This window comes from Sceloporus occidentalis, unplaced genomic scaffold (genome assembly GCF_023333645.1).
Source record: "Sceloporus occidentalis isolate IW3139 unplaced genomic scaffold, rSceOcc1.0.p SCAF_284, whole genome shotgun sequence".
In the NCBI taxonomy this organism is placed as follows: domain Eukaryota; kingdom Metazoa; phylum Chordata; class Lepidosauria; order Squamata; family Phrynosomatidae; genus Sceloporus; species Sceloporus occidentalis.
This window is the reverse complement of record NW_028317264.1, coordinates 188396-260484: the sequence shown is the minus strand read 5'-3', so window position 1 is coordinate 260484 and position 72089 is coordinate 188396. Positions and strand designations below refer to the sequence as shown.

General features: G+C 45.2%; 4 protein-coding genes across 4 annotated transcripts in view; 2 read left to right on the top strand and 2 right to left on the bottom strand.

Annotated features, from left to right (window-relative positions):
- The window catches only part of LOC149275473 (voltage-dependent calcium channel subunit alpha-2/delta-4-like), a 53858-nt gene extending 45097 nt beyond the window's left edge, over positions 1-8761 (top strand). Inside the window, exons 28-40 of the mRNA XM_089504687.1 lie at positions 840-901; positions 1090-1104; positions 1728-1772; positions 1984-2046; positions 3251-3321; positions 3709-3784; positions 3891-3943; positions 4047-4102; positions 5261-5281; positions 5638-5755; positions 7696-7808; positions 8166-8248; positions 8675-8761. Coding sequence (XP_089360813.1) covers positions 840-901; positions 1090-1104; positions 1728-1772; positions 1984-2046; positions 3251-3321; positions 3709-3784; positions 3891-3943; positions 4047-4102; positions 5261-5281; positions 5638-5755; positions 7696-7808; positions 8166-8248; positions 8675-8761 — 863 coding nt within the window. The remainder of the gene's footprint in view (positions 1-839; positions 902-1089; positions 1105-1727; positions 1773-1983; positions 2047-3250; positions 3322-3708; positions 3785-3890; positions 3944-4046; positions 4103-5260; positions 5282-5637; positions 5756-7695; positions 7809-8165; positions 8249-8674) is intronic.
- Positions 8762-13009: 4248 nt separating this feature from the next.
- On the bottom strand, positions 13010-26300 carry LOC149275472 (adiponectin receptor protein 2-like). The gene is made up of 7 exons (XM_089504671.1): positions 26127-26300; positions 18617-18748; positions 18283-18454; positions 16871-17057; positions 14942-15129; positions 14177-14370; positions 13010-13138 (listed from the first exon to the last, which is right to left on the bottom strand). Exons 1-7 carry the CDS (start codon positions 26298-26300, stop codon positions 13010-13012), a joined length of 1176 nt encoding a protein of 391 aa, XP_089360797.1.
- A 17971-nt stretch (positions 26301-44271) lies between these two features.
- On the bottom strand, positions 44272-53821 carry LOC149275471 (protein Wnt-5b-like). Its single transcript, XM_089504658.1, is given in 5 exon segments — positions 44272-44730; positions 47490-47645; positions 47648-47784; positions 52237-52484; positions 53739-53821. Coding segments are annotated over 5 exon segments (1083 nt in total).
- Positions 53822-61805: 7984 nt separating this feature from the next.
- LOC149275470 (F-box/LRR-repeat protein 14-like) lies at positions 61806-63029 on the top strand. The gene has a single exon (XM_089504702.1). The coding sequence runs from the start codon at positions 61827-61829 to the stop codon at positions 63027-63029; it is 1203 nt and encodes a 400-aa protein (XP_089360828.1). The 5' UTR covers positions 61806-61826.
- The last annotated feature ends 9060 nt before the right edge of the window (positions 63030-72089 follow it).

Sequence of the window (72089 nt, the reverse complement as noted above, 5' to 3'; positions counted from 1 at the left end):
GGGGACTACGGAACCTGCTGGTGGCTACTTGTGCAAGTAACACACTTAGGAAGAGTACTTTTATCATTTATTGCTTTATATAGCGCCATCACAATCCGTGGCGCTGTGAGAGAATGTTGGCCTTTTAGCAACAAAGTAGCAAGATGTAACGTCAATAACGTCATTGCCTTTGGGCACGTTGGGCATGCGTTCGGCGCGTGTTTTGTGTTCCGATAAACATGTTATTACGCAGGGGGAGACTCCTCGGACTCACAGAACTTACTCTTTCACGTCCCGTCCTGGGGTTCCACCTGGCTTGGTCGCTTGGTGGCCCCATAGGAAGGTCTTCGGTTTTTGGGGGGCGAGTAACTGACGGCAGAGGAGTGAGAGGCGGAAGCGAGGGAAGGTGAGAGCGGAGGGACACGTGGGAAGAGGGGGAAGAAGTATTCTTAGATCAGGATCATCTGATGCGGTGTTAACGTCTTCTTGGCCGGGAGAAACTCCGCTTCCCTCAGTCCGGCTTTACCGGGATCTCTAATCGGGGCCAAAGAAATCGAAAGGGAACACAAACCGGCGACAGACACATTGAGGGCCATGTCTGCTGAGTGGGGCAATCAGGTGGGGTGGTCACCTAACTTGAGGGCAAGTTTCTGAATGTGGCACAATCATTCCATTGGTTCCCATGGCATCTGCTTCACATTAAGAACCTTTGGTCACCGACTTACAAGGTGACCGAGGGTCCGTTTTAGCTTCGAATCGGTTCCTGGAGGGGATCAACTGACAACTCCCATCAGCCTCAGTTCATAGTGAATTCAGCGTCGAGATCATTTCTGAACCATTTTCTCTGCTCTTTTTTCCAGCTATTGGGGTCCAGATGAAACTTTCCGTGCTGCAGGACATATTCTGGAGGGTGACACGGCAGGTAGGCTGTAATTACCCTTCATCGGAAAACAACCCTCTTGTGGGCAAATGTGAATCCAAAGGCCTTTGAGCCAAGATCCAATATGGAGTATCAGCCATCTATTTAGGCGTCAGGCAGAATCATTGAGCCACCTGTACTAATTCCACCTTTCCTCTGTTTCTTCTCCCGCTCCTTCCCTCTCTTCGCAGCCCAACGACACTGACGTGAGTATTCCCAGAATCCTTTACTCTGAACCCGATTTGTTCGGATTTAAAAGTTTAATAACGTCGGGTGGATCGGCAGCTACAATTTTGCGGCTCCCTTAAGCGCCTCGGCTCTGTTGCCCTCCAGCAGCGAACAGATTTGAACGGTTTCCGTAGCGTTGCCACCAGCAGAAAACTCTCATTTTCTTCAAAGATCAAAGAAAGTTTATGAATAAGAAATAAGACTAATAAACGCAAAGCCCTGTGACAATAAAACGCAGCCACGAGCTGCACTCTCAATGTGTCCGTCATCTTCACCGTTTTCAGGTTTTTTTCACCCAAAATCTGGATGTTGGGACGAAGGGGTTAATTCTGCGGGGGTCACGGAGCAGTTGAATTCTGCTTTTCTGATTTAATACTTGAACCCAGATAAAAGCATATTTTGTCTGCATTTGCATCTAAAAATGGTTAGCAGGAGCAAGCAGAGCCTAAGTGCTGCGTTTGTGTGAGGGAAAAAAAAGAGGGCGGCGCTTACTGAGACAAAATGGCTGCCTGCATGAAATAAACTTATGTCGGTAAAACAGAAAACCACATAATGTTCCTTTTCTTTTTGTCACGGTATGTGGTATTTTTATTCTCCGCAGTGCGGCGGCGTGGATGGTCTGTGCCCCCTGAGCTGCGAGGATGAGGTAACGTATGAAGTTATAATTATCATTACTGGGAAGGAAGGGGGTTCAGGTCATGGTGAGGCCACTTGATGCAGGGCCAACCGTACCATCTAGGCAGCTGCCTGGGGCACCAAGCTGGTGTATACATCATTATTATTATTATTATTATTATAATTTGATGGTCTTTGGTCATTTTAACCTAAATCACTACGTTACTTCGTTTCTCTTTCAGACCCTGGTTTGCTACTTTATTGATAATAACGGCTTCATTGTGATAGCCAAGGACCCAGACAAGGTAAGTGGGGTAGATTCATCATATAAATGGGGCAACAGTTAAGGCTGCAAAGATATTTCTTTATTTTATGTGATTTCTGTTCAGAACTAGGCATACATTAGAGCGCCAGATATATATATATAGTTTTTGTTGTTGCGTGGTACAGGGTACCGTGCCGTGCCTCAAACGTCAAAGAGAATAATAGTTCTAGAGAATGGATTTTCCAACAAGTATGTCATTTTTTGGCTCCCTTTATTGGCTTATTCCTGAGAAGGATCATCTGTTAGAGACCACGGAGGCCGCGAGCAGATGTCTACCTGGTCGCTGACAGGCGTTGGCAAGCTCTAAGCGCGGCTGTCTGTCCTGGCAGCGAAGATGTTAAACACGTTAAGAGGCCTCAGATCCACTTGCCGTGGCCGCCCATCTGTAGCTCCGTCTGCTGGTCATTAAAAACCTATTACGCGCCAGAGGTGACTGTCCCGCACGGTTACACACGCATCGTCACACGCGTGCTTTGCTGCCTGCATTCACCGCGGACACGGATATCCTTACGAGTCTCACTAATGACGTACCTGACAACGGTCCCGGTTTGGAGGAATGTCCCTCTGTGTCCCCCGAATCCCCCTTGTCCCTCATTGTCCCCCCCCAATGCCCCTCGGAATGTTTGCTGGGTATGAGGGCATCGCAGGGTTCTACAGCCATAAAAGCCCGATAAAGTGTATAAAAACAGTAGGAAACGGCTTTATAAATGAAATGAACCCAATCCATAAAGATCTTTTAACTTAGTTTGAGATGGACCTGAACGTTTCCAGCTTGAAGAAGAGCTCAAGTGGATCGTCCCCTCACAAAGGATCTCTCGAGTGATCAGCTGGGAGACGCAGTCAGTGATTACAGAGTCTTGAGAAGCACATCTCGAAAAGAAGTTATTTTTAACCCCGAGCGGCTGGTTTAATAACACGTCTTAACCAGGACAACAAGAACATTCCTCACATCCTCGTCACAACTGATCTTATAAATACTCAATGGAGGTCTCGGGTTCCGATCAACAAAGAATGATGATTGATGAAGAAAAAAGGGGCTACAACAAAAAAGAACCGATTGTTCCAGAAATAAAATGCGACTTATTCGCTAATTCCAAACCTAGACCTTCAGGTCTCTTGAAAGCCTGACCTCCTGCTACTTCTCCCTTTCCATCTTTCTTCTTCACTCTCGTTTTCCTTTTCAGGCTGGAGTGTTCCTCGGAGAAGTTGACGGTTCCCTGATGACCCAACTCCTGCACATGGGGATATTCCGACAGTAAGCTTTAAGCTTTCTTATCGACGGAAGATGCTGAGGGATCTGGGAGCCAGGAACGCCTCACTTATTTAAAGTATACAACCAGTGACATCGTAGGGTTAGACACACTTACGTGATTGGAGATAAAACATCTAGAGGTTGGAGGAAAGTTTCTCCACATGGTCCTCAAGTCCCCACTTTGTCTTTTGTTTGCCTTCACGTATACCCAGGAGGTTCTAATAGACGCTAGGCGTTCCATCGTGCTCATCGGGCAAGACCCACCGGGGGTGTATCAGAATGAGAGCTTTTTCATTCATATACTAATTCGTTTATTATAACTTTCATATCATATCTGCCATCTTTATAATGAAGACATTGTTAAACTTGTGTCCATCTTCCCTCCTTAAGGGTCACTCTGTATGATTACCAGGCTATGTGTAAGCTGCCGTATAATCATCACAGTGGAGCACGAAGCCTTCTCAATGTAAGTGGCAGATAACGTGGGGCATCCTGACCTGTCTGTCCTTCACCTTCTTCTCAGTATCGGCTCCGTTAAAATATATATATTTTTCCCCTTTTCATCATTCTAGCCGCTGTTCGCATTGATGTCAGCCGCTCAGTGGCTTCTCAGCAACCTTGTGCTGTAAGTATTATGATAAAATATATAAATGAATCTGCTACAAGGTGTAGAATCCTTTGTACGTTCCATCGTTATCCGTCACTTCCCATTTTATTCTTATTTGCAGGTTTTTGTTGGAGTTCAGTTTCTGTTCGTTCTGGGCTTCTGATAACACAGCAGAAGGTAGGTCACCTGAAGCCTCGGGGCAGGTTTTGGATGGACTAACGCATCGAGGGGCCACACATGGAGTATTATGATGGTCATAGGTTGGTTAGGTTAGGTTGATAGGACTTGTCAGCAGAATTCAGAGTTATCCTTGGACACCTGCCGCTATTCATTAAAAGTCTATGACCTACAGTCCATAAGGAGCTCAGTCGGCCCAGAAACTACTTGGAGCCAAGTCACTGCAAGCAAATTCACCGCTTTAGGGATTTTTACCCAGATTTTATAACTGTATGGACACCTGGCTCACATATCAGCTGACAGGGTAAAGTCACCACTCTGTGGGGTATAAACTACTGCCTCAAACTCAGAGGGGCTTTGGGAAATTCTCCAGTACGAGAAGAAGGATTGTCGAGTGAATTGGAAGAGGTAGGAGGATCCCTATGATTATAACCCAAGGTTCTTAAAATCTTGGACAGTTTCCTCCTTTAATCGGTACCTAAAGGTGCTGCGCATGTACAATGTTTTTCTGACTTCGGTTCCAGAGCACGCAGTGGCTCCTTAGGTCCAAAAGAACGAGGAAACGCAGAATTGTGAGCTGCGGGTGGTTCCATTAGGAAAACCTTTTAGATGCCAGCGTGTGCCGCAGTAATAGAGTCTGTTGGCTTTTGGTTATGATGTCATCAATGTCTGTGTAATATAAGCTTGTAACTGTAATGTATTGATGAGCTGAAGCTATGACACTTCTTAAATACATAAAGGGATTTAACAAAGTACAAGGAAAAGAAATATTAGGACAAGAGGCCGTGATCTAAAACTAGAGGGTCTGAGTCTTAGATGGAATGTAAGGAAGTTTTCCTTTGCTGAGAGGATGGTAGATAAGTAGAACAGCCTCCCAGCAGAGGTGGTAGAGGCTAATACAGTGAGGGGATTTAAACATGCATGGGATAGGCATATGGCTCCTGAAGACAAGATCAACTCTTTGCAATAGGAAAAGCAGGCATATGAGATGTGCAGTATGGGTTCTTCCTGCTCTGTCTATGTTTCTATGGGTTTTTTTTATGTGATTTTGTCTCATTATTCCATTTTCTGTGCTCATTCCTTACATTCATCATCTGCTCCTTGTGACCTTCCTGATGCATCACTCATCGTGTGACCTGTGTGTGTTGTGCCAAACAGCAAAGTCATTCTTCCATCACTGTAAGTAAGAGTCTGACACTAGACATCTATATAACGGAAGCAAAGCCTTTGTGATCATACTGATCGGGGGCCGGAGACGGCCTGAACCCCTCGCAGTCCGACATGCTGTCTGTAACTGTCCTGTTAATCCCACAAGAGCTAATTACCTCCAACCTTCCTTCGTTTCTCTGTCTTCTATATTCCATTCTTCTTCCTGTCCTCTCTGGCTCTTACTTTTGCTTCAGTTATTTTCATTTTCAAAATTGCATCTTTCTCCATTCGTTTTGCTTCTTTCCTCATCTCATAAATTCCTACATTTTTGCTGGCTTTTGAAACAGTTGTTACTCCACCTGATTTGTCTTCCTCTTGGTCTCCAGCTCACAAACACAAGAAGCAGGACATGCTACAGCCGTGTGACACGGAGTACCCTGCCTTCGTACATGAGACCTCAATCCAGGAGGCCAACGGACTGATAGAGTGCGGGGACTGCCAAAAGTAAGGGCTCACCAATACCTCTCCATGACTTCTCGGTCACGCGGTTCCTTCTAATCCAGGGTTGTCAAACTCCAGGTCTCGAGGGCCAAAACTAGATCAGATTTTCTGGATATCCCTGCATGAGCACGGGCAGCTCAATCAATATCACTTGAACTGATTAAATCACTTGAGCTCAAAGCAAGGAGGCCATTAAGGCCTGGAGTTCGACACCCCCGTAAATCTCTCATCTGGGCAAACAACGACAATGTAGCTCTATTCTATCACAACTGGACAATCTGACCAGCCGACGTTTTATTTATAAACGCTTGACAATAACTGATGCATGCGGTTCATGACACTTGACGTGTATGGCACGTCATGAGCTTAAACGAGTTTAAGAAGCGATCAACAAACAAAATGTTGGGGACCCATGTTATCGCTCTCGCCCTTCTACAGTAACAAGCTTAGGAAGAGATATCCAGCTGTGATGCGGGATATCGAGGCATTCAGCAACACACAAAAACTCCTGGGCACTGTGTGATCGCCCCAGGGAGCAATTACAAGTGCCATAGTTTACAACAGGATTAAAATGACATTTTGAAATTACCCTGGGAGGGTCTAGTTTTGAAAAATATATGGTTTGATGGAATAAATTTAATTGGCCAGCTTTAAAGCTGTCACAAATAGGACATGGGGGCAGTATGACAAGATTAAAAAACGGTCTTGAAATCGCAATATGCTATTTGGACTATAACTAGTCCTATAACAAAATACATAAAAACATTGGTTATTTCTAAACTCAGGACAAATTTTAGACTCTATTTAGCAGGTTCCTTCATTAGCTTTTGTAGATGAATAAAAAAAATCAAATTAAAGTCAGAAAAGGTGGGGTTTTTTTAATCTTCACCATATTTTGTTATTTTATATAGTAAATTATATGATCAAAATGAGAAAGAAAGAAATTACATCTAAATGTTAAAACAGCCAGGGTCACGAAGGGTGCAAAAATATAAAAAAAACAGCTCTGTCCTTAAAGAAAACCTAAAATGGACCTTTTATCTTTATACAGATTTGTTAATACAAAAGAGCTCACAATCTATTCCTTGTTTGCCGTCAATGTTTAAAAAGCAATTATGAATGTGCAGTACTGTAAAACTGGTGACGTCACCATAGCAACTATCGGAATGTTTTCTTATTTAAAAACATGATTTCGTTGTAACAGATACTTTGTTACAATGCGACACATTTTTTTTTTTATTATATGGAACGTCTGGGGTCTGTAGACACTATTAGCGTCTGTATATAAGCATTGATGTATTTAATGGGGCCACTTCCCTGCGCCTCACCCAGAGAAGCCCCCGAGCTGCCCCCAGACCTACATCTCCTTTGCCCCAGGGTGATCTGTCCCTGGTAAAGCGGCATGGGGGCTACTTCCGGAATAGGGTGCCGGGCATTCATAAAAAGCGCCAGAACGCAGCAGATGTCTGATTAATGCGCCTGCTGTACGATGCGGTGAGAAGGGATTTTCAGATTAGCCGTGAGCTGGGGGAGAATAACGTGAAATCACAGCAATCAGGGTCATCATATCACTTAAAGCAACAATAATACGTTACATAATATCATGCAGACTGTTATGTTGCAGCCAACGCTATTGAGTTAGAATATGAGGTTACAGCGCCCCCTACTGGCTTCCAATTATATAATACAAATGTGAAGTTACTGCGTTTTACGGTTCCCTTTCACTCTCTGTATAAAGCATCCTGCGTTGAGGGTTATATTACTGTATACAGCACTGGGGGGGGATATATTACTGTATACAGCGCTGGGGGGTTATATTACTGTATACAGCGCTGGGGGGTTATATTACTGTATACAGCGATGTGCCGTGTGTACTGCCCTGCTCTGTTACCTCTGTATACAGTATATAAAGCCTGCCATCTCTCACCGCTCTTTGCCCGCAGGATGTTTGTGATGCATCAGGTGTCGTACAGCAACCTCCTCCTCCTGGTCAGTGACTCCACCTGCGACTGCAGCGTCTTCCCACCCGTCCTGCTCCAAGCCAAAGAAGTCAAATATATCCTGAATCAACCAAAAAAAAACGCCGACCCCCAAACATGTCCCCTTCTGTGTTCTTGTAACCCTTTATATCCTGACAGAGTGAACCCAGCGGAGAATAGGCAGTGTCATGGGTGCATGTATTGTTTAACCCTTTTGGGGCATTGAGGTATTAATACCTAGGACCATAGAAATAATGTCTGAACCCTAAGTTTTAGAAACCCTTGTGGCATTTTGACCACAGTCCAGCTCCCGGGACCCCAGTTTGAATCCCCCCCCCCCTTAAGTGTATAGCGCCCCCTTATTTCCACGACCAGTAAGAGGGTCCTGTATCCCGAGCGTGTTTTCTCAGTCTTTCTCCTTGACTCCGGTGCACATAACGCTTCCGTGAAGTGCGACCGCATGCGCTCCCAGAAACTGAGACGCCGGCCCGAGTCCTGCCACGCGTTTCACGCAGAGGTGAGTTATAAACACACGGTCATCACGCATCACACAATCAGTCATCAAATATATTTAACACGACTCATACAATATTATACATTTTTATTTTTTTTTATTTTTTTTTTTACACCAAATTAACTTCAAGGCCTTTTTCTAGCTTTTGTGTCGCAGAAGGTGCACTCACCTCCTTTTGCTGCCCAATTTCCCCCCAGTAAGATCCCCCGGCACCCCGAGGCGCACCGGATACAGTGAAATGCACAGAGTCTTTTGCTCGCTAGGTTGTTGCCGAGAGGCTGCGTTTAGCCGACGGCTCCCACACAGCTGGACGGAATAAAGATTCCTGTACAGAGGACGAGCCCCGGCATTATTTTGGATTCCCGGTGCTCAGTAAGTCGGTTGGCGGGCATCCCGCGTAATTCTTTTTTCTCGGTTTCCTCGTTTCAGGAGAACGCGCAGGACTGCGGCGGGGTTTCTGGGCTGTCCTCGTCGGTTCCGCTGCTTTTTGGAGCACTCGCTGCATCCCTGCGGTGACCGGAGCTGCTTCCCTGCACCGAGTATTCTCAAAGTCCTAATCCTGGGACCCCTTGGATTATACATCATGTGCTGCGACAAAGCGGTCGATAATCTATGCAACACGAATGAAAAATTTTGGGGTACAGGGGGCATCAAACGGCACCTCGAGAGAGAACGCTCACCTCTTCCTACAGGAGCACGTAACGCTCTGCTGCCTCCTGGAACTGCATGGGATTCCAAAACTTTCTGGCACAGCAGACGCTAAGAGACCTCTGTCCTACATCTGTGTCTATCATGGAGTGCCACTCACCGAAGGGTAGGCTAATGGGCACGGCCCCCGTCTGGCCCCTAGGACTCGGGTCCACTAGAAGAACATATTCTTGCTGTCAAAACTTACAACAAGCCACGTGGTCTGCTGAACAGGCAGACACCACCTCTCTACCGCGCGGCGCCGCTCTCTATGGTTGCCTTTAGGGTGGATTTATTATGTATTTACCCGATCGGTGACAATCCCAGAAGCTGAAATAAATGGGTTTTGTTTTAAACGAGAGGACTTGGTGTCGCATTACAGTTCTAAAAGAGTCATTGAGATTCCTACATCGTTTCTCGTCACAAGCTCCGTCTCAGCGAACAAAGGGTTATCTGTTCAAAAATGATTAAAAAAAATACAAGTATTGTCCGGTTTGAACCCACAGAGCTTATGGGTGAAGAAATCGGGGTGGGATGAGCAGGGATCTCCGGGATCACTGCAGACAATCGTTATCGAGTGTCCATTTTATACCGATACGGGAACAGCGCTCCAACGCCCCGGGTCGGGATCACATGTATCCGGATTATTAGGGGGGAAACTGTGAAGGGGTTCATTCAATTAAAGGGAAAGTAATATTAGAGGGATTGTTATGCGATGCACAGAGAATATATTATATATTGGGACCGTTAAACCGTTTCACACCAACACAGGGCAGAATACGCCAAAAATATACATTTTACAAAAAAATTGTAAATCGACAAACCTGCAAAATATCTAATGTTACAAATTTTTTGGTGGCTTTTCCAATTATGTATTCTGTTTACTTACCGATATCGCACGCATACGCCGCCGCGCCGACATAGTTAAAGGTATTGGCTACTCTGCCGACATGGCCGCACAGCACCTCCACCTCGCTTTGTGGCTGTTGGTTGTGGAATCTGAATAACGGAGTTTAATAGATAATTTGACAGCGTCAGACCTGTTTTTGGTCACTTTGTAACGGTGCTGGTTTTCAGCCTTTGATTTCTGGATGGTTCTTTCTTTAATAGAGGCAAATAAAAACGCAAACATCGCAGCTTCATTTGCTCATTTTATTAAACAGAAGTTGTGAATAATACAGAGAAAAATTAGAATAATTCCCCCCCCCCAAATTGCTATCCCTTTCAGACATGTCACCCCCTAAATGTGCTTTGCTGCTTCTCACAGTATACAACAAAAACTGTAATAAAGGCCACTAATTACTAAACGGTAGAAGCAGGGATTGAACGGACTCCATGAACAAACTACTGTAAAGTCCTAAAGACCGACACGCGGCTCGCTGGGGAAAATCCTTGAAACCCCCCCCAAACCCTGCACCCCCCGCCTCCCACATGTCCGCTGAGATAGTAAGGCATCCGGGCAGATCGACCCAGAGAGATGTCTCAGGATAATGCGAATAGGGGGCAAAGGAAGGAGAAGCCACCGGGGTCTCACCGCCAACCTCATTACCGGATGGGTCCGCAAGGCGCTCCTCTGCACGTTACAAACAGAGCGACCACCCCAGATTATTTTGCACCCCTTCTTTTCAGTTATTCCCAACAGAACAGCCCCCCCCCCCAACGCAGAAAATGAGTTGGGAGGCAACAGATCAACCAAGTGCATAAAACAGGAGGACTCAACGCGGCAGTGGAAGCCGCATCTCGGATATTAAAGAGCTTTATGGCTCTACGTAGACGCCTTTTCGGGGCACATACTTCTAGCGAGTGCCGTATCGCGTGAAACGCGCTGCCGCCGAGCCAGTCCCTCTGAGTGTCTATCTCTGTTGAAGATGTGAGTTGAGTATGGAGTGAAAATATCTTCTGCCCCTCGTTCTTTAGTGGAAACGCCGCGGAACCCCACCAGTTTGAACCTCTCGATACCCGATAAACTACAAAATAATCTGAATTATGGACAATACCTTGCAGACCCCCAAACGCTGAAATACTTAAAGGCTGTTTTTAAAGCCAGCAGGAATAACCCCCATCCCGAGCGCCGAAACAGAAAACAGATAACCCAACAAACACCCCCCCCCCCCAAACGCTCCACATCCGGGACTTCACCTCGACGCGCGAGCGTTCGCAAAGATACTTAGTCAGTCTCTGAACGATCACGTCTTGAAGTTAGATTTGTGTCGTTTTTTACCGCTGTGACGATTCGAGGGATTTCCAAGAACCCAGAAAAAAAAAAAACTACTTTTAACCTTTCGTGTTTCAGAGGGGACAGCACTATTGGTTGGTTGTTCACCGTGGTGCAAGAAGAGTCATAGCAGCAAGTAGCCCTGAACCCACTGGGCAGTCACAGTCCGACAGGCGCCCCACCTGGGAATAGTCTTTGAAGAACCAGTTCAGATGTCAGATGGGGAAACTGGTTACTTGGTGTTACAAACATGGGCAGCTTAGGATTCAAACTCCTGGTCTACGTGGGTTCCAAGACCCTCACCCCGTCTAATGTATAGTTCGAGTTCCCTTCTGGTTGCTAGAACACCGACGTTCCATAGAATATATATACATTCTGGTCTCAGAACCGGTCAGGCAGATAAAGTCCAAAAACAGATGAACGTCGCAGATCTCAACATCGCAAACACAACCAGCTGAGAAGAACCGTCCCAGCAGGGCTGCCGCTGACCCTACGTTTATTTTACACGACAGAGGGAACCCCCAACTGTATGAGAAACCATGTGGCAAAACATCTCATGTACCCATAACAGATCAGAACCGTGAAGATAGTCCTAGATACACTCTCCCTAACACAAAACACAAGAAAAGGGACCGAAACGCCAGGGTGTGACCGACAGCGAGACGCGGACTAAAACACAAACTTCAGCCGGAGACGGGGCGAGACGCGGGAGAGAGGAAAAAGCCTAGAAGCAGCAGAGTGACCGGGGGGCCACCGTTAACTACTCAAAAGATGCGAGACGCCGGAGAGTTTGTGTTCAGATTCCGGAGATCTGTCTCTAAACGAGTCCTTCGCTTACGTATCAAAGCGGTGATGTCTCGCTCTGCACTCTAAAGAGACATCGACTGCCCCTTGGAGTCACGGCAGATGAGAGCGTCGACTCTGGCTCCGGCTGTTCCGGCAGATACGGACACGTAACACTGTGCTTTAGGTCCCCACGCGGTCGTGTTTAGGGGTCTCCTATTGATACTCGCCGGCCCTGAACGTCGATCAGGCCTTTAAAAGCAAGAACGGTCTGTGAAACGCGCCGGGTGCCCCCCCTCTGGCATTTAAAGGGCCCACACTTGTGCCCAATGTTTTCATGAAAACTGCGTGTGGGGGGCAGAATATTTTTGTGTTACAGAATAACGCTTCCCCTTATTGTGTATATTTATAATTTTGTGTTTTTAATATATATATTTTGTCTCGTTTTCAAAAAATGTATAGAAATCTATTTTTTTATTATTATTATTATTTTTTATTTTTTTTTAAACAAAAGTGTTTTGTCTTTTTTTTTTTTCTTTTCTTATAACTATTTACTATGTACAAGAAATCCTCTGATTGTTCCCCCCCTTCCCCACGTTTTCACTGGAAATTAAACGGAATTAAGCAAATTAACCGCCATTTAAAATTGTGAGTTTGATCTGAGAAATAAAAGGAATAATTCCAATCATAAAGACCCTTTCTCCGACAGAACTATAAAAATAAATATCCACCGCTAGAGACCCGCAGGAAACTTGTCTGTAGGAAGCTCGGGTAGCAAAATAATTTAACCATGTCAGTGCCGGAGAGACCAAAAATCCCACCCCCCCTTGCAGAGCCGAAAGGGTTAAAAGATAAGTGACCCACTCCCCAGGAATAAATTAACTTCATACACGTGGTAATGAATCGTTGAGGTAAAATTGTTAGGTTCCACAGTCTCGTTGGGCTTGGAATATTTATTCCCCCCCCACCCCCGTGTCTCTCCTCCGCTGGTCACACGGGGAGGCAGTCTGCCTCCCTTCTCACCCTAGGCGGCGGTTGCTCTCTTTTCGCGCTGCGCTCCATCCGCGGCGGCGAGATACCTACAGCACCTCTTGGGCCGCGCAGCCCCCGCCGACGGTGAAACGGAACTCCTGGAGGTTGGATACGCCGTGGAAGTGGACGAAGGCCCCGGCCACGACAAAAATGTGGAACAGCTGGTGAGAGTGGAACTGCGGAGAGAAAAACATAAATGAGGCACGGTCTTCTAAATAAAGCCATTTCATCCGACCAGTAATAACTTCATTTTAAAACCACTGCCCAGTGGCTGCGGCACACGCCAACTGGTAATCACTGGCTTATATTATTTATAAAAATAATTACACGGCGGAGCGACGCGGCTTCATTCCGCAGATTAAAAGGGAGGACGGGATAAGAAAGAAAAAAAAAAATCAATACTAACATTTCTCTGAAGAAATGAATAAATCCAAACTTTATCCAGGAGACCCAAACCCAACGCTTAAATAAACAGGGTCATACCAATTTGTACCACCTGGAGGGGCAACAGGCTGTAGCGAGTGGGAGGAGCCAAAATAATGTTTACTTTATCGGGCTACCAATGGTGTCAAAGGGATGCACCGGTTGGTCCTACAGTAACTAAGGGGGAATATATATTATACATATATATATATTTTTATTATTATTTATTTTTATTTTAAGTAGGGAGCAGCCATAACCGTTTCCCAATGTAATATTTAAAGTAAAGTAAAGATTTATATTCTATAAAAAAAAGAACATTTTGACGTGGGAGGGGGATCTGCGTTATGATCATAGACACAATAAGACGTGAAACGGTTTCATTTAATGTTAACAAGCGGATTACAGAGAGACACCGCCGGGGATTTAATTTGTAGCAAAAGACATAAAATTTAAATGCAAAATGCCGTCAGAAATTCAGAATGAAAATAGATGGCGGATTTTAGGAACAGGTCAGAGGGGCCGTCACCGAAAGGAACAACAAAGCATCCGGATACCGGAAACGGCTCGCGCTGCGAATTAACCATTTTATCCCAGGGATGCCGAGATGGGAGGTAAAAGGGTGCCTATCAGTAAATGCACTGATTCAAAGACCCCACCCCCAAGGAGCAGCGATCCTGCGAACAGGAAGCTTAGGCGGCTGCTCCCATTGTATAGACACATGGGGGGGGGGGTTCTCGCATATAATTAGTTTTTTTTTTTTTATTTAACACCATAAGAAGGGCAGGACATACCCAGATATCGCACTTTCCAGGGAAGAAGCGTTCGGGGATCCGCGCGGCGTACAGGGCTGCTCCGGTGATGTACAGCGTGGCCATGAGGAGTAGCCAGCCGATCTGGCCCATTGTGGCGGCCTTCAGGAACCCCTCGGCGATGACAAAGTGCAGGGTGGGGATAATTCCGCTGAGACCCAGGCCCACAAACACACCTGAGGAAGGAGGACACGTCTGTTAAAATATCTATCGTTGATCCATCAAAGCCACCAACAATTTACGGCCACTTGTTTTGTTGGTCGCCGTCTACAAAAAGTGGAGTAAAACTAAATGGAGTCCAATAAAGGCCGGTTCTGCGCTCTGCACTCCAGAAAAACATCGCAAAAAGGATCAGAGAGACTCCATGCGAGAAGCTAATAACAGCACATGCTGAGGTCAGACGCCGTATTACACGGAGAAACAAGTCCGAGATTACAAACGAGCCAAGATTAGGAGGGAACGCCGATTCTATCCCAACCCCATCCATCTGCAGCAACATCTGACGGGGCTTTAATTACAGCAAAGAGAAGGCCGGGAACCAAAGGTCCACCCAACCACAAAATATACGGGTTATAGGAAAGAAGCCTCTATTCAAAAACCCGTTTTACGTTAATAGAAAGTCACGTTAACCTCCCCTGGGGGTTACGGCAATAATAACGACGTGCGGTGGCAGAGGGTGCCCCCTCGCCCTTCCTGGTCACCACAGTCGACTATACCGAAAGCTTTTGTACTCTGCTGTATCCTTACCGGCTCTCACTCCCCGGTACTGCGGCGTGGCGAAGAGGTCCCACTGAGACACAATGATGGCGGCAATGCCCAGAACACAGATGATGATCAAGTAGATGAAGCAAGGCTGCGGGTTGCAGTAAAAGGAGTAGTAGAGCCAAGGGACGAAGCTTCCCATGATGAGGAGTGCGATTCCAGAGTAATCCAACCTGCGGAGGGGGTGAGAAAGATGGTGAGGAAGAGAGGTATGAAGTGACGCGCGTTACCGTATCTTAAGCCCTGTTTTTGATGACGCTTGCAAACCCTTGTCTATTACAATGTATCTAGTGCGTCTTCTCAATGTTCTAGTTTGTGAACGTGTGTCCTGTGGTGGCCTCAAACACACGAGGACCTCTGCTCTAGAACCAAAGATATTCTACGTTCTGTATTACTTCTCAAAGTCTGCTCCCAAAAGCCTGGGAACAGCGGGGAGGACTGAGACGGAAAAACGCTGCTCGATAAGGAAGCTTCGGGTCAATGAAAGGGCTTCAAGCTTTGGACAACAGTCCCTTGCGCCATGTAGTGGACGCGCCCCTAGAAATTCCCTTCCACTATCACTCTAAGGCAGGGGTGTCCAACCTGCAGCCCTCCAGCTGCTGCAGGACTACATCTCCCACAGTGCTCAGCTAAGGGGCTGGCTAAGGAGTATGGGAGATGTAGTCCTGTAGCAGGTTGGCCACCCCTGCTCTAAGGCATCATAAAATAAGACTTAAGTCATACGTAATAACGCTCGATAGCCATTAACACGAGTGAAAAACGCTTTCTTTAGTTAGAAACGGCGGTTTGATTGACCGACTGCCTGATAATTAGGAATATCCAGGAAATCTGGCAAAGAGACGACGCCACAGCGGTCTCACACCGTGGTTACTAGGATTAACATAGCCATCGGCCAAGAGGTGGCAGCCGGCCTAGCGGCAACAATAAATTGATTGAAAACGGTGGTCAGGTTTCTCCAGGATAACTTCCAATCTCGATCAAATTTACGATAGTCATTTAAATCGCCCAGAAAATATTAAATATATCAGTAAATGTTACACTGAATAAGCCATTTTTTAAAAGTTTTTGAACCCAAATCAGTTTTTCACAACATGGCCATAAAAGGATTAAACACAATTAAAAAGGTAAAAAAAACAAAAAAAAAACCCCCCAGAATTTAACCCTTTAAAACAATAAAATGACAAGTTTTAATTTTCTCAGAGAAAGATAACACGGGGGGGGGGGGGGGGGGTATGCTAATCGGTGGAACGGGATAAAAATTCCAGGTATAAATGACAGAATTCGGGAAGACGGGAAGACGGCTTCCCCTACTTTGTTTGTGGAAAGTACCGAGTTTGACGTTCCCATTGAAACCAAACGGAAGACCTTCAGGCAGCTTTTACAAAAGTTCATTCAAATAACCTTTTTTTCCCCGTAAATGTCACCAGATGTTCTAAATACCACTAGAGCGATTTGAAGAACACGGCAGGACGTAGAGATTTAAACCGATCGCTGCTTATAAGCGGTAAAGTTGTCAAATAACGATGTTACACATAAAGACGTATGTTCAATGGAATAAAATCAGACCTTTTTTCTTGTTGATCAAAGAGGGGGGGTTGTCAGATCTGACTATTTCTCTCCAGAACAAGGTTATTTTTCTGGAATAATTAGTCTTCCCGTCTTTGACAATTCCGAGCCGCGGAGGAGCTTATAAGAAGCAAAGGGGGTCTTCTAGCCACCAGCTGTTAATGAACTACGACTCCCGCTAGCCTCCATTAGTCAATGCAGGTCGGAAGCAGGCGGCTCCTGGTTGAATAGACAGCCGGTGGCTCTTCGACGAGCTGAATCGATGTTAATGAACAGCAGGAAAGAGGCGTTTTCCTGGCTGATCTCGGGTTTATCGGAGTCGAGAAGTCGGAGAGAAGGGAATCTTACTTGGAGAAGACGCGGGAAACTCCTTCCGAGTGACAGTAGACGGTGTGAAAGAGCCACGAGAAGGACAAGCAGAGGATGGCGCCCAAGAAGAACATGCCAAAGACCACCTTCTCCTGCACGGGGGCGATGAAGGCCATGTTTGGCCGGAACATGTAGAAAATCCCCAAACACAGGAAGAAGACGCAACCTAAAGGAACGAGACAAAGACGGTCAGGCACAAGGCTTTACACCCAAACTGTTTCCGAGCATCTCGGTGAAGGACGACGACTGACGCAACATCAACCGGGATTTCCTTCACCCGTTCTGAGAAGAGCCGATCGCGGGGCGACATTCCGGCGGGCTGAACGCGAGCCGAGCCTAAAGAAACTACAGGTTTTGTGAATGCTTTATGCTGCAAGAGGAAAACCAAACACTTCTAACACCCCATTTATAGAACACCGGTCAAGAGACAGCCCGGGACACGTAGAGGACCATCTCTGGGAATTATCCCCCCAACATGAGTCAACGGGAGTCCGTCTTGGATACTCGTTACCCATTTAGGTCATTCTTCTCACAATTATTGAGATTTAACACTTTCCTCCATTATATATCTGCCGATTTCATGAACAGACGGAGCGGGTCTAGGACCTGAAAGTTCCACTAAGTGGGTTTTAATAAATTGCCGGGAGAGGGGGGGACTCTAAAAATATCCTAAACAATTGAATTAGCGCCGTTTTCCATTACAGGACGCCATACTACGCCGCGGTATCTGGCGCCTGCCTACACAGAGAGCGCTGGGTTCCCTCCGCGGGGACCGGCGTGCCGGAGGCATCATTAATCACACCGCGCTGGCGTACGGTTTATATGCCGTTATCACCGGACTGTATCGATACGCGAGATTTGATTGATTGGCCCTGAAATTATAATCGTGCAAAAAAAAAAAGAAAAAAAAAAAAAAAGAGGAAGCTTTGGCTCTGCAACGAGCTCTTTGGGACCGTGCGATGTACTCGGCCTACCGGCTTCCAGTTTAATGACGTTGGTTTCCGGGGACCGGTATTTCTGCTGCGTACGGGGGAATTGGTTAATTATCTCCACAACACACCGCAGGAACCTCTGATTGTGCTGAAAACAGCACAGACGTAAAACACACATTGCCGATTCATTGTAACGAACACACCGAGCGTGACCCTAAGATTATAAGAACAGGCAAGTATAGGGGCAATTATCAGGGCCAGAGTCTCGGGGGGGGGGGGCGATCCTCTCCCTAAAAGTCTAACCGGGAGACTCGTGTTAGATTCGGGAGCTGTATATCTATTCCATGCATATTTAAATCCCCTCGCTGTATTGGTCTCTACCACCTCTGCTGGGAGGCTGTTGAACCCATAGAGTTGAAACTTTGTTACGTTAAGTTGTCTTTGTGACGCGCCACATACCCAGCAGGTGTGTCCAGATGTTACCGGTCTCTGTGTGTATCCTGAAGATGCTCTTAAAGCAAGCCCTGAAGGACGGCATGGGGGGCCGGTGACCGTGCAGCAGGTAGTCGTTGTCCTTTAGCCAGTCCGGCAGCACGTCGTGGGGGATGACACGCCACCTCCCTTCCCACACCTGGGGGAGAAGAGAGACGAGAAACCAACAGAGAGGTCAATGATTTGGCAAATCAAAAACGCGTGAATGCCGGTGACGGACGAATTACTTTGAAGATCTACAATTCCAGTGCCGGTCTTTGGCAGCCAAATAGTTAAAGCGGAATCCCCACCGGTACCGTACCTTACAGACGAACTCCTCCACTCGCTCCATGGCGTGGTGGGCCTGCAGGAGCGGGGCCATTCCCATGAAACCTTCGTCCTCCGGGACCGGCTCCTCTACCGGCTCCTCTACGTGATCACGTGGCTCTGGCATCTGGAACACAAGACACGCGCGTCTGTTAAGCAGCGATCCCCCCCCCCTGGGAACACAAGCCATTTATGCCCTTCGGGGGTCTTATTTAACCGTTCGCCTGCCGGAGGGACAAAGTCAAAAGGTGTTTGTGGTTTGACCAGTCTGCTTGAGAACAGAGTTTACATCCACCTCTCTGAATCAGCCATTTACGAAGGGGGCTCCTGCTGTGATTGACATGGCACTGGACGACGACTACTAGGAGTTTTAAGAAGCCTGGGCTCTTCGGAAAGGGGGTCGGTGCAGAAGAGTACCCGGAGCAGGCCGTCCGAGGACACGGCTACAAGCCATTTACAACAATTATTAAAATCCACGACAACAACAAAACGAGCCGGTGTGTGAATTACGGGAGGAAAATAAAATGTTTAGAATGCGTTTTACGAACTCTGAAAGTGGAATCCAATTTGGGGCCAGAGAGGGAAAACACAGAGGAGCTCCAGGGACGGGATCCGAGACAGTCTTGATTTTACATTACACACACACACACTCAGACTCAGGCCGACACACACACACAGACTCAGGCCGACACACACACACACACTCAGGCCGACACACACACACACACTCAGGCCGACACACACACACACACACACAGACTCATGCCGACACACACACACAGACTCAGGCCGACACACACACACACAGACTCAGGCCGACACACACACACTCAGCCCGACACACACACACTCAGCCCGACACACACACACTCACGCTGGCAGACTGATCAGAGCGCAGTAATGGCCGCTTGTAATCGGACACGTGGTTATGTGGGTAACAGGGCTCATTCTTTGGCAAGATGCAGATGAGGACATTTTGTACAAACCGATCTGGGTGGAGAAGCCAATAAAACAGAGCTGTGTTGTTTTGTGGTTCCGCCCCCGTGCCGCGGCCCTCCGCGGCCCCCACGTCAGGAGAACAGAATGGGTGTGGATTATCCAACCTTTTCTAAACAGGAATAGCATGTCTGACAACTATGCCCATCCTTAAAAGGGCCACTCCAGCCATCGTATGCCGTCTAATGCACACGATAGCTCTGTGGTCCCTTTAAATTTTCATGGTGTCCCTCATTACGGTGCAAACTTTGAAAATTGTTCTTATCACTATAGCAACGAATGGCATGAAGGTGCATCAGGCTGCTCTGGAAACGCACTTTACGAAATATAGGTCTAGAGCGTATCTGATTGGGAATGAACTGCGCTTTAAAACAAAAACAGGGCGTCTCGTGCCGGATCTGACTGCTGGATTAATCTCAGGCTTCAAGAAACGGAATCCGCAGACAAGGATCGGATGTCTGCGGATCGCGCATGCATAATGCAGACCTCCTGCAACAAAGAGACAGCAGGGAAAGAGAGACAGCAGACGAGGTGCGCTGCGAAAAGGTACACCCTGCAGTGTGAAATTCCAGCCGCACCGCCACATGAAACGCCTGAACCTGATCCCATCTGGCCGGAGACAATGAAACAGGTTAAAAGAATTACTAATGACATTTAATAAATTATGTGTCCTATCCGATAGCCCTCTGTGCTAGAATTACAGGTTAAAGGGACAGTCGCCAGACCTTGAACTCATTTTCTGGATACGTGATAAAGCAGTGAATGAGAGCGAGAATGAGAGCGAGAATGAGAGCGAGAATGAGAGCGAGAATGAGAGCGAGAATGAGAGCGAGAATGAGAGCGAGAATGTCAAGCCCCTAGGCTTAGTCGGCTGTGTGAAGGATCTGGGGGTCATAATAAGACAAGGTTGTTTTATTCAGATGATTTTTCCAGTCTTATAATTGAACAGATACAGTATATTGAAGCCCTTTTTGAATGCACTCTATTCTTTAGTTACTGTAGTTAGAAAAAGACTTCCATTCGATTTCCTTCTCCCCTTGGCTGCTTCTATGGGGAACAGGAAGTGTACTTACGTAGGACTTCCTGTAAGCGTATTGTACCCCCCCCCCTTCAATGTCAGAGCGGAGCCCAGGTGAAGTCAGTGGGGGATCAATCATAGTGACCAGCTGTCATACCTATGAGGGAATTTAAGCATGCATGGGATAGGTGTGTGTCGGGGGGTGGGGGGTATTCTAAACACCAGGGGCCCGGTTTAAGCTCTTACAGCAGGTGGGCAGGCTAGATAGGGAGAATGACTCTTACATGACATCAAACGATAAGCTTCTATGACCACGTAACCCCTCCATGAAAAGAAACTCTAGAACTCAATGCGCAAAATGAAGCCGAGGTGTACCCTGCAGCCAGCAAATCTGTGGCCAGTTTACAAAGGGAATTCTATTTTTAAAGGCACGGCGCCCAAAATAGCAAATGCTGGCTATAGCAATGTACAAAGCGCAAGCGTGACGGCGTAACGCACAGCTGCGGCCCATCAGAAAGCGGTAAGTGCCGTCCGCTTTCTCCCGGGTCTTACGCACGGCTGACTCAAGAGGAACTAAATCAGGACGGAAGGTCGCAAGAAGTCCCTCTGAAAGCTCTCCTAGACGGTTAGTCACTGCCCTTTTAAAGTTTAACTTCACAAAGAACTCCACTCCCACCAGTGTTTTTCCCCCCCAGACCTTCTGCTGGAAGGGGGGGGGGGGGAGGAAGGGGGGGGTATTCCAGCAGCCCGCAGCAGAGCTTACTGTGTATAAAGGTTACAGGTTACTCAGCCGCTCTTTCAAAACTGTGTCAAACGCCAGGAGTTTGAGAAACTGGGGGAAAAGTGTAACAGCGTGACGGGGCGACAACATTACGACATCACAGAGGAAAATAACGCAGTCAGAGAGCAATCAAGTCAGAGAGCAGTGCCATCTGTCCTGAAAAAAAACTACTAGGACCCTAAAACTCATATATATACATACACACACACACACTAAAGTGCTTCCGAGAAACGCGTCGGCCCCTCAAACCCCGGGGCCCTGACTCAGCAAACGTTACGCAAATATTCCCGCGAGTCCAATTATCCGGGCGCGTCGTTTTAGTTTCCTGGTAAACTCCCCGCTCCATGGTGTATTCCCGACCCCAGCACCGCGAGGAAGAAGTCTTGTACCTTGGGAGCGGCCATTTAATTAAACATATGGATCGTTAGACGACGAAGGTCACATGTTCTGAACTCGAGACATTTTTGTACGTTGATATTTGGCACCTTTCATTTTTGATGTGCAAAGAAGAGAGATCGTTGGGCTCTTCCCATAGTTCTACCCATAAAAAGAGCAATTCTGGTCCAAAAAACATAGGAGTGATCTTGTCACCATAGCAACCAATGGACAACTGGTTCACTTTTACCACTTTGCACCAGACTTCCCATGTATAAGTGACAGCGGGGGGGGGGGGGGGATTGGGGTAATTTACTGCCAACAAACCAGAAAGATTAAACATGGCAGCCAACGGCACGGCTGGGCTCAAGGTGTTCCAAAGTCATTCTATCCGGCACTCCTGGATTAAATCGATGTTACTAGACGCTCAGCTCTTTAGCGACAACGTCACGGCATACGGCGACTCGCTGGACCTCATGAAACTTTAATACCTATAATAAAGCCTCTCTGGGCCCCGTCGGACTGCGACTCGCAAAACAAACTAAAAAATAAATAAATACAAAATGTAAAATAATAAGGGTCTAAATAACATGTAAAAAAACAAAACAAAAAAAAAAAAAGCACGCACTACGGGCAAGACTTTTACTGATCCGAGTGACTAAAGTTAGAAAGCACCGGCCCTCCAAATGTCTTCTTCTGGGGTTACACTCCATAAAGCCCTTTCTTCTCCCCCTGTAACCAACCAGACCAACACCCCCCCCCCACAAGAAGAGGGGTACCCCCAAAGTTGATACAAACTTGTAGAGCTCCTTATATTTATCAGCCGCAAGCACGTGATGACATCACGCGGAGCCGTATGCAAATGAGTTACTCTGCATTGGAGTCGATGATTTGCATACATTACAGCATTGCGAGGATTTGGTTACTGAAAAAGCTTGGAAAATTCCCTGTTAATTTTCTCTCAACGTTCCGGGTCCAGATTCAAAGAACATTTTTAAGACAAAAGGAGAGTGGACAATAATAAAAAATAAATACAATATATAAGTCATATTTATTATAATAATGGTGGTTGTTAAATCCCCATCAGAAACAGGCATAGCAAAGCAGATCACCCCGCCGGTCCACACAGCGCGGGGGTTAAATGAAGGGCAAAATTAACTCATTAATATCTCACGAGAGCACAGAGATATTATTATATTTTTTAGGTAGCACCAATAATTTCTGCAGCGCTTCTTACAATCCACACATTCAATACAAAACTAGAACCGACAGACTAAGACGACCCCAGTAAAGGGGGCCTTGTGCGCAAGAGCTTACAATCTAGCGGTCAGTAAATAACTAAATGGCTGGCGGGGCAGCGGCTCCTAGAGCCACCTAGTCCAGCAGTGAATTATTGATGGCGCTTAAAAGAATAAAGCAGAGGGTACAACGTCTGCTGGTAGCCTTTAGTCTCTTTCTCCGTATCGTTGCCGGGTTGGCACGCGGCGTTGGAGACGGTGAATTCCAGCTGCGTTATCTACTGTAAAAAAAAAAAAAACATTTCCCGGCATAAAATTAAAATCAATTATATTAAAAAAAAGAAGGCACAAGGCAGCTGTCTGAAACCTTACATTCATCAGCGATGGTGAACGCAGCGTTCATTTTTTTTTTTCAGCTTGATGATGCAGATGGCTCAGAATTTCAACGGTCAGCAGTGAAAAATTGACAGCTTTTCTATTGCAAATGCTGAGCCGACACGTGGAATACGGGGCAGTATAACGCAATGACAGCAAAATATATATGCATTAATAAGATATTTTAGATATATTTACACACTAACCAAAAAAGGAAAGCCGGTTCTGTTTTTTGTGTAAAATTACGAATGAGGCAAAATATTATATAATTAATTTTTTTTTATTTTGGCCATTTAATAGCACTAGGTGGAGCGGCATTTTTAACAGAGCCAAAGGTCTATTAGATATAATCATATATAATATGTAAAGAGTGAAGCTGAGCCAAAAGAAGAGAGCGATAAACAGTGTAACGCGAGTAGAGAACAGACCCAACTTTTTGTCCTTCTGGGGCACAATTATCTGTGAAAGCCTCATCTCCAAGGATATTATTCTTCACACTTCCACGGACTCTGGTCGAGGAGGGTCCGCTCGCACCAAGACATGAAAGAGTTATAAAGATGTATAGTTTGGGAGTATAACCGCCACGTGCCCGTACATGACAAAGGTCGAGATTAAACGGATTATGTGGCAGGCATATAAAAAGGACCCATAAACGATAAATCTCCATGAAGGAGTCATTTATGGTTGGACTGTAGAAGTCACCGGTGACGGATTATTCTGCCCCATGACTAGTCTTGTGACTTAGCCTCATGTTGGAGGTCAGGGAACAATCGCAGGACACTGGCACTAGTTATCCGATTATTTTCAACAGGACAAGCTTTGTCCGGTTATTCCGCCCGCCGGGCGACACATTCCGAAAGTGCCTAATCTTCCTAAAGGACCAATCATGTGATCAGTGTGACCTGACCCAAGGATCGGGAGCCGAGACGCAATCCATAGGCACCAAAAAACTAAATGGAATGGGGCAACCAGCAAGAGCATTCCATATACCTAGATTTAATGTAACCAGCGAACATGACGATGTGCTCACTCATCCAACATAGGCTGGGTTTGGCCTTCATGTTTTTATTCCAGATAGATCTCAATTGTTTAATGTAGACAGCGTCTGGACTAAGGGTCCGAAGACCCATTGCAATTACTGGATCCGAATCAACAGCCCTGGGACACTGTATAAACAAATACCCCCAAACTCATCAGCCATTTTTGCAATCGTTCTTTTTTTTCCCACCAATCACATCCCTTTCGCACCCTGCGGGCAATTTATATTACAATAGCAAAGCCGGGAGCAAAGGGTGTGCGCGGAACCTCCTCTGACCAAGCCGCTGTCATCTGACGTGTGTTTAATGGCTGCAATTTTCCACGAATGCGTAGTCGGGGAAGGTCACCTTGAGGTCGCATTGAATGCACTGGCGCGTTGTATATGCGTTACCAGGGAAAAGAAATGTGTTGGGATTTTTTTTTAATAGAGCGCTTTTCGGCACCAATGTACGGAAACTGGGAAGGGACCAACGGGCGACTCGCTTCCATACCAAAAACCTGATATCTTCCAATGCCTTGTTCCCCAGCGAGGTCCAGGATTGGCCCCTGCAGGGACCTGTCTGTGCCACTGGATACGGGGTGAAGCCAAGGGGCCCTCTAAAGTGTTTCTATACATAGTATATAGGAACCACAACAACGTATAATGAGATCGACATAACTGTTCCTTTAACCGAATTACATTCCATTAGTTGAAGATAATGTAATCATGGACAAAAAGCTAAAGAATTGCTCTTTGTCTCTTCTTCACCATTATATCGATTTCCAAGAGAAGACAATTGATGTAAACGGTTATATTTTCAGCCCCGCTGCATTCTCTACGTCTCCTCCTCACCGCGATGGTCTGGCCTCCCCTTACCGAGCACAAAGCTACATCCTTCTCGCCAACGATTAAGAAATATAGAAATATAGACAGTTCTCGGGCGATCTGCAGCCTTCCTGGTGAACTACATATCCCATGAAGCAAGTGTGTCCATGCATATCAAATCAGCATGCCTATGGGCTATACCCTTCACCTTTGCTGTTAGGTTACAGGGAGATGGATTCATATATTACGACTGGGATTCTAAGTTTCTAGTCCTGTTAACTTGATTCAGTATTTTTCCAATAAAAAAAACAAAACAAAAAAATAAACAAACCACACCACCCCTTTTGAGTGCTAGAGTTAGTTAGAAGAACCTCCCGCCTGGCACCTACATAGTTAAAGTACGGCATGAGAAGCCCTGCCGGCAGACAAACAAACACGAGTCCGTAACAGGAACTTTCACCGAGCTGAAGAACAAAGAGAGATACACTACGTCCAGCACAACCCCGGCATGCGACTGATAACGCGGGGCTCGAACCACCCAGATTAACCCACGGAATGCCACTGGCCAGGCTTCAGCTTCTATCCCTCCCAAGCAGCCTCCGGATTAGAGTGATCAGAATTATAGTATAAAAGGGCAGCTTCTTGTCCAGAGTACGCGTGTGTGATACAGAAGGGATCAGGCGTATCTAGAACAAGAACTAGGCTGTCATGAGAACTAACTCGTGCCATGAGAAGGTCCTCAAAAACCACCAAACGCTTCTGTCCAGAATGCACCACCATAAAACACAGGAGCCTCGATCTGCATCTGTATCCAGATCACCATCTACACTCGCGCAAAGAACGTGCACTCACCAAGGAAGGAAGGAAGTGGCTACTCACATTATCCTGGGCAGGGCACGGAGCGGGGTCTGCCAAGAGGGGACACAAGTCATCAAACTGGTCATGTTGGGAGTCTGTGTCCTCCGAGGTCACTGGCATGTGTCCTTTGCGCAGTCTCAGGACGGACTCCGGGCTGGCTGTGCACCCCTCCTGCACTCCGTCTTCTGTGTTCATGGGATGATGGGACTTCTGTTTGTCAAGCGTTGCGCTCCACAAACATCCAGCGTCAGAAGAACGATCTGTTATCAAACCAGAAAGAGACAGCGTGTTACAAAAAAAGAAAAAATGGCTACTATATGCAAAAACATAAAAATATTTAAAAAAAAATGACGACATTTTTGGCCACTGACCATGGGACATCCTGGGATAGGGAAGACCAAGTTGCTCAGAGCAATCTCCAGCTAACCGAACACAGTGATAGAAAAGTTACAGGCGTATGGTACTTTGTAACAAAGATATAGCCCCGCCCTCCGGCCAATCGGATCCGCTGTACTTTGGCTTTTAAAAAAAACTGGCCGCAAGACAACAAACACAAGCCAAAACTGGGTCATAAATACTGCAATGAACTGGGGTTACACGGTCATGATATGAGGATATACAACAGAATTATGCACCGAAGCCTATTAAATATCCTAGGCTGGCCCGGGAAACCCTCCGCAAGGGGGGGGGGGTCACGGTATAAAAAATAAGTCACATGGCAAACCGATAAACTATTAGATAGCGAGGCTCCGGCACCCACCAGGAAAACCTATAGTTGGCGCTTAATAAAAAAAAATAATAAAAATCTATATTTCCATTGGCACAAAAAAATAAAATAAAAATATTATTGTTTATAGAAAGTTCTACCAACAAAAAGTTAGGGTTGCCTTGACAGTACGGGGTATTTAAAAATACATGACGTCCTCCAGCAGCTGCGGAGACAACCCCTGGAGACTTCAAGGTCTGCGTTCTGAGAAATGAACGCCTCTCGGTACACAGATGTTTAAAGAGGATATACATTCAAAACAGAGCGTGCTCTGTGTACACGGAGAAGAGTAAATACACGCCAGCCGGACCATCCCGACGCGTGTTCGGAGCCAGGACCGCGACACATACCCAAACACCGACATGCCGGAGGGGTGCGATCACGTGCCGCCTCTAACCGGGGGGGGGGGGCTTAACGTGCACAGAATTAACAGGAAAGGCACAGCTTAATAAATAACTAATGACCCCAATTAACTAAGCCTGATGACAAAAAAACTAAATTAACCGGCTCTGGATAATAATTTGGCAACAAGAAAGAGATGTTTGTTTCCAGTTACCCAGCAAATCCTTTTTTTTTTTTTTTTTTTTTCCCACTTTTTTTATTTATTTATTTATTTTTAAACACAGATCTAGACTTTGAGATTTTAATTAAAAAGAAAAAAAAACAAAAAACACAAACACATAAGGGACATGGTTCTTAGTTTTGTATCCATGTTAGCAGATAACGATGTCACTATTGTACCCGTTACCTAATCCCCCCCCCCCCCAAAAAAAAATTTCAAGGTTAAAAATATGCATGCATCTCTCTATTTTTCTTATCATCTACAATAAGAACATTAAACATCGATACATGTCTCTCTTTGGGGTAATTTTTTAGTAAAAAGGATACATATATATCATATATTACACAACTAATTGTAAGACTGTACTCATCGTATAAATTGTAAAGCGGTAAGTATATTTGATTGTGCTTAATAAAAACAATATAATGTAGTGTATAGATGGTATTGCTTGCAATAGAAGAATTGGTCCCTTTTAAGAAAATAAATAAAAATATACATAAAAAAGGATCAGTTTTCTACACGCCACAGAATTCACAGTAATTTCCCCGATTACAGCACCCGAGATTAGTCACGAGCCGACGGTTCAGACTCTGGCGATATTGATTTTGTAACAATAAGTTACAAAAGGACAACGGCGGAGCCTCGCGCCGCTCCGTACCAAGGGCAAAAACTTCTGGCAAAGTTCAGTCCTGCGATCCAAGGACAGGGTGCGCGTGAAAACGCTTTATAACACCCCCCCCCTCCCCCGCCTTAATGTTATAAAATAAATCATAGATTATTATAAAGGTTTCACAAAATTACGCATTTATGACATCTGGATTATAAACCAACACGGTGAGCGTGGAACCCTTTATCACCAGAAGACATCAACCGGTCCCATCCCAGCGATTACCGATATATGAAAAATAAATAAATGAAACAAACAAACAAAATAATCTCACGTATAACGAAACCTGAGCTCAGCCAAAGTCCTGCCATTAAATTAGCTTATCCTACCCGGACGAGACGACGAGATCAGCGCTCTAGGAAGGTCTAAGAAAAACCCACACTCCAAATCTACTGGATCCACGCATCATATACACGGTGAAGCTCCGAGGGGAGAGAGGAGACCCTCAACAAATCCATGTAAAATGCAGACGTCCGCTTGATTTTTAGGAGCCAGAAAAGGGGGGGGGGGGGGTGCGTTTACATACATATACACATACACATATACAAACATATATATATATACATAACCTGGGGTTCCAAGCGTTCTGTACTCAAACTTAAAAAGGGAATTACTAGCACAGAACCTGCCGGTCGATCGGCCCCATTCGGCCCCATCTAGTGCTGTTGTTTTGTCAATTGTTGGCAACCCAAGAGGGTAATGCAACAATGCCACGTTGCTCCTTATCTCTAGATCGTAAGCTCCTTTGAGCAGGGCCCTCCTCACCTGTTGCCTCTGTAAATCATACTGCTATGTTACATACTACTTGCTATGTCTACCCATTGTACAGCGCTACGGAATTTGACGGTGCTATATAAAACAATAATAATAAATAATAGTTATCTCAGGATCTTAGAGGGACAGCTTTTAATTTATTTTACTATACGGCTCTCTACGCAAATACGTCACCCCCCTGCCTTGTTCCAGCAGGCATGTATCGGCAAACACGGCATAACACGGAAAACCATACATGTGATTTGCACCCAAGCACCAGATGCCCTTTGCATGGTATAAAATTACATAAAATAAATAAAACTCCACGTATTTTATCTTCCCCAAACATGTTGAAATAAACCCATCTGTTGGCTCGGCTCAGAGACAAGTTGTCTGCAGGGGCGCGGGGAAAGCCAAAAAAACACAACGCCAACTGTCCCTATACATCGCACACGGTCTGTGATGTCTTCATAAGGCACTAAATGTATAGAAATAAAGCAATTTCCCAGCTAAACGCATAAAGAGCGGCATTTTACCAATGCCGGCAAAATCTGAGCCATTTTTTTACTCAAACCAGAAAAACTATTGTTGATTACCTTTCGTACAAAGAACTTGGTCGTCGTCGTTTTAATACATATGTAATTGGTGTGCGCAGAAATGTTGTGCAATTTGTTTCCCTGTTACAAAATTACGTGTAAGCATATAAACCTGAAATTGTTTCACGATCATTTAGTCGCAGCCTCTCCCTTCGTGGCCATTAAAACGGTGTTGTCATAGTTTAAATATAATACAAATATTATTTAAATAAAGTTAGATATTTAGTTACGATTGCATTCTATACTTTGAAGTTTGAACTACCGGAACTTTGTCCAGTTTGTTGTCGTGTAATGCCCATCAACTTGTATATATTTATGTGTAAGGTGTTAGAGGGGATGTGTATGTGTATGTATGTGTGTATGTATGTATGTATGTATGTATGCAACAGAGTGGGGTGTGTGTAAATGTAAGCGCAAGGTGTTAGAGTGAGCATGTGTGTATGTATGAATATGTAACCGTAGGACTGCTTCTGACCATCCTTATGCTCCCTACATCATAATTCATTCACAGTCCCCACCACAATCATTAAGCCCCCAACCACCAAAATCTCCATCCCCTACCATCATGACCCTATACTGCATCACGATCAGCCCCCTGCATCTTGATGGCTCCTCAATTAACTTATCTTCGTGTAAAGACCTCAAGCATCCAACTGTACGCAAGTTCATATTACCGACGTGTTGCAGCATCATGCGTGCGCCGGGAACTCCACCGAGATTAAAAACGGAATTGTTAGTCTCCGAATCAGTCTCACGCCACCTGTGCAAAGAGGTATACGCTCGGGTGGTTTAATTGCCCCGAGTATCGTGACAACCACCTTTAACGAAGGGATGTCACTATTAGATACTTGCCATAGCATCGTGACTCACAGTTATTAACAATAATATGTAGACAGAACAGCAGCGGTAGCCACCCTACCGGGAAATCCGCCGTGAGTCACCCATATTAAGCAAGAAATTACTGGTCAGTCCTGCAAATCCAGGACTGTCGCTAGGTATGGCATTATTGTTGGTCTCTAGTAATCACGGACTTACCAGCTGCACGCTGCAATACAGAGATTCACTTTCAAGAAGGGCCAGCCAGGCCCTTCCGAAGACAGGCCGCCATTGTTGTCAGTCATGTGATATTTTGGGGGAACTTTCCCTGCTGAAACCACACAGAGCTGGCGCTTTATGGCAATGCTAATGAAGTCGTTTCTCTATTTACTTTCGTTAGTCAGAGAGTCCAACTGGGTGGTTAAGCCTGAGCCATTCTATTGTTCGCCACAGGCAGTATAAGGAGTCGGCGTGTTTGTCTAGTAGATTGGAGATCAGATAATAGAGCGAGAACTCATACCAATGGCTGATATGCAGCTGCCAGAAATAGCATATTCTGTCATTTAGAGACACTTCTCATGTGACACAAAACCAGGGGCTCATAGGCTGTTGCCTTATAAACTGAAAACACTTCTGGATTATTTTTTTGTGATTAAGCCCTCGGAGGGAAAAAAAATAAAAAAAATAAAAAATAAAAAGGTTTACTTGCTAGAAAGGACTAGTTTAATGCTTGACTGAGTGGGACTGCACCTTTAGAAGCAGAAACAATAAGAAACAAAAACAATTTGTCTGATTTAGTCGCCTTTTGTGAAATTAGAAGAAGCTGCGGGAGAGAATGAAGAATGAGCGAAACGCAGGAGGCAATCACCAGATCTCCAGGGGGATGGAGAGCGTTCCGAACGCGGTGTGAACGAGGGGCGCCGGGATGAATTGTCTGATTTTAGGAGGATCCTATAAGCATTTTTAGAAGCGCAGAATCAGACGGCAGATTCGGCCCATCTAGTCCCTTTGATCCTTTCATCGGCAGCGTACATGTATGTAAAAGACAACATATATACATCTGATGCAGAAAAGTAAATCCTGCCATCATACATCTTGCTGCATTCAAAGCTCCTTAAGAATGTTAGCTCTTAAGCTGCGCAGGGCTACCATCTTCTGGGTGTAGATAAAGCCAAGTGGCCCCAGCGGCCCCTGGTCAACGGTAACATATGCACCGGCCCAAATATTTACACACACTGTACATACACACACACACACACACACACCCTCCTCCCTAACACTCTTAACCCCTCCAGCTTCTCCAAATTCAATATTAATTTTAAAGGGCTAAGCTCTCTGCGAGAAGGCTTGAGCTGGCCCTGCACAATGTATAGCCCAGAAGCTCTCTAGAGCAGGATCTATATGATGTTAAATGAAATCCATGAGATGAATCCACACCTCCCTCTATAGTAAAATTAACCCCTTTGTGTTTTGTTCACTCTCTGTGTTCTAAAGAATGTAAGCTCTTAAGCAGGGGAGGGCAGCGGGTAATGCCTAGTGGCCCCATCAGACCGATGTATTTTTTTTTCACACGGTACTCTATACAAACTGCAAAACCCATTCGCTTCTCGCCCGCTTCCGAAAAGCCCGCAGGGCAGCGGCTGTAATACAGGGTGTACAAGAAAAGCTGCAAACGCGGCTTCTACGGGTATTGTCAGAAGACGATTTACTCGAGTTATCTGATCAATTTAGCCTCAATTGGTGTGTTATTGTGGGGGAAGGGAGGAGACGCAAAGCCGGACAAACCAGATCTCAGATCGGATCGCTCCCTAACATTTCGCTGTATGTAATGCACTCGGTGCTCCCTCTAAGGTGGGCGATCACCACCAAAACAAGTCAAAAAGCAGATGAATTAGATAAATGACCCGTTTTATTTAGTCCTGAAAACGGATAAATAACATCAGTTCAGGACCCAATCCCCGCAATTGCGATTTAATGGCATTTAACCATTTCAGTGCTGAGCTACAGATTATTATTTAAGGGTAGCGCTCCATTAAACATTTAAATCACGCAACCAGAACATTTTTCGGGTAGGGTCAGGCAGACAAGTCACAACACCCTCAGCCATTGAGACAACGCATACACACACACAAGCAATAATGTGACCGCAGCGGAAATGAGAATCCAAAGCCCTCCCGTGAAACGCGTCTCCATACCGTTTGGCGGCACGGATTTCTTGTTTCGTTGGAACCGCAACTGAGATCAAAGAAACAAAAACAGGCTGAGTTTCTATTCCAACAACTCAAAGGAAGCCCTGCATCCGCAGAAATGGCCACCGATCGGCCTGAGACACTGAAGGAATTTCAAGAGGATCGTTATAGGAGACGAGACGCCTTCTGGGTCGTAGCTCCAAGAACTACCCCAGGGCAATATACTCTTCACACACAAGAGGGTTATGTACAAAGGACGAGGTACTCCTAGTGTTATCACCATAGCAACCAACACATTGTTCTTGTTACTTGCTCCACTGTTGACCCAGAACTTCTCTTCATGTACTACCCCTGTTAAAGTTTACCTAGAACCCCGCAGGCAGAGAGTACATTTAGGACTTCGCACGGAGCCAGGGTTCCAACATTCATTCTTTGGCAATAAACTCATCATCTGGGGCACTGCTGTTCAACCGGTGGCTCTCCGGGGTATACGTTTGGCAATCGGCCTGCCTGAACACCCCAGAGGTGCATCTGAAAATGAATTTCGTACGCTCCGCTTCGACTACGCTTGCCAACGGTAGGCAGCCCTCGACACAGCAAACGGTAAGAAGACCCTGATCTACGAGACCCGGTCGGATTCGAGGAACTTGCGATGCGGATAGAGCTGGGTCTCTCCACAGCCGGGAAAATGGCGAATCCAGCGGTAACTGTATCCATACAAGCCCATAAGCCACACGCAGTCCCGAGGATATTTAACCCTTGCATCTGTCTACTAGCAATGAGATGGAACGCGGCCAAGCGCGCACCCAACGCAAGTTAGCTACCCCAAGTTTTAGCTGTCCAAGTATGAATCCCATGAGCAGAGAGTACCGCAAGCACGACGCTCCTTTCCTTCCAATGCCTCCAAACGGACCCCACCAACACGCCGTTTAAGATTATTGTCTTGAGATCTCTAATTGAGAGGTGGGAAGGGTTAATACAGAGAATTTGTTACACAACATCGAGATTTGTGATGGGCTTTGATAGTAAATATTGGTTTATAGGTCTCAAAAGTTATTAGCGGAATATACACACAAAATGTGTGGCTCTATAAAGAGGAGATAATGACCTTGAGCTACCGCGGCCATTTGGTATTTGCGTGAAGGCTGGTAAACTCAATCCCAAAATAAAAACCGCATGCCGGACGGGCATGCTTCACCCGTAACACAATCCGGACGGGGCTGCTTAGGGTACGCGGAGAGACGGTTCTTCCTTTCCTTTAAAGTGAGACAGACCCCAGATTTAAAGAGTCTATCCTACCAAAAACTGGGAGTCTCATTATCCAAAAATAAATATAAAAACTATGATAAAATGCATGGGAAGTGAAGAATAAAAGGCTAAAATCTGACAATCTAACACTTTAACTCCTCCCCCTTCTACCTCCATTTAATGCAGGATGCATACTAAGATATGCTTCCTGCACATGCTCAGTAGAAGCCCTGTTTAAGACAAATACAGCCGAGCGCCTATTGAAGATGTGGCAGCGGGAATGGTACTAAGCATGTCCAAGATGTGGACACATTAATGCTTCCTGGTTTCAGAAGAGGCAAAAAGGGAAGGTTGAAAATAAGACAGAAGTCTCCAATTAATAAAGCTAGTTACGGTCCAAGCAAAAAAAAAAAAATCTCCCCCCCCCCCCAAAAAAACCCCTATAAATTTTTTTTAAAAAAAATAATGGTTTGGGGGACTTTTTAACAAATTAATTCAAGCATCCAAAAATGCGCGCCCTCGGCAGATCAGGCCCCCGGTTACTGGTCCGTGACAGTTCTCATGATCCCGATGCATATGGAGATGTATCAGAAGACGTACAACCCCCCTCCACCTCCCGGCTTGTACAGTTTAATTGGCTTGAGCAAGTCCTAAGCTTTTAATTCCCAATATTGAGATATTAATGTCAAGGTCTTGGTCAGAAGTAAGAACGCAAGAGGAGGGGAAAAACACTGGGCGTAGAATAATGGTAAGAAGTTGTTAAAAAGCAAGTTGATAAAGTTTATAGAGCATGTAAAAAAAAAAAAAAGCTTTATGGGAGTTAATTTCAGACACGGAAACCGGTTACGGGGATAACAGACTGGTAACAGCTCCAAAAATAATGCCAGTGGGAGGCAATTCCGCTTATACAATTAAAATAAAATTATATATTTATATTAATTAAAAAATATACACCTCCCAGAACATTGTCAATATTGGTTTTTTTTTCTTTTTTCTGATCGACATAATTTAAGGGAAAATTATAGCTAAAAAAAAAGAGGCAATACTTTCTGCGATAAAAAAAATTCTTGGGATAAGTAGAAAATGCCACGCTGTCACTGGGCCAGGGTACATAAGGGCACATGCTGGGGCCATGTACAGAAAGATGGGGGGGGGGGCAGAAATTCTACCCAAAAGTCAGGCTTTCACACAGTGAAAGGGCCGTCGCATGGACTGGTTAGACGGGCATTTAGCACAAGAGGACATTGGGGGACGGGGGGAGAGGACGCTACCTGAAGGCATGGAGTACTGGAAACAGAGTGTGGGTCACATTCAGAATTTCTGTGTCACGGTAACCAAGTGGAGGATAAACAACCACAGAGTGCATTTCCTATCACAGAAAGCAGGCTTGGTCTATGGCTGCCAATTGTAGGCGAGGAGAGGCAGACGGGATTAGGAGGGCTGTGCAGATACAAAGCGATTTTGGAACCTGTTGGCAGGAGACAGTAGGAAGCGGGTAGGCTGGCACACTAGAAGCGGGTAGGCTGGCACACTAGAAGCGTGAAGGTGAGGGCACGTGCTAGCGGCAGACTGTGGCACAGGCTGGCAGACGGAACAAGCCGGCACTACATGAGATGTTACACAACAAGACTGGAAGTATCACAACAGACGGGGACGTCTGCAACACGTAGGACAATGGCAGACGTGGGACTGGCACAGTAGACGGCTCCAGAGAGGGCACGGGTTGGAGGAAGACAGCGCGCTCACTCACGTCAGTCACAGCAGCGGTGGTGTGGTTGTTTACAGTAACACATGAGGGTGTAGCGGTCGAATAGTGTGTTACACACAGTATGATTTCACAACAGCCACGGCAATGAGGCCGACACAAAACACCGGCAAAAGTAACATGCTGGCAGCAGGCTCGGGCATGGGGGGTACACAGGGAGAGGGTCTGGCACAGGATAAACACCTATGGATATAGATAGGATTTAGTGGGACCAGACATGTACTGCACAAAGACTGAAGAGTGGTACAAGCTGGCGGTGGGCACAGCCAGAGAGCACTTGTTAGCGATAACCAGGGTGCATCAAGTGCACACAACTGGGGGGCATATCCTGGCACTGGGCACATCACCATAGGGGGAAGCCGTCCCCCGGCCCATCATCAAGAGGGGGGAGCATCCCCTGTCACTGGGCACATCACCAAGAGGGGGGGACCATCTCCTGTCACTGGGCACATCACCAAGGGGGAGCCATCCCCTGTCACTGGGCACAAACCAAGGTGGGGAGCCATCATAAGCAGGAAGATTGGGTAGCTGTGGCACAAAATCAAAGGGGTAGAACAGCAGAGGGCACAATTAGGGGGTGCGGATTATTATGCAAGCAAAGGCTGAAGTGACACAATAAGTAGGCGTAACAGAGCCCATTAGGGTAAACAAAAGGGGCAATAAGGCATTCCTGAGGAACCCCTGAGATATTCTAAGCGCCTCACCTGGTTCTGCGCGGTAGATTCAGCAGCCCGATATCCTGCTCCGCCAGCCTGGCCCGTTTTCGTCTTATTGTCGCCTCCCCAGGTTACTTGGCCGCGTCACTGTGACGTCCATCGCACGAGGCCACTATAACCAATCCCCAGGAACCCTACCAGCTTCCGCCAGAGCGACAGGGCGAGAGGACACACCCTCTCCGCTGTGCATGCCGGGACGCGTAGTCCCAAACTGTCTCCGCCCACTTATTTGTTTCTAAGAGTACAAGGTCGACCCACAGCTCGTGCGCCTCTGCAACCAATGAGCGTGCAGTTACCTGACTTCCGCCTAGTGCTTTCCGTTACCATAGAGATCAGGACTCTTCCCAGGCAATGAGAGAAAAACATAGCATATTTTCTTCAAATATTTTAGTTCAAATGCATAAAATATGCAGTTAGCCGCATAATCCTATGGACTCCTATACCTCTCTAAATTAATTCCAATATGTGCTGATTGGCTAATCAGGAAGTAAAAGCGTTAAGCTGGTGAAAGGGTCATAAGCGGCCGAGGCTCATTGATGGCTGTGGGACGAAGGCCGCCCTGTGGGGTCAAATCCTACAGATGAGCTACTGGAGCCCAAATTGCTGGAAACGTTACTGCTGGTTCTGATAGAAAGGAGTCAGAATATGCAGAACATCTCAGTTTGTTGTGTTTGGGTCGGTGGGGCCGCAGACCAGTCCGGGTGCCCATACCGACCCCTGTCCGCTGCCAAAAGCGTTTACAAAAAGAACTGGCCACGGAGCGATGGAAGAAGGTGGCCGGGTGCGTTGCTGGAGAACACGCGGCACCCGGACACATCCATGGAGGCCGCACCTCGCAGCTTACAGGACTTAAAGGATCTGCTGCTAACGTCTTGGTTCCAGATCCCACAGCTCACCCTCAGAGGTCTAGTGGAGTCCATGCCTCAACAAGCTCCATAAAGACAGGGTTGGATGAGTCTGGTGTTGAGGAACTCAAGGGGCTCCACTGAGCCCCTCGAACGCGAGCCAAACGTCGGCCAACATCAGTCTCTGACCTCCTCACATCAGTCTCACAAACGCTCCTTTGGCTGAATTGGCACAAATTCCCACTGACACCGATTAATTAAATGCCCGAAGGCTGTGGGGTGGGGGCAACTCCATATTAATACCCATGGTTTTGGAATGGGATGCCCAACAAGTTCATATAGGTGCGATGAGTTCATTGTTTTAATTACAAAACCTAAATTATAATCCCGTTTCTAGCGTTCTCAACATATTGTGGGGTCCACGTATGAACAACTGGCTAATGAAGTAAGGGGTTGCAATCATAGGATTTCTAAGGTGGGGGGCTGGCATTTCAGGACCACCTGTGGAGACTAGTTAGCTCGTCCCAACTGTCCCAACTTCTGTGGGACACTCCTGATTTGTAGCCAGCCCCGTCCTTCCACACATTTTAGAAGTTTGCCATCTTCCTGCCCTGGTACCCCGGTGTCCGTCGCCTGCATCCATTGTAGGTGTAGTTCTACAATTACTCAGTCATCAGTCTCCAGCCGGGATCTTCATCGGATGACATCATACAGCCATATACATCTCCACGTCTTATCATTTCAATGACTGTGAGCACCGTAGCACTTCATAAAAACGTGAGTTTTTGTTGATATTTTTATACGAGAAACCTTGTGCTGGATTTATTATTTAAAGAATAAATAGTAGAGAATATAGACTTTATTAGTTTAATATTCACCAATCAGAACAATCTGTCTTGATGGCTGATATAAATACCTATATATATATATATATATGTCTGGTGAGAGGGGCTCTCTCATGCTCCCACCTAACTCATTGCGTTGTATTCATATAGCGCCAGCAGATTCCATAGCGCTGTTACAGTATAGGATTGTAAAAAGTAACAATAACTTTAACCTTCACAATGACAAAAATTTACTATTAACACCCAATCAAACATGCTAGTACAGTAGGAGAAGAGGGTCCTGTCCTTGTGAGCTTACAATCTATTGTCCATAGCCTAGGTGGCGTTTTTTTTCTGTCCAATGGGACTTGATGGTCTCGTCATAAACTCAATTTATACTCCGTGAACCGACACATAATGGAAATAATAGTATTTTGGACCTGCTAACACTTAACATTTGCCCCAGTGGTTACCAGATTACCATCGGGACACCCGCACCCAAAACACGGAACTAATTAAACATCATCAGTCGGGTTGTACATGATTATAACGATTGATGTCTTCAGGGAGCCGATCTTGGAACACAACCCAGTATTCTTTCCTGCCCAGGAGTATTGAATAGGAAGGCAGCCTTTTACCAGGTGACCGCGGATCAAATGTGATTTAACCTCCTAATCAAACAATGTGCTTAATACTTCTCTACAACATCGGAGCATCACGTGCAGAATAATTACTCTTTTATATATTCTGTAACATTTTATCCCACGGAAAGAAAAACATTTCCTCCTTCAGCATAACCCCCAGCGCTGTATATAGTAATATAACCCCCAGAGCTGTATACAGTGATATAACCCCCAGAGCTGTATACAGTGATATAACCCCCAGAGCTGTATACAGTGATATAACAACCAGCGCTGTATACAGTAATATAACCCCCAGCGCTGTATACAGTAATATAACCCCCAGCGCTGTATACAGAAATATAACCCCCCAGCGCTGTATACAGTAATATAACCCTCCAGCGCTGTATACAGTAATATAACCCCCCAGCGCTGTATACAGTAATATAACCCTCAGTGCTGTATACAGTAATATAACCCCCAGCGCTGTATACAGAAATATAACCCCCCAGCGCTGTATACAGTAATATAACCCCCAGCGCTATATACCGTAATATAACCCCCCAGCGCTATATACCGTAATATAACCCCCCAGCGCTGTATACAGAAATATAACCCCCCAGCGTTGTATACAGTAATAACCCCCCAGCGCTGTATACAGTAATAACCCTCAGCGCTGTATACAGTAATATGACCCCCAGCGCTGTATACAGTAATATAACCCCAGCGCTGTATACAGTAATATAACCCCCAACGCTGTATACAGTAATAACCCCCAGCACTGTATACAGTAATATAACCCCCAGCGCTGCATACAGTAATAACCCCCCCAGCGCTGTATACAGTAATATAACCCCCCAGTGCCATGTTTATTTGTCTTTAAGTTACACAAATATCTTAACTAGTAAAGGCCCCCTCTGTATTTTAAGTAGTTATTTCCAATGTGAATTCCTGTCGCCCTTCTGCGGTGTGTATTTAGTCTCGACATACAGACATGAGCATATTGTTTTATAAATTAGTCTGATTTTTGTTATATACGCAAAACCATCACCAACTTGTAAGCTTGTGAGCCGGGCCCTCTTTACCTAATGTTCGTCTTAGTCTGTCGGTTCTAGTTTAGTCAGATCCCTTGAATGTAAGGACTGTAAGAAGCGCTGCGGGTATTGCTGGCGCTATATAAATAAAATATTACATTTTATTATTTTTAGTAATATTTTAATGATATTATGCATGTACTCATACTTACTATACAAAATATGGACCACAGCTCCCCCTGGTGTTCAAATGCCGTATGGCCGCGCACACTACTTGCATCCTGTAGAGTTGCATAATTGCATTACAGGAACTAAGAACACTAGGGGGCGCTCGTGTATACCGGTTTCAATGAACAATAAAATACAAAAAAAGAAAGAATATAATTGTGTAATATTAGACCCAGGTGATATCGCTGCAAGTCTGTGCGATGCACTTACAGTGTTTACACGTATACAGGCTTCAAGAGACAATCCAGTCGTCCTCTATGTCTGGAGTGTACACTCCTGATGAAGCCACGGAACTGGCGAAACGCGTCGAGGATTTTATAGAGCTCTTCTTACTTTTTATTTGGACTTTTTACTCATTTTAAGCATCCCTTAGCGGATGATTGTTAATCTTTTATTATTTTGGCTTGTAAGCCTTGAATAAATAGGTTTTATATTACATATATAGTGGATGTAGTCTGATTCCAGCATTGGATACAGCTCCACACATACAGATCATCTGAAGCAGTCACAAAAGGAGCAGAGAAAAGACATTTGCTGTGTAAGGGTTTCATAAACCCCTCCCGAAGTGTAAGTGCATTTTGGTATTTTGCGTGGTACATACGTTGCGTGATAACACACCATTGGGGTCCCTACCTGTCTCTCTGCTTTTTTGCATATTGGTCACACATCCATCTGGAAGACTGGATTGTCTCTTGAAGCCTGTATACGTGTAAACACTGTAAGTGCATCGCACAGACTTGCAGCGATATCACCTGGGTCTAATATTACACAATTATATTCTTTCTTTTTTTGTATTTTATTGTTCATTGAAACCGGTATACACGAGCGCCCCCTAGTGTTCTTAGTTCTTGTTTGGAAACACTTGGAGAGTGTTTTGTACGGGTTGCAGCTGAGTATCCGGGAAGGTTACAATATAATAAGGGAAGTATTTTTTATTGAATTTCCTTCTCTATACACCCACTTCATACTGGTTTTCATCACGTTTTTTCTCACATATAATTGCATTACAGACCAGAATAGTAGAAATAAAGGATCGCAGCGCCCCCTGGTGTTCATCTTCTATACCGTTTCAGTCACATACTATAATGCCACCTGGTGGCCACATGTGATAATGCATCTGTATTTCTTGAGCAAATTGAGGACTAGAAGTTGAGATGTAGATGAGTGTTTCTAATACCCCCTTAATTTTAAGTGGAAGGCTTTTCCATCACTTTTACCCACCATAACTTGGTTATGTCTCCAGAATTAACCATTTTCTATTAATGAGCATTCCCTGTGGTACTGTTGAGGATGCCAGACCTGTAAGAAATATCTCAGACTCTGTGACTCCGAGACTGGGTTAAATCCCTCAGAGTCTGGAGCTGACTTCTTCATATTGTACTCTTATTTAATGATCATAGCATACCAGACAATGCTTTTCTCAGTGTTATATCACACCTGAAATCCCTGCTTGAATACAAGTGACTGACAACAATGGGGCGTTATTATTGTATAAGGCACTGGGGGGTCAATACTGTATACAGTGCTGGGGCGTTATTACTGTATACAGTGCTGGGGCGTTATTACTGTATACAGCGCTGGGGCGTTATTACTGTATACAGCGCTGGGGCGTTATTACTGTATACAGTGCTGGAGCGTTATTGCTGTATACAGTGCTGGGGCGTTATTACTGTATACAGTGCTGGGGGTTATATTACTGTATACAGCGCTGGGGGGTTATATTACTGTATACAGTGCTGGGGCGTTATATTACTGTATACAGTGCTGGGGCGTTATATTACTGTATACAGTGCTGGGGTTATATTACTGTATACAGCGCTGGGGGGTTATATTACTGTATACAGTGCTGGGGCGTTATTACTGTATACAGTGCTGGGGCGTTATTACTGTATACAGTGCTGGGGGTTATATTACTGTATACAGCGCTGGGGGGTTATATTACTGTATACAGTGCTGGGGCGTTATATTACTGTATACAGTGCTGGGGGTTATATTACTGTATACAGCGCTGGGGGGATATTGCTGTATACAGAGCTGGGGCATTACTACTGTATAAGGCACTGGGGGGTCATTACTGTATACAGGGGAAAAAATAATTTGAAAGATTGTAAGAATTCCATTGGCTGCTTATAGTTTGATTTCGCCGATGCTCCTATCTCTTATATGCTCGTCCTGTCAAAACATTGCAAATATGGGTTATTATACATGATTTATTTAGATATTTTTTGCTTATATATTTAATGAATATAAATAATTTTTCGTAACAAAGGGCATGTGCAACAAAGTTCACACCAGTAACCAAAGCCAGCTTTTCTGTGTCTTTGTTGTTTTTAATTTTTCAGATACAATATTTTCAAACAAACAAAGCCAAGGGTTATCTATACAATAAATGACATTTTTCAACACAATCCCCATTTCTGGGTCGCATATCCTCAAACTACGGGAGAAAGAGGGTTACAATATTTTTATTTACACGAGTCCTTTGGGTAACCACTCAGTCTCATATATATATATATATATATATATATATATATATATAATATATATTAGTGTGTGTTATGTATAAAAGGTGATCCTGGTGCAAAACGGTATAAGTGGAGCAGTCAGCATGAACATTAGTTGCCATGGTAATAACACCACTTCTACCCCCGAGACTGCTCTTTATACATAACCCCCGTTGTACGGAATAAGCATTCGTTTTTCTGTATTTGTAGCCAAACAAGAACACAAAAAAGTTAAAAATAAAAAAAGAACTTAATTGAAAATAAATATCAAACACAAATATTACAAAAGAATACCAATTGTGTGCTGAGTTACCAAAAACTGCAACGCCAGGAAAAAACGTGGCTCCACTCTTTTAATGCTTTTTGGTGTGGCAAGGAGGGGGTTAAGGGTTTTAACCAGTGGGACTACAACTCTAATAACCCTCTGGCAGCCTCTGTTTTGATAGGGTTGCATAGGTTTTGTAGGGGTTGTAGTTCACTAAATGTTCGTTTTAGCTGTGGATCAAGATGTACCTTCCAGCACTAAAGGGGTTAAGTAACTAAAAGTGCGTACGGACCATACAGATCTTGCTAATAAAACGTATAGATCGAGATTCTTTACATTAAATTTGCCCCTGTCCGCCATGCTAGGCTTAAGCATGGCCTGTATGCAAATCAACCGCTGCAGCGTAGCATGATTAATTTGCATATGGGGCTGTATAGCGATATCAGAATAGAACAGATTTTAATTCTGTTTTTCTGTCACCAGAACAAATTCCATATCAATCCAGATTTGTTTTAGGCGACTCCCTTCTGAACGTATTTAGGTCTAAGTTCCCTCGGTACATTTACAAAGTTTGGACAGCCTCCAGCTATTGTCGAACTACAACTCCCAGTATCCTCATCAAGTCCGCATCATGAGAGTTGAGATCTAACAGTCCTTATGTCTTTTTATTCCAAATGGTTTCCTTCATGCAGTTAATACACAGCGAAGAAGTGCATAGGGTTATCTTATTGCCATTGGAACCTTCGGAGCGCTCATGCTTTGTTCAAGGCGACCGAAAGGGGAAGGCACTTTTACAGTCGGGTGACCAGATCGCCCCAGGGGTGCTTATGGAAGATGTATCCTGAATTCAAAAATCATACCTGCCCCGGAAGCTGCATTGTTGCATACATCCCCGGTTAAAGACGCCTTCTTCCCAACCCTTCTAATAGGGGCATCAAGACGCAGACCCGCAGCAGGAACATATATATATATATATATATATATATATATATATATATATATATAAGTGCCGGCAATATGGTGACCCTAGCATAGAGAGATACCCTCTACCCGTTTACTAAGCATGATCATAGAAAAAGGCGAGCGGACGGTACCTAAAAGACATACAGATCAGGAAAGATGGCGATGGATGCCCAGAATGGGTTCTCACAAAGATACCCTATGGAATTATATGGTGCGACAGAGCTGTTGTTTTGCAGGAGGAGCGGAGCCGTGGCCCCCACGACAGGAGTGGCGATGTCTTTCCAGAAACGGAGACTCCCGCGCATGCTTAAAAGTCCATGAAGCCCCCATCGCCAACAATAGTCCACATGTCCGTGGCTCGGTGCTCTGGTGTTCTGAAGCCCGCAAGGCCTCCTTCCTAGGCAGGCCAGCAGATCCCCAATGCCGACGCTCATTGCATTTTGGGGTCCAATGGACAATTAACGCGGCCCGACCAATGAGCAGAGGTCCCCCACGCCTCTAACTGCAGACTTATCGTCAGCGGGGTAAAAAAAAAAAGTGCCCCGTCCTTCGCCGACTGCCCATTTCTAATAATCATTGCCTTTATTCCTTTATACAGATAAAAAAAAATATATATCTACATATATATATTTCATTTCAAATCCTATACATATAGATTTTTACCTCCCTCGCTCTCTGTGCCGGGGGGGGGGTGAGATAGGGGGGTAGAACCATAAATCTGGGTGCACAGTGGAGGGGAGGGAGTCGGGAGGGCAGCAGTTTGGGGGGCCCGCGTTAGTAGAAGGTGCTCGGGTCAGGCGCCGCGTTACTTGCACACGTACTGGTCCACGATCTCCGTGCATTTCTTGCACTTGACGAAGCAGCACCAGTGGAACTTGCAGTGGCAGCGCTCCACCTGAACCGTCTTAAACTGGTCATAGCCGCGACCGCAACACATGAGCTCGCAGCCGTCCATGCCCTCGGACGTCTTGTTGCACAGGCGGCCCTGGGTGCCCAGCGACCCCGTGGTCTCGTTCCGCAGGCAGTAATCGGGGCTGGGGTCCAGGTACACGAGGTCTTCTGGGGTGGGGGAGTTGAAACGTTGATTGACCTGCTCCAGCTTGTTGCGCTTGTTGATGCGCATGGAGGCGGCGCTGTCGTACTTCTCCTTCAAGTATTCGCCCACCTTGCGGAAGTCGGCAAGCTGCAGCCAACAGGTCTTCAAGCTGCAGGAGCCCGACACGCCGTGGCACTTACAGGCCACGTCCGCCAGTTGGTAGACAGCCTGCGAAGAAGAAGAGCGAAACAATGAATCACCGGGACCTCTGGAAATTATAATCAGCATTAATAACCCAAATCATTGGCGTCATCATCAACAGCACAGCTCATTAACCTCATCAGTATGCTAATTACTCGGGATCATTTATCCGAGGCTGTCGGCGATATAAATATTCATCCTGCGCTTTGCCTTCCAAAGTATTTTCGTTACTCATACGATTAATTGCAACTTTCTTTCAAAAATGTATCTCATTCCTCTTACTGCTCACATGAGACCCACCGCCAGATCTGATGACGGCCATGGAGGGCCGTAGCTGGACATGGCAATGGGTAAACGGGGCAAAAAGTGGAAAATGCTCTTTGATGCCTGTTCCGATGGCTCCAAATCTAGAACTTTGCCCCAGAAATGCTACGCAGACTCCATTCTTATAGATATCATCGGGGAGCATGACACAGGTGTCTCTTGTTGACTTCATAAAGCTTTACGTATTCCGGGTTTTCTGTCTCGGGTATTACCATATTAAAGGGTCTATTCTCTTCAGGTAGGAACTCGCCAATTAGTAGACACAGAGGGAGTCTGAATTATAAGGCGGTGGGGGAGGTCCGTCCGAGAGGTCGGGTAAAGTGTGAGGAGGTCCTACCTAAAGCCCTCAAAAAGTATCATGAACTTCAAAAATACCCCAAAATAAAGGGAGATCCTCCTGAAAACTGGTGGGGAATATTGCCTGGAGGTGATTTAACATATATCTAGGTATTTATCTCTAAATATCTCCAAGATTAGATGGTAATGATAAACCATTACTCAACATTTTGGCCTTCGACAATGTATCCTTCTTGAGGAAGCCATGGGTTGGTTGAAACGTTGACCATTACAATGTACACGACTCGTAAACCTTCTCCTCTCCCAAAGAAGAGTGTTTTAGGAAACCCAAAACCTGAACAGCCACAGTAGATATGTAAAATATCCAGATGTTTGTTGCATTCTTGGATTTCATTTGGATCTAATCATATCCTCTACACTGAGAGATGAAGGTGGTGGTTGGCATGGTGGCAGCCATGGACTCCTGAAATGGGCACCACATTTACAATGTAAGCTCTTGAAACAAGGATAGTAACTCTTACGTCTCCATGATGTCAACGGTTTACCGTGTTAGAGTTCACTTGGTGAAACAGAAAAGGGAAGGGGGGGGGCTGAAAGTCAAATATTAGAAGTAACGTGGAATACCAGGTAGGAAGAGGGGGGTGGGGAGAGGAGCAGGAGGGTATGTAATGATATGGGGGGGAAGGAGGCAGCTAAAAAGAGAGGAAGTGTCAGAACAAGAGCTGAAAAACATAAACAATGAAATGTGGGTCATAAAATTCTTCTTCGGTGTGGGAAAAAGGAGGGAGGAAGGAAAATAAACAGCCCGCCACCCTTTAACTAAACTACCGGGAAGCCAACATTTGTGCTGTGAGGGAGGTGTGATAAAGGTTTACGGCTCTTTTATGGCAGCGAGCGAGTGGGGGGGGTTGGGTAGGGGATGCAACCCATAGGTGAGACTAGGTTTTATTAGCTGTATCTTCATTTATGGGAAGTAGGGGGAGGGAAGCTTGACAAAGGGACAGTGTGACCCCCATAGACTCCATTCTGTACGGCAGCCAGTTCATTAAAATGTCCAAGGAAAATGTTCGGTGAAATAACGCTAAACGTCCTAAAATGTATGTGTGAAGGATTCTACACCTTGATCGGATATCGTATTTGGGCTGATTTTCAGTGTTTTGGGGGATTTTGGGTTTATTTGGTTTGTGACCTGCGAGCTGTTAAAATTGAAGTAAGGAGTCTGCTTTCCACATACATACGAAAAATATTACCATATTTAATATCGTCACCAAAATCCGAATGATCTCGCTATTATGGATGCGCCAAAGGCATAATATATAGCCTATTTAAGCATTAATGCGGTTGTCTAATTTAATATGTTTAATGGAATTTTTTTTAAATGTATATATGTATTATTATTAAATTAATCTAGAAAAAATGGACTAATTTCCTGGGCTATTGGAAAAACATAAGTGGACGACCCCATAAGCCAATTTAGGCTAGAGCTTAGGGCCCCTCGGCAAGTGTGGGGGGCCCTTTGCAGATTTGCGCTTGTTGACTGAAGCCCCCTGTATAGTGAATTCATTCATGGTCTGTAAACTTGTAATTAATAATGATGAAATTGGATTAATTTCCTATAGTAATAGCGCTCCGAATCTGCTATATGAATAAATGTATTGAAATTTTTGGCATTGTGATCCGGCTTTGACCTTCACCCGGATGACCCTTAGCAGATATGACCCCCAAGGTGTGCAGAATACACTTAATGGGCATCTCAGGTGCCAGCGTCCCCGATACAGCAGGTTAAGGTTATTCTAGAATGATCTGCTGAGTTCAATGTTAGGTTTATAGGTGGCTACTTTGGGGGGCTACTATGAAGGACTGACGTGCTTAGCGTTGAGAGGGTGAAGACCTTCAAAGTAACTCTGAATTAACTTAAAGTTACTAAATTCATCTGAAAAGCTACCAAATGGATGGAGAACAGAGGGCTACCTGTTGTCTGGAGACTGTCTACCTATCGATATACCCATTAGGAGACACTTATAATTCCAGCTCTGCGTAGGTCTTCATGAACATGAATTTAAAATAACACATAAGGTCATGAAATGGTTACCCCCCAGTGACCCCAGTCCATCAATAGAACTGATGCACCCCAAAAAGAAGGCTCATATAAAACTGGGTCTTACCCTGCGCCCGGCTTCGTTATTCTGGAGGTTCATCAGCGCCCGTGCCTGTTCTTCTGAACCTTTAGGATAGTTCTTCTCTCGTTCTCGGGCGTCCACAAACTCCTTGGCAAACCGATAGCCGTATTCCACGTTGTCCCCGCAGCCGCCCCAAAAGCCAATCCCCGCGGCAGGTCCTTCGGACGCGGGGTCCGGCTGCAGCCGCACGTGGACAGCTCCCCCTCTCGGCAGGCTCGGCTGATGGCGTTGACAACCCCCGCGGCGCTGATCGCGTATGTGAAGGCCGCCTCTCTGCTGCCTGCGTCACGGAGAGAGAGGGAAACGATATAAAGACAGATCTTCCCCAAAAAATATATTATAAATAATAATAATAAATAATATTATATTCACAATGTACATTTGTAATAATGAAACTACAAAAGTTAGAGAAATAACACAAGAAATTACTGAAGTAATAAAAAAAAATTACAAAAGTGGAGTAAAAATCATCCCTTTCATTTAGGCTTTCGGGAGGTGAGACACTGAGGGCCTTCTTCAGGCGGCGTTAGACAAACAAAGCCAAAATATCCATAAATGTACAAACCCGAGACTGAAGCCTACTAAAACACTTAGTACTTAATAATGTGTCTTCCTTAATTATGAGCTGAAGGGCCGAGCGGCGTGATCCGGGACCCTCGGTAGCCGACAAAGACGGAACCCGAGCATCTCGAGGGAGCTCTGCGGATTCCCTGATGACTTTATGACGTAGGCTGTTATCAGATGAATTCGGCAGCCGATCGACCGCTACTCATCTAAACCAAACGCTCTTCAGACTGGACGTGGAATATGGTTGCTGCTGCTGAGTCCGCCAAGTTTAATTATGCATTATGCAGGGCAAGCTCAGTCCTCCTTTGCGGACGAGCTCCCTGGGATCAGCCCTTTATCTGCAATCGCGCGGTTTAGTGAATACACCTATTTCGGTTTGGATGTGGTCAACCTATATTCAATATCCATTTCGCTGCTACCTGTTGCTCCTAGTTTCCTAATCCATAAACGACGGCCCTGTAGGGTTCTTTCCCTTAGTTCTGAAATTGCTCCGGGCAGAGAAAAAACAGACCATGCAGGGAACAGGGTATTGATGCTCATCGCACCCCTACATCTGGTGGGCTAGCGTACGAGACCCCTTTACTAATTTATCTGTCATAGCAAGGGAAGGCGGTAGATTATGACATCATTTTTAGGCGAATTTAAACTCCTGACTCTGAGTCTTTAACAATTCTGCCCTTTTGTCTCTTACTATCTCTTAACTGCCCTCTTTGCCCCCCCCCATGCCTTGGGTCTCTCATCTACCGTTATCACGCTCACTAAAAGCCCACCATATCACTTTCATTACAATCAAATCATCCTAACCCAAGCAGTCCCTCTCCTAACTGTCTCATTTCATCCTCAACCGCAAAATAGATTGTAAGCTCACAAGATCAGGGCCCTCCTCTGCTTCTGTACCAATACGTCTTAACGTATGTTAAAGTTACTTGTTAAATATTTTCACATTATAATTTGCACATGGGTTTTAGACATTGGCTCCAAATTCTACGTTATCAGTTCCCACGAACTGATCGATGGTAGATAAAGCTATTTGCATATGTACTACACAAGAAGTGTGCTGATACTCGCCCCTCACCCTTCAGGGAATTCAGGTAAACCCCCCGGGGCTGCAGAATACTTTTTTTTTTTTTTTATTGTAACCAGCCCAAAAACCTGTGTCCCTCCCTACATGAGAAATAACGCCATCTGTATGTGTAAGTGTATGTTTGTAATGCAATGTTTGTTAAACACCCCATATTTAAATTGTACAGCGCTGCGGAATATGTTACCGCTTAATAAACAATAATAATAATAAGATTTGTTTTAATCCAACTGTGTAATTACCTAAATAAATAAAACAATAATAATTAATAATAATAATTAGACTTGTCTCTACATTGCCCCCATGTGTCCACCGGTGGTACTGCAGCTGAGTATCTTTAACTGTATAATCTACTATATAGGCATAGGGTGGGGTGTGTTCAGGCAGATAATCTATGCATTGAGAGATAATATGCAGGAATTTACATGGCACAGTACTGAGGACTCTAGGAGATAAGGGGTCCTTCTCCCAGGGAGTTATATGGATGAATAAACTACCTTTAAGGGTGGGTGGAGGTGGAGCTGATGGATCTGTTACAAATTCCTGTACTTTGTTTTACAACATTCTTCCACAGACTGAAATTACCCCCCTCCCCAATCTCTCTACCCCCCTGCAGTCCTGGATCATAACCCAGCAGGGGATGGGGCAGATGGCATCTGGGCAGAGGGTCAGGATCTCCCTGATCACAGTCAAAATCAACATATATACTGTGTGTGTATGTATGTATGTATAATTATATAATTCTAAAATGGAACCGTATGTATCAAATATAACAGTGATACATCTGAAGTGGAAATAATATTTAGAGCTGATGACCTCATCCTGAGCCACTGTTACATAATAGATTAACTGTTTCAATGCCAAGGTTAGCTGAAGCAGCGACTGTGGCGTTGATGGGGTTAAAGGCTCTCAGTGTGGTTTAGAAGATTAGAAATGTGGATCCTTTAACACCTTCCCTTTATTGTCCCAAACTTCAAACTCAGACAGGATCTGCAGCTTTCATTACAAGCAGAGGTTGCATTTCAAAAGGAGTCATCACAATGTGTCCTCACACCTCAAATCAAAGCCAAACATGTAAAGGAGGGCTGGGGGGTTGGGGGCTAAAGGATCTACCCCATCCCTCCTCGCCAAATTATAGCTGCCCTGAGCCACACTCCACACATTTCTGAGCATTGTGCCGGAAAAGGCATTTCCTGATACCGCGTGGGGCAGAGAAACTGCAGAACCCCCCCCCCCCCCAAATTATTTCACCCCAGCCTACTTGAACTGAACAAAGCCGATCTGCCCAGATGTACCCCACTTGCCCTTGTATACTGCCCTCTGATTCCAGTGGCTGTAACATTGTACCCCATTAACTACAAGTTATATGAATTCTTGTTCTCATGACCACAGCGCAACCCCGTGACCTAACGCATGCGCCGTTAAGATGACGTGCACCTTTTTTGAAGCTATAGTCAGCTCTCCATCTGTTGCCCCCTCCATATCAATAATCTTACCCCCCCCACCAAGGAAACATCACGTTCCTTCCAACACACTATGCCTTGGGAGCCTTTGGTGCTGAGTTTAACACAGCGCTACCTGCCCCATCGCTACCTGCCCCATCGCTGCATCGCACCTTGGAACTACCTGCCCCATCACTGCATTGCCCCACAGAGCTACCTGCCCCACAGCTGCATTGCCCCATTCCAGCTCAATGATTTACCCCATATACACATATCAGCACATCCCATCAACTACCCCCCCTGGTATTATAATACCCCATCCATTCCATCCCTACACCCCCCCAAAATAACCACTAGTCTATGCCAGGCTGTCTATGATCCCTGCAAGCCGCTCACCACGATCCTTTTTTTTTTTCCCCAACTCTACAAAATCGACATAGTCGCCAATTATCCACGTTCTACCCCGTCGTGAATAAATATCCGATGATCGGGTAACAAATTCCTCCAAACTCTGTCATTTCTGCACTTCCTGGAGAAGCGCGAGGTCATTCGACTCACAAACTTTCCTAAAGTTCAATGAAAGGGCAGGAGGTCTCCAGAGATCCAGCGCTGGTGTCCTCTGCACAAGAGGAAGGGACACGGGACACCCTGGGGTCAAAGCAGACAGAAACAGGATACCCGACCTAACCAAATACCCCCAATACACCCCCCCCAGGGGATCAGACTCACCATGTATCGTGTTCACTATATCCACAACTCCCAAAAACACTCAAAGTATCTCAAATGGCCAAATTAATGTTTCCATTTATTTATTAAGAAGGACCACTGATCAGAAATTACAGAATTGTGGGGTTTTTGTGGGGGGGATTCACCCAGATTCAATGCCAGGGATGACGCCAACACTCAACTGGTGGGTAGATAACAAGACGGCAAGGCTCCAGTTCCCTTCTGTTTGCGGAGATTTCAGATACGGGGGAATTGTCAGAAAAATTTGGGACAGGTGGTGGGTATGGAAAAAGTACGTGGAAAGTGTCCCCAATGGATGACCCGCGGCCGATATGTTTTCCTCTTAAATTAAAGGGACGCTCGAGCTACCACATGCATCTTAATGAGCGTTAATTATCGTTTGTCGGTTTATATAGAGCCATCATATTCCACGGCCAGTCGGCTTCAGCAAAAGAGCTCAGGGGTCTAATGAGACCCCCACAAGCATGTGCAGAAAGCCATCCCATTGACTTCGGTTGTGTTCTTACAGAGTACTCCATTACGCAATAATTTTCTATGAGGCTGTTATGACATCACACATATACACACCCCTTTCAGAAAATAATGTGCATTTAGATATTCTCTAAAAATGCCAAAAATAGAAGAAAACGGGTAAACTGTGACCTTACGCGTACTGTGCTTTTGTCAATGAGACCGCACTGACCTCTAACTTGGGGAGATGCTCATAGAAAGCATCGGAAATAAACGGCGATTGGCTCGCGTTTGATACATTTGGGCCGTTACCACTGTTCATTTGCATACAGTGCCACATAATGTCCCGAACTGGGCGGAGCTGACTCATGCAGAATACAGATTGCTATCCATGCCCTACATACACATCATTTAGATAACAAAGTTCGCTTAACCATTTCCTCACCTATCTGCATGACTCTGCCAAAGACGGAATTGTTGTCCACGGTGCTGCAGTTCCACCGCCTCTGCTTGAACTGGTTCTGGCACTCCTTGATCCCGGTCTTGGCCCCCTCTCCGATATACACCATGTGGTCCTGGTACAGCTGGCACAGCTTCCTCTGACCCGGGGAGAGTCCCGTCAGCTGGCTGCACAGAGGCTGCGCTCCGATGATGTACATTTCGGGCCTCTGCACAGGGTTAAGTGCCAACGACCTGCGAGACAGAAGAACGAGTGAGGAGGGCCGCATGTGGCTCTCGGTGCCCCAGACTCACACCATACAACAGCCATTGTTCGTTTTGGTAGTGGGAGTAATGGGAGTTGCAGTCCTCATAAGCTAACCCTTTGGGGTAATTAGAGTATGGGGGGTATTTTGCCCCCTGGCTACCCTGCTTCCTACACCCAGGATCTCTAGTCAATGTTTAAATCTTGATGAATCTGCCCCTTTCGTGCCCTCCGGAGAACTCTCACTTTCAAAGCCCGTCATAAAGTATCCTATCAAGAGGGTAATTGCTGGAATACAAGAGGTTAACGCGACGTATTCTGATTTCTAGATTGATATCAGACCCTTCAGGGAATTCCAGCCCACCCCCTGAGGGGTTAAAGCAGACTGATCAAAATCCCACGGAGATAAGGCAGGTGGGGGGGGGGGTTTAGACCTTAGCCTGGGGGGGTAACATGTTTACAGGTGTCACTATCTTTTAACTCCCATTATCCTCAACCAGCATATGGATTCGCTTTCCAAACCCTCTTCTTAATACTCTCCACAGTAGGGGGATATTGAAGACACTGCACAGAAAGGGTTAATTCTACCACCCTCAAAACTACCCCCCCATAAGTGTCTTACTATCTTTTATTTGTCTTTTACCTGCTTATTCTTCCTACCTGTCTATCAGTTTTCAATTTCAATTATATTTCACGAGAAAGCTTTACTGAGAGGGTGGTAGGTAAGTAGAACAGCATCCCAGCAGAAGTGGTAGAGGGTAATACAGTGAGGGGATTAAACATGCATGGGATAGGCATACGGCTCCTGAATCTAAGACGAGATCAACAAATTATTAAGGTTTGAGGCTTCTATGTTACCCCATGGGTCATCCTTAAAAGGATCCAGTCTGCAAACCTGGTCCAGACGCATCCTCCCCCCCCCCCCCGCCTTCTCCCAGTATTCCCATTATAATTGGAACGTTTGTCATTGCTTTCTCCCAGTATCCTAAATTTGGTGCAAATACCAGTATTTGCAGATTTCTACACACTTGTACCCCATCCATTACTCAGTTTCACATCCCTCTCTATTCTAATAACTCTCACTCACTATAGGTAGCTATAGATGGCACTCACACTCACATGTACACTCACATCAGTCATACCCATGAGTTCATCGCCCACCATCTCTCACATTACCCCCAGCCCAGCCTCACCCTCCGCCATCCCCAATCTACCACCCCAACCAGTATTTGCCCTCTACTCACCACCATGAGTTGGCCCCCACCAGGGGCTGCCTCCAGCAGGACAGGAGAGCAGTGATCAGCAGCAGCTGCAGGATGCCCCTCATGCTGCCCCCTGGACAGCTCGGCTCTGCGGATCTCCAGCAGCACCAGGGTCCCTGGGAGAGACAGACAGAGTGTGAGTGAAGAGAGCAGGAGGCTGAGTGCTAGGCTGCGAGTGCAGGAGGAGGGCGCTGCTCTCTGCTTCCCCCTGGCGGACAGCCCCCCGCAGGGCACCCTCCTCCTCCTCCGCTGCACTCATTAGCATTTTATTACCCTTGGAAGGGGTTCGAGAGGCTTTATCCTGGGGCAGCACTCAGTGTATTACCCCCTACGAGTGAGAAAAAAGCAAACAGAGACATAGAGGAGAGGGGAGAGGAGAAAGAGAGAGAGGGAAGAGAGAAAGAGTGGAGAGAGAGTGAGAAGAGAGAGGAAAAAAAAGGAGAGAGAGAGAGAGAAAGGGAGAGACAGGAGAGAGGGGCAGGGGAGGGAGAGACAGGAGAGAGGGGCAGGGGAGGGAGAGACAGGAGAGAGGGGCAGGGGAGGGAGAGACAGGAGAGAGGGGCAGGGGAGGGAGAGACAGGAGAGAGGGGCAGGGGAGAGAGAGAGGAGAGAGGGGCAGGGGAGAGAGAGGAGAGATGGCAGGAGAGAGACAGAGGGAGACAGACAGGGGGAAGAGAGAGAGAGTAAATAAAGAGGATAAAAGGGAGGCCATCACTGGGGTGAGATACAGGGGCACAAGAACGGCAACAGACTGCAGGAGAGAGAGGGGGCAGACTGGGGCAACAGAAAGCTAATGCAGGAACAAGATGTAGTCTGTTGTGCTAATACAGAGTAACAGAGTTCTAATACAGGAGCCAGCAGCACCCACAACCAGGTGCAGATAAACGGTTAATCGCGTCACACTATACCGCGTACCCACCGACAGTGTGCACTAAACACTAAACAGCGCACATTGTGTGGCAAGTGGGCCGCAAACACGCAGACCCTCACCCGGAGATCTGCCCACCTCCGGGGTCCGCGGGCCGGAGCCGCAGACATAGCAAAGCCAGATGTAATTAATACAAAACGAGGATGTTTATCCATAAAGCTGATTCTCCATACATTTTATTCTCTATTTAATAAAAATATACGGCGCGGTGCAACTTACCGTCCACCAGAAGGTCTCTCAGTTGCCCCCTTTATTTATTAACGAAGTACAATAGAGGTAAATGAAACGGGGCAGGGGTAACACATTCAGTCCCCGGCAGAGAAACGTACTTGGTGGTCGTCTCGCTTCCGCCTGCCGGCAGAGGCGGGCATCGGTGCCAACGAGGCATCTGAAGGCTTAGGTGTTAATTCACTAGACCGTGATGAAGAATTTACCAACTTGCCCTTGCGGCTGGAAAAAAAAAGCTGCCACTGTTTGCCCCCATATACATAGTTACTATGGCGATATGAAACTGACTTGTGACTCATTACTTAGTCAATCAGTCCCAAAGTGAATAAACACCTGAGGCCACCCTCGGTAAATGGAGCGTCTCGCATCAGCAGAGATCGGTGGAGGTCTCGCAGTCTCTGTTTACAATTGCAGTGTAATAATTTGGAGCTTTCAAATAAATGCCAAGTATCCTAAATTTCTAGGGACAGTCCTGAGATTTGACTCTAGCTGCCATGATGCCCCTGAATTCGTATGAACTAGTTGTTTGGTTCGTAAGGTGAAGGTCTAATGGGTAAGATGGTCGGTAACTGTACCGGGGGGGGCGCGCTTATCCTTTACCGTGACAACGGTAGCTAGTCAAATCTCCAAACCCGTCTCAAAATGACACCTCTAGGGTCGGGTTGCCCACTTGCCCCTGCATGGCGAGGGGTAGGACCAAAAAACCCCTCCGTCTACGTATTTTTCTATCTCCAGATACCTTTTATTGGGCCAACAGAGAAAACCAATGTAAAATGACCATAAGCTTTTGAGACCTCAGAGGTCTCTTCTTCAAACGGAGTCCTTCCTGTTGCCCCAGGGAGTGGAATCCCAACTCATTGGTCAAAGCAATCATCTGAGACAGAGATTGCTCTTCAAAGGGTAGTCCCCTGAATACAGACCCCGCGTCAATAGAAGGCCCCCACTGGGAATGTCTGGAGAGCCGAGTGGGTGTAACCCCCCCATCCTCAGGTAGGTCAACGGCAGCCCGTTCTCCTCTTGTAATGAATTTGGAGGACGCCTTCGCCTCCCTGCCGTCAGCAAACGATTTCGGCTGTCACCGGTTAGACTGCCACGGGTCCTTTTAAAGGTGCTGTCCCACTTAGATGAAACATTAACTGCACACCTTAGCAGATCTGCCCTTTAAGCCTTTAGTCTGGAGATGTAGACATTTAGCAGAACTATGAATGATGTCACGTTTAGTTTCAAAAACAAAAAAAAGGGTTAAATTCTTTCACGTAGAATCTGCCGGCAGATCGGCCCCATCCGGCCCATCCAGGTACGCTCTGAACATGGAATGTAAGCCCAGTCTTCTTCTGATGGAAACGTCAGCACCAAGAAGTTATGAGATTGGCTGAAAATCTCCTCCAAATCACCAAAATCCACCCGGATTTCCCCGGGACCCACTAAGTTCAGTGGATCCGGCAGATCCCGGCTGCTCACCAGTTGTAGTGATTTGCTTTACTTTATAATAATATAATAAATCACTTTAAATCACAGTTAAAAGGGACAATTTCCTGCCGTGACGGCTCCTCTGGAGAAGAACGCGTATTAAAGTACTTTCTGATATAAATTGTTAAAGAATGAAAAATAAACACCCCCCGCTCCTTAAGTAGTCCGACAATTCAGTGGATTTAAAGCAGCCAATCAGTGGCAGGAAAATGCTCCCATCGATATGAAAGGGAGAGCTTTCCACACATGCACACGAGGGTCTCAATAGACCCCCCCGTCTCCGGTGTTCAGCACTGAAGCTGATTGGTGCTAAGATCTCCTGCATGAAAAATTGCTGGAGGGTGGGGGCAAGGGGCAAATGCATATATGGGGGGGGGCAACATATAATATACCTCTAGATTGTAAGCTCCATTGAGCAGAGGGTTTCTGTAATCCAATTAGTAAATACTACTTCTTATGTCCTGTCTGCCCCATTGTACAGCGCTGCGGAATATGATGGCGCTATATATAAAATAATAAATAATAGATATAATAATAATTATAATTAAAGTGCGAGTATCATTTATGTGCACTGCGCTACAGAGTCTGCTATCTACCCCGGGAAACCCAGAACGGTGGGACTGTGGCCCCCAAAGGCACCGTGCACCCCTCCCCTATCAATAATCAGTGAGAGGCATGTGTATAACGCACACCTCCCTAACCGTGTCCCAGACGGGTTATTTTTGGTCCTATGCATACATTGACATGTAATGCGGATGGCGGGTGAGGCTACGTAAATGCGGTTTGGGTTTATTTATTATATTTTTGGTATAAATGACATTTTCTATTCTACTAGCAGCCCAGCTGCAGTCTCGTCGTGGCGGCTGTTTGTGAAGCAGGCCGGTCCGTCACAGCGTTTAGCCTCTGTTTATTTGAATTGATCTTCTCCCGCCCCGGTGGATACCTGAGCCATAAGACCCTCACCTGGTCGGCAGATGTGTATGTTTGGAGAATCGCTGTTCTGCCCGATTTGTCATTCTGACAAATGAGGGGGCAGACGCAACCAGCAGGGCGCCAGATACTTAGTATTAAACTAGAATGCCGTTATGTGGTGTGTATTTACTGAAATACATTTTTTTGCATTATTATTTCTTTTAATTACATGCTGTCAGTGTAAATGAACTCAGTAACCAGCATAGATCAGCTGTTGTTGGGTATAATTCCCATGGAGGCATTTTAATGCCACCTAAAATAGTTGGACCCCCTAGGACCCCCCATGTGAATGAATGAGCCATTTCATCTCCACCTCATTTAACTCACACTCAAAATATCAAGGATCTCTTTAACACAGGGCAAAAGGGACGGCTGGCTTTACTAAGGGGCCCATAGGCAGCTGTCTCAATACCCCCCAGGAACCCGCTAAAGGCTGCTTTAAAGAATCTGTTCAATCACCATATAGCTCTGCAAGGGCGCTCCTTCTAGTCTGTGTACTAGCTGATGACATCATATTCCGGAGCCCGGCATCATGTGGGGCACAGATCACAAAGGCGGAAACCACTGGTGGAAAGTCCTGCGTTGGCTCCATTGCGCTGCTGCAGGTATGGCGGGGCCGAGAGGAGGCTTGCTCAGAGCCCCATTATTATTAAATTTGGTCCTGGCAGCAATGGCTAGAAGAAAGTCCTGAGATATGTATTTTACAAAAGGATTCCTTATATTAATATATAATATAATATATGCCAGTCTCAAGGAGGGGTTGTGCTGCAATATTACATGTGGACACAAGATGGTGCTAGAGAGCCTTGCTGACTTTTCACCAGTCATTCTTTTTGAGATCCCGTAGAAATATAGAATTCGACTGCCCATTTCTCCTGCTGTAAAGACTCAAACCTAAATCAGTCGTTGGTCTCGTATTAGATTCAGGAGCCGTATGCCTATCCCATATATGTTTAAATTCCCTTTTGTGGTAACGTCTACCACTTCTACTGGGAGACTGATCCACCTATCTACTACCCTGTAAGTAAAGTAACATTTTCTGTGTGAGATAAATGTATATCATGTATATATATATATATATATATATATATATATATATATACATACATACATATTTCATCAGTGTTGTTATTGCTCTTGCTTTTTTAACCTGAGTTCATTTAGTTACATAATTAATCCACACAATGACCATCATTCTGGCATTGAGGCTCAGGCTGTGACATCATGAAAATGTTAAGGTGACTTAATGGCTTGCGTTAACCTTTTGAAAAATGTTATAATCGATGTGTCAGTACATTGAGATTGCGAGGTTTAGCGTGTGCTTTAGGTGAAATTGATGCCTTTTATTGGGCCAGCATAGAAAAAGAGGTAACATTACATAATCAGTCAGCACCTCGGAGGTCTCTTCTTCAGGTTTCTGAAAGTCTATGTAACGTTCATTTTTCTTTTATTTTGCCCCGATAAAAAGTATCAACTTTGACTAAAGACTCCATTATCACCAAAGAGTCTAGCATTCGATTCCTGCAATCTAAGATACTCTTCGGTGGGTGACCCAGAGTCAGCTGCTGCAGCTGCCCCCTCTGTGTTCTCGCCTCCGCGCTAGAAATATAGGTGTCCGTTCTCACACCGATGAGCTTCTGGGAGAGCAGTGGCCGGCCAGACATCTGGGGAAAGCCTGAGATTTAGGCTCCATTTATCTCCAGGGGTGTCCCAGACACAAGGACTCCTCTGCCACCAGCAGCCATATCTCCTCTGGATCTCTTTTACCTTTTAACCCCAAACTTAATGATAGATAAGAGCTGCCTGGGGTCTGATCACCAAGCCCTGAGCCGCACCAAGGTGGGGCACTGCGGCTACACACAAACACCCCCAATATATATAAATATATATAAACACCCTAATAAATATATATAGAGTAGAGGTTGTAGCCGTATTAGTCCAGTGGTGTCAATATCAAATAACAGATGGAATAATTATCTTGTGATAATACCTTTTTTTATTGGACTAACAGAATTTTGGAATGACAAGCTTTCGGGAGAAAGGGAGAAGAGCTCACGAAAGCTTGTCATTCCAAAATTCTGTTAGTCCAATAAAAAAGGTATTATCACAAAATACTTATTCCATCTGTTATTTGATAAATATATATATATATATATATATATATATATATATACGCATTCTGCCATGCTGCTCCCACATTCTGGAACTCTCTACCACTATCAGAGAGGCCCCATCTTTAGAGACTTTTCAAAAAAGACTTAAAACCCATCTTTTCTCCCAATCCTTCAGATAATTCATTCTTTCTTGTATGCATATACCTGTAAAGTGCTTTGAGTCCCACCGGGAGAAAAGCGCTATATAAATACTTGTTGTTATATGTAACACCCCAATGTATAATATATATATATATATATATATATATATATATATATATACATACACTGTGTATATATATGTATATAAAAAAAAAACAAATAATATATAATGTGAAATATAAAACAAATAATAATAGTCTAGATTGTAAGCTTGCGAGCAGGGCTCTCTCCACCAAATGTATCGGTTTGTCTTAGTCTGTCAATTCTTGTCTTGTCATATCCCTTGAATTTATGTATTGTATTAAGCGCTGCGTAAACTGTTGGCGCTATATAAATAAAAGATAATAATAATAATAATAATAGTACTACTACTAATCACAGCATTCTTTAGACTGTGTGAGGTTCCTAACTTTACCACCAGGGGGAAGCACCACCATTAGCAAAAGGGAGCAATAGGCTCAAGTTATTACAATATTATTTTCTAATACATTAAAACACTAAAAAAAAATAGCTTATTATGGTTATTTATCGACCATGTTTCTTAACAACTCTTAATATATATATATATATATATGGTTTCCCCAAGATTTGGAGGATTTAAAGCCATTTCTGTTTTAGAGAATAAAATAATAATAGTACTTCCTACTCCATTATCTACAATTATCCTTTACCCTGATGCGGACCCCTGAAAGAATTATAGGGTCATTATAGGGTATTCACCGAGACCCCTCCTTGTGATGTGGGTTATAAGCCCTTAGTATGGTGCCTGGTAAGCCCATTAGAATCCAATTCTGCAATGAATGGGTTAATGTTCTGCTATCCTGACCTGCATTGGGCATTTTCAAATGATCCGCCATTCATGGCAACAAATGATTATTATTATATAATAAATGAATTTATTATTAAATTATTAAAATACTTGAACAAAATTAAGAGAAAAAATTGCGTTACCTCTGGTAAAATTAACCCATGGTGTGATGGCTAGCCACAATTTAACCCCTTTAATAATATATGGATTATAACTATAATATATAATTTTTAAATTGAAAGGGGAAGTCACACATTTTTTAATACTAGGATAATATAAAAAATTAGCTTTCTAAAATATTTAGTTTTGGGGCGTTTAAAACAATTTGTCGACCCTTTCACATAACGTAACGCTTCCCGACGGCTGTAAGTTTTGCCAAGTTACCGTCATGGGCGCCAACCTGTAAAAAATGTTTTTTTTAACAGGTAACGTTTCCTGCAGCCTAGTTATAAAAACATCCTAGAAAGCTCCCGAGAAACCGCCGACTGCATCTCGTCTATATTTATGTGTGTGTGTGTGTGTGTATATATATATATATATATATATATAAATGTATATACCAAACACATTCATTTTTACTGCATGTTTCCCAGCTGGGTAACAGCTGGTTCACCCCGACTTATGTGTTTAAAGCACAAAAAGGACTGTGACAGGCACCTGGGACAGCTTTATACTAACAATAGACTGGAACTTTTAGTGCAGAGCTATAAAAAAAAAAAAAAAAGCAGGATCTGTCCCTTTAAGGTGCCACACCGGAAGGAAGAAGGAGGGGCGCTTGGTCACCATGGCAGCGGCTCCCTGCTCTTCTGAGGCGCGGGGAGACAAAGAGAGCGAGACGAGCCCCGCCCACACTCCTACTGCTAGTCCCGAGCTGCCCTGTGTCTCCAATGCAGCGGGAGCGCGCTTCCCTCCCCCGGGCAACCGCCTTTCCATTAACTACGCGTGCGCACACCCTTTTCAAACGCCTTGTCTAGCTCGGGGGCGCGCGCGTATTCGGCGTGACGCGCGCACTTTAGCATTAACGGAGCCGCAGTCGGAAAGCGGTAGTTGGGAGCTCCGGCCGGCAATTGCTTCTAAAAAGACGGAGAGGGAGCCGCCAGCGTCCCCGCGGGGCGTTAAAGAAAGAATGATCGACCGAGCGGGGCCGGGCTGACTGGAGGTGGCCTGGAAGTGATGTGGAGAAGCCGCGGCTGAGAGGGTGCCGCAATACGCGCGCAGCCAGCCAGGAAACCCCGCTGCTGCGGCCTAGCGCAGCCGGAGGAGGGCCGGCTGTCGTATTAAGAGGTATGCCGGGCTTGCTGTGACCCTCTTCTCTTCTTTCTCCTCCTCCGGCCCCTCGGGAAGTGACCATGGAGACCCACATCTCCTGCCTCTTTCCCGAGCTCCTGGCCATGATCTTCAGCTACCTGGACGTGCGGGACAAGGGCCGGGCTGCCCAGGTGTGCGGAGCCTGGCGGGACGCGGCCTACCATAAGTCAGTGTGGCGAGGGACGGAAGCCAAACTGCACCTGAGGCGGGCTAACCCGTCCCTCTTCCCCAGTCTGCAGGCTCGGGGCATCCGCAAGGTGCAGATCCTCAGCCTGCGCCGCAGCCTCAGCTACGTGATCCAGGGAATGCCCAACATCGAGAGCCTGAACCTGAGCGGCTGCTACAACCTGACCGACAACGGCCTGGGCCACGCCTTCGTGCAGGAGATCGGCTCCCTCCGGGCCCTCAACCTCAGCCTGTGCAAGCAGATCACGGACAGCAGCCTGGGCCGCATCGCCCAGTACCTGAAAGGCCTTGAGGTGCTGGAGCTCGGCGGCTGCAGCAACATCACCAACACCGGCCTGCTGCTCATCGCCTGGGGGCTGCACGGACTCAAGAGCCTGAACCTGCGCAGCTGTCGCCACGTGTCCGACGTGGGCATCGGCCACCTGGCCGGCATGACACGCAGCGCCGCCGAGGGCTGCCTGGGGTTGGAGCAGCTCACGCTGCAGGACTGCCAAAAACTCACCGACTTGGCCCTCAAGCACATTTCCCGGGGGCTGCAAGGACTCAGGGTGCTGAACCTCAGCTTCTGCGGGGGGATCTCGGACGCTGGGCTGCTGCACCTCTCGCACATGGCCAGCCTCAGGAGCCTCAATTTACGAAGCTGCGATAATATAAGCGATACGGGGATCATGCATCTGGCCATGGGCAGCCTGCGCCTCTCCGGCCTGGACGTGTCTTTCTGCGACAAGGTAGGCGACCAGAGCCTGGCCTATATTGCCCAGGGCCTGTATGGCCTCAAGTCCCTGTCCCTGTGCTCCTGCCACATCAGCGACGATGGCATCAACCGCATGGTGCGACAGATGCACGGCCTCAGGACCCTGAACATCGGCCAGTGCGTCAGGATCACAGACAAGGGGCTGGAGCTCATAGCCGAGCACCTGAGCCAGCTGACCGGCATAGACTTGTACGGCTGCACCCGCATCACCAAGAGGGGGCTGGAGAGGATCACACAGCTGCCCTGCCTCAAAGTGCTCAATCTGGGGCTTTGGCAGATGACCGAGAGCGAGAAGGTTAGGTGAGGGGCCCCAATGTGGCCTCTTCCTTCAGAGATACTCTGTGACTGATGCATCATACTGCCTGAGGGGGCCACACACAGCAAGAACAGGGCCACTAACACTGGGTCTGGTGTGACTTAAAATTAAATCACCCTTCATTGACAAATGGTTAGTTCACAGGTAGAGGGACAACTTTTTTTTTCCCCTTCCTTAAAATGCTATTGCACAAGGGGTTAATGTTATCTGATGACAGCTTTGTAACCGGCGAGATCATTTGGCACCTTAAAGGGTTAACCGCCCCACAACCAGCTGCCTATTCTCTGCATTGCACTCTTCTCTGGCACAGCACGAGTTAATTTAGCTGTTAAGAGGAATATTACCCTCTCTGCCCATGGATCGCTTTGGTGGGCACTCCATTACCAGGGTTAACCCTTTATACACGTGCCACTTGATTGCTGCCCTGTCATCTCCTGGCTGCCCCCCCCCCCGTCCCTGTTCTCCAGCAACGTAAGGGTTAATGGGAGCTGCACCCATAACATTTCTTTTTCTGGTGTGTTTTATTTTGTACACAGTATGTTTCCAGTAATCACAAAATGCTTTTGGTTGGCATTTTCCCAGTAATGTTGGGAACGGCCCATTATGGGCCTTTTTTTTTTTTTTTTTTTTTTCCTCCCCTTTTCTAAACTTCGTGACTCTTGGACATTTTTAAAATTTTCCTTTTAAGTGTTTCAGAAAGTTCCACATTTCCATTTTGTTTTCTGACTCCTTTAATTTTGTATTTTTTTTCGCTAAATATATTCCTTACGTCCGGCTACCTCGTTTTGACGTTTTTATGCCCTGGAAAGTTGTTAATAGTGAGAGTAGGATCCACGTTTTTTGTGCCTAGACTGGAAAAGATATCCAACCCTACGGGTTTTTAATATAATGACTTGTGTTTAAAAAAAAAATATATATATATATATATGTTCTTTGTGCTCTCCCCTTACACCTTGCCTTCTTGGGAAGAACCTACAGCCTGTCTTAATACACATTCGTGTAAAAAAAAATATTTTTTAGGTTAAACGCAGTATTCTTCGCCCACCCTTAAGGGAAAAAAAAGACCCCTGCGATTGGGTTTTAGCAGGAAGCTTTCTCCCGTTGCCGATCGATGGATCCCTGCGGACGACGTGCCACCGTTTGTGTGCCAGAGGGGTTGCGGTGCTGTATATAGTAGCTTGTCAGGGTAAACCCACTGGTTTAACTTTGAGTGACTTGTATGCAAGCTGAGCTTTGCGCACTTAAAGCATTTACCCGGGGGTTATGGACGTTATCCAAGTCGCTTCAAAAATACTTATTTTTTTATTTAAAAAAAATATGCATTTACAGCTCTTTCCACCTCGATTAGTTTTGTGTGCTGGAGTTATGTAAGATACATACGTTAGCAGCACTCGGGGTTAAAGGAACCAATCCATGTCTTAGTGTAACTTATTCAGCTTCTAGGCAGTTAATTCTTTCACCAGCTGAAAAAAATAACCCCAAAACATGACCCCCCCCCAACAAAAATGACAGTACCATGCACAGCTCCATCCGTGGCAGATTGGGGGGGGGGGGTTAACAGCAAGGCCATTTTGGGGTCATTGAAAGATATTATATACATATATATATATATATATATATATATATGCAAACATCAGATGGCGAACTAATTGAAGCTTGAGTGCCACTGGTGAGACGCGCATTTCAAAATCCCCCCTACTAGACGCCAGCGGCACTGAAGGGGTTAATACGCGAGAAGCACCTTTTTGAGGCATTTTGTAAAGTTGGGGAGAGCAGAACGGGGATGACATTTATACCCAGTTTTTTTTATATATATATATATATATGTATGTGTATATATATATATATCTATATGTATGTATATATATATATGTGTGTGTGTTTTGAGACTCACAAAATTTATTTTTTTCTTTAATGGGATGAAGGAAACAAAGTGACTTTGGATATTTTGTATTCTGTTGAAACAGCGAAATCCTTGTATTTTTTATTGTTTTATTCCGAGCATCTCCACAGCCGAATCTCACACCATTTTTTTTTTTTTTTTTTTTTTGGAAGAAAAAGAAAAAAACCGTGCCGAATTTCATTGTACTGTCTGTGAATTTGTATAAAGAAAAAGATCCTCTGAAATCTCTTTATATTCTTACAGTTAAAGGTTAAAAACGGATATTTATATAATAAAAGAGGAAATATGATGTATGTTTTTGAGAAATCCGATGTCTCTGTGGTTTATTCCAATGAATGCATGTATGGGTGTTTAATACACGGCTTCTGACCTGGTGGTACATTATGACGGCGTGCTTCGAGTAACCCTTTTTCTGCCAGGAGAGTCGAAAGTTTAGTGTTGAATGCCCTCTTTATATGCGCTTCATGAAAAATGGGGCGCATTTAATTCTTATGACACTTTATGATAGGCTGGGAAGTCTTTTAGACTTTTCTTTCTATTTTGATTGTTGTGTGTGTATACATATGTATAGATAGATATATATATATATATATATATATATATATATATATATATATGTGTATATTTTCATACTTATGCTCTCTAATCCATAGTCTGACCATAAAAATGAAATGCACTCTGATCTAGACGGACTATAGTTGTGCTATAGTTTCGTCATATATATATATGTACATTACACACATGCATACATTGTGCTAGTTTGCTCGTCTGCTGGCAGATTAATGTATAGATCGGGACGGAAACGCCTATGATGCCCTTCATTGTAACTGCGTGAGACGAATATGCTTGAAGATTGAACCCTATAGCATTTATTTGGGGGGGGACGTAGGAGGTGGGCTTCGGTGTTGGGATGGATATCGGCAGGTTGTCTCGTTTAGTACGTATCGACTGCAATTAGTAACTTCTACCTTGTTGCGGTTGTGATCATTAACTGATCGCTTAGCGGCAAATTGAGACATTGATTAGTGAGGGTTCTAGTCCGGAATCTTCAATGTTGGTTTTTAACCCATTGAGCGCTACCCATAGAGCAGTAGATTGCAATACAGAGGGGTAGTCTGGTTACCCCGCCAATCTTTCTCATAGGGCACTTTCTGTCACTTTTCACAACTCTTTAGTTATGAAATCATAAAACTTTGCGATAGTGTTTAGAAGTAAAAAAGAAAAAAAATGTACGTCAAACATTGTTTTTCTTCCCCGTTATCTTTCCTGCATCTTTGCTGATTGCCGTTGATTGGTTCGGGCCGCCTCTGTAAATCCTGTCCGTTCTCCTGTCCCACCCCCTACAGACAGGTTCGGCATGCTGGCCCTGCCACAGGCTGCTTCCCTTTTTAGCGTTAGTGAAAAATGCATACCCTTCAATTGCAAGCTCTCAAGACCAAGTTGTTGAGTCCCTTTTGCGCTTTAGTGATATAAACTCTTAAACGGAATCTCCTGGCGAGCAAAATGCAGTCAATGACTTTCTGAATTGTGAAGGCTGAGCGTATTTTAGGGACAGATCCCCTTAGCTTGGTTATTGTTAGCGTGGTGTCTGTGCCGGGGATGGGAGGTGGGAGCCGAGGGAAGGATACGGCCATTATCCAGGAAAGTTAAAAGCCGAGGGAGCGGAGTGGCCCTCCCCTTCTGCTCCTGGTTCAGTCATGCATACAGAATGCTCTGGCAGGGGGGGGGTCCCTTTTAAATGAGGGGGTAGGGAGGTTCTCTTCCTCTTCAGCATTCCTCGCCTGCCGAAAGCTGCCCCTTTTCCCTCTCAGCTGAAAGGGGACATGAGTTTTAGATGTTGGGTTAAATAATCGCTTACCAACCGCAAGCAGAAGCCACTTGTTTTGGGGCTATAGATTAGAGATTAGATAGAATTGACTGATTTTTTTTTGGGGGGGGGGGTGTTTAATCCTGTATTCTGCTTGTTTTGGTTCCCCTGCTGACCCTAAAACAGAATTTTGGGGAGTTTAGGAAGTTGCCGTTGAGCGTAAAAGCCCCCAATCTGCTGCGATCACACGTTTTGTGCATGCGGATCTCACGGCGGCTTAAATGGACAACGATAATTCACCCTGCGGCGCTTTTAAAGTGTGAAATGTTACAAAAAGGCTTCGTTTTAAGCCGCTGTCCTCTAATCGTTACAAAGCAGCGCGATGGTCTCCGCTTCGTAAGATTCGGTGCGGAGTTCCCACCCGTCAGAGCCAGCAGTGTCGTCCCCCCATCTAAATATATAAAGGGGTTTAACTCGGCACAGGAGGGATGTTTATATACAAGGAGGAGAAATGTTAGAACAAGATGCCGTCATCTAAAATTAGAGGGGTAAATCAGAGGATCAGCCTCCCAGCAGAAATGGTAGCTCTTAAACCGGAGATCTTACTGGTGACTGTTATGAAGGATACGGATCTGTGGGTCGGAGCGAGAGGGATCAGAGACCGGTGCTTCTTACATATGTAGCAGAGACGATCGGCCAATTCCCTTCAGGTCGCCCCATTGTACTATACATTATGCAGGGCCAGCTCAGCCATTCTTGCAGAGAAATTCCGCCCTCAATGCTAAATGTTGGAGGTCATAGGAAACAAAATACTTTCTTCAGCCTAGTAGTTTCGTGGCAGATCCGGTGGTAGCCTAAAACTCCCATAATGCTCAGCCATGCGGATGTTTATGCGCCATAAGACCCTGTAGCCACTCGCCATATAATACCCGGACACACCAAAGGCTCCTTTTTTTCCCCCAGTTCAGTTGCCACGTTGCCCAGCACTACAACTCTCACAGCATTCAGCCAGCCAGCCAGTAGTTGTTTGGGACTATAGCTCTGATGTCTTTTAGTCTTTAGGTACGATTCCAGGGCCACAGCTCACACATCGATGCTGCTTCCTAAACAGCTCTCCGGCATAAAAGACAGCCCCGGGCCGCATACTAATCCGACCAAATCAATAAATTACCAGGGAAACTGGCATCGGGGACGCCTTTTCTAGTTTTGTTGCAATATGTTTTTCCGACTTTAACTATTTGAAACAAATGACTATTTATTATAATTTAAAAAATAGTGACTTTTCATTTTCTGTATTTCTGTAGCTTTTTTTAAAAAAATTTTATTGTTTAGGTATAGCCAACAACCTGCTTTGCAAGGGTTAATATCACAAAGGTGGGTTGCCTAAAAAGGGACCCCTGATCGCAAACCCCAGTTTCTTGATCTATGCATTTTTAAGCTCAGCCCCAAAACCTGTACATTTAATACTCAATTTGTTGGCTATTATTATTTTTATTATTATTGTTTGTTATTAACGCATTCTATTTGGCTCATACTTTTTATTTATTTCTTTTTAACCCTTGGATGCATGCTCACAATACTCCAAGCCCCCAAATCTTTATCTTTCTGCGCCGGCTTAAAATGTGAGAGCGTTGGTATAAGTTGACATTATTACATGCACAATGTATAGGTCAAACTCCGCCTTCTGTCATGTAGACCCTTATCCTTACACATTAAAGAAATGGCGGGGGGACCTAAACACTATTCTTTAAAATGAATTCATACATTTGCTCGGAAGCTCAGCAAAGACCGGGTAGAACTGCGCTGGACCCTTTCCGGACCCCCGGAGACTCTTTAAAAATATAGATGGTTTGAGAATAAATATAATATATTTTATTTTTTTTAAAAAAAGGTTTTGCTGAGTTAGTGCCGGGCTTTTTAATGTAAGCGCTGGTTGACACGGAAGGGGTTAAGGATTGTGCAGCTCCAAGATATAATTCCCATCACGGGTTTGCAGGACGGCTTCCAGGCCGGTTTTAGTGTTTTTGCTGTCGGCTCGGCGCGGTGGTCACATTTGATATGCGCGGCCTCAGATGTTTACCAGAAAAGTCTCTGGCGGCTGCATCTGAAGTGGTGAATGTGCCAGGATTACCTGAAATTATTCTGGACTTATTTCATATTTCTCTTTGCCAAGACGCTGCAGGCCTGCGGAGAGCTTACATTTCACGTTAACAGACATGAAGCCGATTTCTAATTAATAATTTTTCACAAAAAAAAAAAAAGAACCCCCCCCCCCCCAGCGCCAAATCATATGGGTTATGTTGAATTTAAATCCTCGTTGCTCTCCTAAATAATGATGATGATGATAAAATCACGGTTATATTCCTAAAAGCCTGGTCCATATGGAATTGTATTATTGTTTTATATAGCGCCATCGTATACCTCAGCGCTGTACAATGTGGAATCTCTAGCTAGGTTTCAGTGACGTCCTTCAAACGCAAACTCTGCCACGTTGTCACTTAAAGGGACAGTCCCTGGGAGCTATTCCAAAGAATAATTCGTATTAAAACATTTATTGTGCATATTATACATAAAAAACATATTAAACCTGACATTCTACAAACTTTCATGAGCAAAAAAAAAAAAAAAAAACTAACCTTAAGGGGGAAACAGTAGCTGTAGAGCTGCAGCTTCCCACCTACTTCGTGCTCCGACGATTCCCGCCACTGATTGGCTACTTGAAGCTGCCAACCGGTAGCAGGAAAGCGCTCCTATGGAAATACCGCAGAATACCCCCCCATGCATTTGCAAGGAGGGCACTGTCAATTTAAAGGGACCGCTCACCTCCCATATGCATTAAAGTGTATATGATGGCCGGAGTGTCTCTTTAAGGAAAAATCATGAATTAATCAAAATTAGATATTGCCGAAGTTTGCCCCAATCTTTTTTATCCTGCGTCATAAATAAGGAGGTAAGAAATATTTCATGTAGTTCCAAATGTAGCCACCGGCTTCTGGAATAAATAGATATAATATACCGTATATATATAAAAAAACTACTATTTTTAATTATAATTATTAAAATTATTTTAATTAGAGTTGTCGTACACCGTATAACAGTCCATGTGGCCTAAAATATATGGAAATAGTGCGAGGCTCTTGCGTGAGATGTTACAGCAGCCGTATCACTCAATAGAAACATGTTAACAAAACTGGGGGTTATGCATCAAATGTGTTAGGAAAAGAGGGCTTATTACCATAGCAACCAATAGGATTCTCCTGTCGATTGGGTCATTTCGTTGGTTACTATGGTGATAATACCAATTTTTAAACTTTTTATCAGAACCAATTTTAATGTAGCTTTGCTTTGAAATACCGCTAGTGCTAATTAAATCCAATCTACGTGACAGCTGCGTACCTCGCGTCTCAGCCCTGATCTCTCATGCAAACCGACTTGGAAAGACGCAAGTTGTTAACATGCTTGTTTCTAATTTCTAAATAAGAAATAAAATAAAAAATAAAAGTACCGGTAATCTTTTCCGTTGGACCTCCCCTATAACTTGAAAATATTTAAAAAAAACATCATATGGCCTGGAATTGGAGGGAGAGTAATAGATTGTAAGCTCACGAGGGCAGCACCCTCTTCTTCTGTAACTGTATATTTTAACACGTTGTAATCTAATCGTCACATTGTATCTTGGAAGTTTTAAGTCTTATTGCTCATCTTCACTTTCCTGTTGTAACAACGCTATGGAATCTGCTGGCGCTATATAACTAAATGTAATGTAGTGGATGATAAGAGGGGGCAGTATATATATATATATATATATATATATATATATATATGTATGTATATACTATATACATGTATATATACATAGGTTGTGTGTTGTGTACAACACCATACAGTAGGGGGCGCCATACTACTGACTGCCTCATCAGACCATAGTATTATTACAGGGGGCATATATCATTTATGATGTGTTGGCTGCAGCTGGGAAGTGACCCACATCACCGTCTGCTTCTTCATTAATGCATGATGGTTCATTTAGGCTGGAGAAGTAGTTACAGTCCCCTGAATTATTTGGTTAGGTGAAGGTGGCCCATTCTGAGAGTCCCCCATAGGCAAAAGTGCCCCCCCCCCATCCACCAGCTATTCTCCATGCGGGAGATGTGACTTCATTGCCCTACACGTGATATACTTACCTCCAGAGGGCAGCTGCAGCAGCAGGGCTGCAACTACTCCATCAGATTTTTTTTTTCACATTTTTGGAAGAATGCAGAGTAAAGTAAAGATATACTTAATATACATTCTTCATTAACTTATTCTTTAAACTGGCATTTGCTGCATAAAATGGAGAAAGAAGAAATATTATAAGCAGCAGTTCCCATATCTCCTGAATGTAACCTGAAATAGTTAATTGTATTAATTAAGGGGTTTAGTAGCAGATAAAGCCTGATGTCCCCCAATACACAAATTCCTAATAACGTACATTTACACAGAAAAGAATATCAGCATTATCAGAACTGATTGACAGTCCGGTCTCGCCCCCTGCTGGCCTGTTCTGCAATATCGCTCAGAATAGTGTAAAAGAGGTGCAGACACCAAAAACCTTACTTATTCCGTATACACTATAATGTGCATTATATAAAAGACATATTTCCCCCTATACGTTTCGTCTCTGTAAGTCCAAATTGTTATGCTATTTACTACTTGTTATTTCCTGTTTACCTATTGTACGCCGCTATGGGATATGATGGTGCTATATAAAACAATGAGTAATATAATAAAGGGGAGGTACAATAAATACGCCCATATAATAAGTACATTATGAACAGGACCGCTGAAGAACAGTATATTTTATAAAGTCGTTTCCTGCTGTTTCTATACACATTATCGGGGCTTTTAGGGCTGTAGAACCCTGCGATCCCCTCATACCCTGCGATCCCCTCATACCCTGCAAACTTTCTGAAAGCCTGGAAAAGATGGAATCAGGGAAGGAGAGAGGGGCATCAGGGGGAGGAAAGTGAGATTTGGGGTTCTTGGGGTTTGCGCTGAGTATGTTCTTGTTACTTGAAGCTGGAAAGTTCCATAAAGTTTTTTTGGGGGGCCCCTTGGTCCCCGTTTCCCGTGTGATTTCCCTGCAGTAAATCCTTTTCCCAGCCGGAAGAGTAAAACCTTAGAATTAAGGCTCTGGGTCGCGGGAGCGGGGTCCTGACACGCCCACTCCCCGCCCATTTCCCCTTTAAATGTGGGCGTTTCTCGTGATGCCAGCGGGACCGCCCCACTGACATCAGTGGGCAGTCCTGGCCGTGTCCTGAAAGGGCAGACTCCGGGTAGCCTGACCCAAAAAGTACCC

Bases quoted from the DNA above. Each gene is read 5' to 3' on its own strand.
- LOC149275472 (XM_089504671.1), bottom strand. From the start codon at position 26,300: ATGAACACAGAAGACGGAGTGCAGGAGGGGTGCACAGCCAGCCCGGAG. The intron at 14,371-14,941 runs GTAAGGATACAG...CTCCTTCCTCAG, and splicing joins GTACCGGGGAGTGAGAGCCG to GTGTGTTTGTGGGCCTGGGT. The intron at 13,139-14,176 runs GTATGTCCTGCC...TTCTCTCCGCAG, and splicing joins CTGGAAAGTGCGATATCTGG to TTCCACTCTCACCAGCTGTT.
- LOC149275470 (XM_089504702.1), top strand. From the start codon at position 61,827: ATGGAGACCCACATCTCCTGCCTCTTTCCCGAGCTCCTGGCCATGATC.